Genomic DNA, 72089 nt, shown 5'->3' on the forward strand with positions numbered 1-72089 from the left:
GGATTAGAACATTCAAGAATTATACAGGACTGCTAAACCTAGGCTCTGACACCAAACTGACACACTCCGACTGAGATCAAGGCATGCTGGCCGTCACGTGAGAATGACGTAGCCATTTGCACAATGCGGAAGCGATAATGATAAGAATTATACGAATAATTGAAAACCAAATTACTAGAGTGCACTATTAAACAGAAAGTGATACGAGTTATTTACAACAGTAAACACTCCTAATCAGAGCATAAAAGTCTAGGTGCAGTCTAGTAGGACAAGTACTAGTTATACAGTAACAAGAATGTCCAACTATTATTTGGATAAGTCAGAACATCCGACGTCCTCAAGCCACCAACAACAAGCATACTTAAAACCTGGTGGGGCGCAAAACAAAAAACTTTAGTGGGCAAAAACAAATGTTTTACAAAACCATCTCATTTATCAATATACTAACCCCTTGCTGTAAAACATGTATAATTTTTCCCAGAATCAAGATATAATCATATACATAATATATATATATATATAATCATATTAATTCAATTCATGCTTCACATAATCATATTCAAATGTATACTATGCCAAAATATAACAAAGTAAACAATCCAGGTAAGAATGATTTCATAGAAATATGATATGTTAGCCGGAACCCCTGTGGTAGTCTGTACGACTGAATTCATAGCTCAAAAGTCAATCTAGCCGGAGTCACTACAATGACCTATACGGTAATATATCGCACATAAGTCGGTACCACTAAAAAGGGTATGTACGACAAGATTGGGTGTAATATAATTATGCTCAATTCTATTCTCTCATAATAGCCGAGCGATAAATCGCTAGTCCTCTACGAGTTGGAACCATAATTAAGGCATGTACGACAAGATTGTGCACTTAAGTTGGATCCAATATGAGCATATGTTAAGACAGTGAGTTAGTTCAAGTATACACAAGGGTAACACGATACACGATAAGAAAAATATTAATTTTACAATTTTATAACCCTAAAAAAATACTATAATAATTATATATATTAATTTAAAATTTTTATACCCCTAAAAACCAAGGTTCTAAAAAACGCTAGGCGCTAGTCGGGCAGCGGGCTGGCGCCTAGCACCTAGGCGGCTAGGCAGGGTCTAGGCGGGTGCCTAGGCGGCCTAGGCGGATTTAGGTAAATTTCTTATATATTTTATGAATTAATTAATTTACTATATCAAATGTAAATAATTATTGACTAATATGTTATTTCTTATAGAAGAACATACATATGTGAATGTTTTATGTACATATATAATGTGCTTGCCTAGAAAAAAAAACTAAATATTATCTAAATAATTTATAATTTATATAACACTTATATATATAATATATATCCAAACTATTAAAAATATAAAAAGCCCATGGGTGGTTTTCATTATTAAAAGTAAGTTAAGGCCATCAGTCGTCCACCTCGCCTAGTCTTTCACATCACCCTTTGGGTGGTTTTCTTAATGAAAACCATTAGCGTCCATGGTTTTCATCCTCTCGCACATCTTCTTCATCTTCAATCTGGGTTGTTTTCCATTTTATCTTCCTCATCACTCACATATACTTCTTATATTTTTCTCTGTAAGTTTCCTTCTTCATCGAGTCTAGCATCCAAAGAGTTGATTTGCAAATGCGAGTCTGCCTAAGACGAAAGGGCATGGAACAGAAGACTAGAGTTGCAGAGGCGTTGGCGATGGAAGAAGAGCAATATCAATCCGCCTAGACATATAGCCTATCGCCGCTTAGACCGCCAAGAGTGCCTAGCCAGTACCTAGTTGGCCGCCTAGCTCCTCACCGATTTTGTAAACAATTTGCTCTAAATCGTATTGGAAAACCACCACTCAGCGCCTAGGCGTCGCCTAGGCCACTTTTTAGAACACTACTAAAAACTATAATAATTATATATATATATATTAAATTAAATTTAAAAAATTGGTGACCATTGGATCGGCTGAGATTTAATCTCAGCCGTCCATTTGCATTAGGTTCGAGGTTATCCTTCTCTTCTCTCTCATTCACTCTGATCTCTCCAGTCCAGACTTACTCCTGCACTGTCTCTTTAATCTGCATCTTTCTCGCATTCTCCTTTGTTCATTTCCTTTAACTCGACTCCGACAGCTATAAGAAAACCACACACAGGCAAGCACACACTAAGGGTATGAATTTTGTATTAGTGAATGTGTTATGTGGTCCTTGTTTGTCCCCAACAAACCAAAACAAAACACTTAAGTCCTAAGTATTCCAAAACTTAGGAAAAATTAGGAATGAAACCGCAACCAACATATCACACACCATAAGGTTCAAGGGTATAATTGTAATTTCATGCTATCGAAAAATAATAGTCCAGGACGGGCTATGACAATCTACCTACCTTAATAAAATTTCGTCCTCGAAATTTATACAATCACTACAATCCACTAATAAACATAATATAGGCATGGATACATCTTTCTCATTCGGTCCTCTGTTTCCTAAGTAGCTTCTTCCACTGAGTGATTTCTCCACAAAACTTTCACCAAATGCATTGTCTTATTCCTTAGCTCCTTATCTTTCCAATCCAAAATAGTCACTAGCTCCTTGTCGTAAGTCAAATCCGGATTAATTTCCAATGGTTGAAGATGTATCACATGTGAAGGATCTGAGACATGATGACGAAGCATAGAGACATGAAAAACATCGTGCACTCTTGATAACTCTGGAGGCAACTCAAGCCTGTAAGCAACTTCACCGATTCCCTCGGTGATCCGATACGGTCCGTTGTACCTAGGGCTTAGCTCTTTTTCCTAAACCGTACCACACCTTTCCACGGTGACAACTTCAAAAATACCCAATCGTTAACTTTATACACTCTATCAGTAGCATGCTTGTCTGCCAGACTTTTCTGACGATCCTGGGCCACTTTCAGGTTAGACTTAATTACCTGAATATTCTGAGTAGTTTCATCCATAATCTTTGGGCCCACCAAAACTCTTTCACAAACTTCTGACCAGCATAATGGCGTTCGACAAGACTTGAGATAGAGTGCCTTAAATGGTGCCATACCAATACTCAAATGGTAACTGTTGTTGTAGGCGTACTCCATCAAATCCAAACAATCATGCCAACCATAGTTAAATTGCAGCACTGAAGATTTCAGCATATCCTCTAACATCTAAATAGTCCTCTCAGACTGCCCATCTGTCTGAGGATGATATGCCATATTATAAAGTAATCTCGTACCAAGAGCTTTCTGGAACGCTACCTAGAACTTAGAAGTGAATCTAGGATCCCGATCCGAGATAATATCAACTGGAACACCATGGTACTTCACAATCTTCGATATGAATAACTGAGCTAATCGGCTTAATGAGTATTTTTCCCTGACTGGAATAAAGTGTGTTGACGTAGTGAGCTGATCAACTATCACCCATATGTCGTCATAACCATTCTGTGTACGAGGAAGTTTGTACACAAAATCCATAGTAATATTTTCCCATTTTCACTGTGGAACGGGAAGTGGCTGCATCAATCCAAAAGGTTTCTTTCTTTCTGCTTTAACTTGCTGAAAAATAACACACTTACTCACATACTCAGCAATTTCTCTTTTCATATCCGGCCAATAATAAAATGGTCAAATGGTATGATACATCTTGGTACCTCCTGGATGCATTGCAGATGCGTAAATATGCACTTCATCAAGGATTTCTTTCTTTAACTCTACATTATTCGGCACATACATTCTGTTCTCTTCCATAAGCATGCCATCAGTTTCTCAAACTCTGAAATCTTTCTTCTTGCCTCGATTTCTTGCTTGAATTATTTCCTAGGTCTCTTCATCATTCATCTGAGCTTCAAGCACACAATCAATGAAAATTAGCCTAACTCGAAAATTCGCAAGTAAGGCTTCCTATCGATCTTCCACCCCTAACTCTACTCCAGTGGACCTTAAATCTACAAAAAGAAGAACATGACAATCCTAGATGGCCTTAAGTCTAGCTAGAGACTTCCTACTACGTGCATTCGCCACTGCATTTGCACGACTAGGGTGATACTCAATCGTGCAATCATAATCGTTAAGCAACTCAATCTACCTCCGCTGCTGAAGATTTAGATCCATCTGAGTAAAAAGATACTGAAGACTCTTATCATTCGTGAAGATTTTACATTTCTCACCATAAAGATAATGTCTCTAAATCTTCAAAGCAAAGATGATAGCCGCTAACTCCAGATCATGAGCAGGGTAATTCTTCTCATGAGGTTTCAACTGTCTCGAAGCATAAGCAATCACCCTATCATGTTGCATCAATACACAACCCAGACCATTTAAAGAAGCATCACTGTAAACCTCAAAATTACCACTATCATCTGGGAGTGCTAAAACAGGTGCATGAGTGAGATAATACATCAACTGCTGAAAACTTTGCTCACAATTATCATCCCACTCAAACTTAACATCCTTCCTGGTCAATCTCGTCAATGGTAAAGCAATAACTGAAAAATCCTTAATAAACTGTCTATAATAACCTGCTAGGCTAAGAAAACTTCGTACCTCAGTGACAGTTCGAGGTTGCTCCGAATTCTCCACAGCTACCACTTTTTGACAATCCATTCGAATACCTTTAGCTGATATAACATGTCCTAAAAATGCCACTTGATCTAACCAGAATTGGCATTTGCTAAACTTAGCATATAACTAATGTTCCCTCAAACTTTTCAACACCAATTTAAGATGTTTAGCATGCTCTGCTCTAGACTTAGAGTACACCATAATATCATCAATGAAGATGACAAACCTATCCAAATGTGGTTGGAATACTCGATTCATTAAGTCCATGAAAGTTGTTGGTGCATTAGCCAACCCGAATGGCATCACAAGAAACTCATAATGACCATATCGAGTTCTGAATGCTGTTTTCAGGACATCTTCACATTTAATCTTCAACTGGTAGTAACCAGACCTCAAGTCAATCTTAGAGAACACACAGGCACCTTAGAGTTGATCAAACAAATCATCTATACGTGGCAACGGATAACGGTTCTAAATTGTTACCCGATTCAATTGCCTGTAATCAATGCATAGCCTCGAAGTTCCGTATTTCTTCCTCACAAATAAAACTGGAGCTCCCCAGGGTGAAGTACTAAGCCGAATAAAACCTTTATCCATTAATTCCTGCAACTGAACTTTCAATTCCCTCAATTCAGCAAGAGCTATTCTATAAGGAGTTAAAGATATAGGATCCGTACCTGGAAGTAAATCAATAGTGAACGCTACGTCTCTATTTGGCAACAATCCATGCAAATCATCAGGGAACACATCCGGAAAATGCCTAACAACATGTACATCTTCCACACTATTAGGAGCATTATCATTCAACACCACATGAGCCAAATATCCCTGACAACCCTTTGACAACAATCTTTTGGCTTCCATGGCAGAAATAACACCATTCCTCACCCTGCTAGGCTCTCCTACAAATGTAACTTTAGGTAATCCAGGATGATGGAAAGTAATTGTCTTTCCATAGCAATCTATCTTGGAACGATTGTAGTGTAACCAATCAATGCCCAAAATCACATCAAAATAAAAAATGTCTAACAGAATAAGGTTAGCTGGCATAACAACATCCTCCACCATCATTGAACATCCTGGATATACCAGATCAACATAACATCTCTCCCTTATAGGCATAGAAAATTCTAAATCATATCCTAGAGGTGTAAGATGAGGTTGCATCACTTGAGCAAAGGTAAGAGAAACAGCTGAATGCATAGCACCACAATCAATCAATACTCTAGAAAAATGACCAAGAATATTTAGCGTACCCATGATTAAATTAGGATTGTTCTGAGCATCCTGCAGTGTCATATTGTGGATACGTCCCTGAGCCTATTGTCATCCACCACGACCTCTGTTATCATGAATACCTCGTCCTTGTCTTGGCTGACCCGATTGCCTCGAAGATCCTGCACTGCTAGCAGCAATCTCTACTTGCTAGGGCTGTCTCTTCCAGTACCACTGGGATCCACCTGCTGAATGTGGCTGATATGGCATAGAACCTCCCGGATACTAAGGGTAACCACCCTGATAATGAGGGTCCTGCGAGTACTAATATTGCCCTGTAGTATAAGAAGCGGCGTCGCCTTGATAATGATAAGCACCTCCACGACCAGTTTGGGCATAACCACTAGGTCCTGAAGCTTGCTAGATCGATGCAGGCGGTGGTAAGGAAGGTTGTTGGGGCCTCTGCTGATTCTGAGGGCAATGTGCAGCCCTATGCCCCATATGTCGACAAGTATAGCATCCACCGCTGCCTCTCCTACACTCCTTAAAATGCCTACTCTTACATTTACGGCATAAAGGAACACCTGAGCCACCAAAATCCCTCTGCCTCTGAAATCTAGGGCCTACAAAAAATCTACCACCTCTCGTCTACACATTAGAGCTCAAGCCTTTACTGGAAGAGCTGGAACTGACACCATTTTTCTTAAAGCCCTGGGTCTTGCGAGGTCCCTGAGATGATCGACCTTTACCTTTATCGTCTCGCCTCTGGTTCCTGTTCTTTTCTTCTTCATCTTCACTTTCACTGGGCATGTTCTCTGAGTCCTCAATCCGCACTAAAACCTCATAAAACTCCTCGTAAGTGGCACAGGGAGTCGATGTCGTTATAGAACGCCATTTCTTCTTAGTACCCAACCTGAAATGACGGAGCATTTCAACTGGGTGTAATATAGTTATGCTCAATGCTATGCTCTCATGATAGCTATGCGATAAATCACTAGTCATCTACGAGTTAGAACCACCTATGATGGTCTGTACGACAAGACTGTGCACCTAAATTCGATCCAATGTGAGCATATGGTGCGGGTGGTGATATCATAAACAGGCCTGTACCTTATCTTTGACTAAATCATAATCACCGGGGTGCAGGTTTATGAGCTCAAAGTTTCTCAATTAATCACAACCATTCAATTCACATTCACAATTCATAAACTTATTGGAACTTAGCTGAGCGTCCACAACACCAAATCACATTTATGCATACAATTCTAACTCATGGTTTAAGCATAATTTAATAAGCAAGGCATTTTCAAAGCATACTTTCATTTAAACACATTTTCTGGGAAAATATCAAGTATATAAATATACAGTGAAAACCAAAAGCCCACTCACTGGTATGTCAAAGGGCCGCCTTTGGATATTGAATGCATAAAGGCAGAGCATTGTCCAATCCCGAAACGGAAAGCTCCTTGATTGTTCGATTGTCTACTGCCATATCTTGGACTTCTTCAAAAGTCCTTGTTGTGGCCTCCTCTTGCTCTTCTTCTTTGTCTTCTTCAAGATCTGGTGCAGGTTGAGATGGTTGGGGATCTTGTTGATTCCTAGCTCGTCTCAAAGTTCGTTCAAAATCGTCGTCAAAGTCAAAGATGTGCTTATGAATAGGTTGAGAACTTCGAGTCATAAACCACCTAAAATAAGAAAACAAGTAATATCAGCAACTAGGAACAAAAACACATGAAAATAAACAAAAAGAAATAATAAGGGATTAGCAAAGTTGCTAATCCTAGGCAACGGTGCCAAAAACTTGATGCGAAAATTAACTTAACACACAAATTTAACCCTTTTTTGACAACTGTAGTATAAGTATGAGTAGGGATCGTTCTGGACTGGGGATTAGGAGGGCTTGGTAATAACCTCTAAACTGACTCAAAAACATAAAACTAAACTTAAAAAATACTTAACAAGAGTCACAAGACTCAAAGCAAACTTAAAATACTCAAAACAGATTAAAACAACTAAATAAACTTAAACTAGACACTAGGAATGACTTTGGACGAAAATTGACTTTTACTTGAATCAAAACATTTAAAAACACAAATTAAAACAGATTCTAACTAATTAGACACACTAAAGTAAAGGGGGGATTGAGTTTTGGATGAAGTTGAAACAAACAAACAAGTATGAAAAACTAGACAGATTGTAAAACAAATTTGAGAAATAAGATGATGGATGGATAGCTAGAGGCTTTTTCTCCACACATGACATGGATGCAAATAACTTGATTTCCAGTTACTACTTCATTAAATTATGAACGACAATGCTTCAAATTAACTGTGACATCACTAGTTAACTCTCAGATTTTCCTTGTTTTATTAGATTGGATGACATCATTCTACAACCCAAAACATTCTACAAAAGTTCCCTACATGACATCATAATAGAGATACAATCAAAGATCATTACGTTTAATGAAAATCATAAGCATTGACAAAGCACTTGCAACTATGACATCATGTCGCTTATGCTAGGAATTCAACTTAACGCGATCGTTTATAAGTGACCTTCACTACATGTGAATATAAGTTTGTAACGATTATGTAAAACTTCTTTATATTCTAGCAACGGATTTATGCATACCAATTAAGTGTCAACCCTTAATTAACAAATACAAATAAGTTATCAATCAAATAGTTAAGCCAATTGCATTCACGATTCAAGAGTTCATAACTGGAATTTATTAATTTATATTGCACACATAATCATGGCTTTGAAATCACCCCTAGCCAAGAGGGGTTTAGCCACTCATATTTACAAAAAAACGAAAGGAAATGAATTTAAACATTAGAAACAAAAGAAAGAAAACACCTAAACGCTCCAACGATCTAAGTTGGACAGCAAGGACGTCCAAGCACTTTCCTTCCCTTCTTTTGCTACGGCATAAGGTGTTGGTGAGTGTTTGAAGGTTTGTTTGTATGGAGGAATGGATGTGAAGATGAATGGATGTGTTTGAATGAAGGTTGTATTGAAAATGGGGATGAATGATCAAGCAAAAACTAAACTATATGGCTCCCACACACACTTCCTTTTATAGAGGAAGTGCACGGCAATGGAGGGAATTTAGTGGTGTTTGCAATGATTCAAGGGTAAAAATGAAGTAATGATGCAAAGCATAGGGGGTAAAATGGAATGGTGTTGCAGCTAGGGAACATGAATGATTGTGCACATGGTAGAGAAAGGAAAGGGAGGTGGAATGGTGCAGAAATGAGTCAAAGGTGCAGCAAGACTCATGATGCACGGCATGGGATTCCAAATGTGGTGGATGGTGCATCAATGAGTGCATGTAGTGGAGGTAAAAGTTGTATGAAATCTGATGGGTGAAGGGGACAAGAAATGTGCAGCAATTGAGTGCAATGATTCAATGTTTTGATGCATGAAATCAGAAATAATGAAGGAGACAAGGGTGGTGCACGGCATGGGTGGATAATGAGTGTAATGGTGCATGAAATGAGTGCAAGAAATTTGGTGCATGAAGGGGACAAAGGTGATTATGCATGGCATGGGTGGAAAGGTGAGTAATTGGTGAATCAATGAGTGCAAGGAGGTGAAAGGATATCATGCACATGGTAGAAAAAGGAAAGGAAGTGGAATGATGTAACAAATGAGTCAATGCAGGGAACATGGATGATGATGCACGGCATAGGAATCCAAATGGAGTGCAATGGTGGTGCACGACAATGATGGAAAGGTGAATGGTGGAGTGACACCCCTTTGTGGCTGAGCTCTTTGTCCTTTTTACACTAATTCTTCTTTCTCTTTAACACATTCCTAGCCTTTTTAGTCTTCAATTTCGTCCATCCACCTTGCTCCATGCATGTGCTATACATTCCAAGCCTAAAACTGCTCCAAAATGCACCAAAATGCATCTTATTGCTTTATAAGGCCTATGGACCTACAAACACACGAAAATAGCTTAAAATACATAATTAACTAAGAGATAACAACTTAAATGCATGAGAACAAGCTAACTCAGTTGCATAAATAGGCTCCTATCAAATTCCCCCACACTTAGCTTTTGTTAGTCCTCGAGCAAAACAAAACAAACAAAACAAACAAAACACAACCTAAACCTTCCAACATTTGCCTCAGGGATTTTTAATGAAACATGACATGTTAAAAATCATCATTCCCACAGATTTTGGTCATCTTTACACTTGAGCACATACTTAATCATAGTCACCACTTACTAATTCACAATTAACCAATTAAAACGATGTTTTGAATGTAGTAACATGCCTTAGAGAATTTGCTCAATTCCTTACAAGATACTCTCTATTTTTACACACATTTTCTGACTACACACCCTATACTAGTATATGTGAGAAGATTGATGTAAACACAAAAGACGAGGACTCACATATGTTATAACAAAGAAAGCAATTTTCTGGAGTTATTAAGCATGTTTAGATATGATCTCATGAATGGAATGCTACTACTTAGATGCTAGAACCAGTGACACCATATGCTCATACCAATTTCAAACTCCACAAATTGAAACACACAACACTCAAGATTGAAGCCAAGGGTTGTAACAGAGCTTGTGGGTAATGGCTAATAAATAAAGGATAGGAATAACAAACGTTCTTAAAGCGATAGCAAGCAAAGCAATGAAATAGACACTTGGAATTCACTTTAGAATGCAGAATCAACTTTTAAATACAAAGGGAAGATTCATGCAACACTTAGGGCCGAATTCAATGTTTTGGACCCTTTTTTAACAAACAACACTTTAGAGCTCCTTTTCATACTCTTTTCAATTCTTTTTTCTTTTCACTCTTTTTATTTTTTTCTTTTCTACCCGTGCCTTATTAAGGACTTTGGCACACACACACACACACAAGAATCACTTCCCCCACACTTGCTTTCTGCAATACATTGATAAAAAAGGAGTTCATTTTAAGTTATGCTTTACTACGCTTCAAGAACAAGGGTATGGATGGTAATAAAACTAGGCTAGGTAAGGATAGTGTGGATTAACAAAGAACATAGGCTTAACAAGGCTCAACGGGGTTAAACTTAAACACATAATGAAATAGGGGCACGGCAATTTGGCTTTGGTGGTCACTACACAACTTCATCTTGAATATGTGTTATGCAAATCAATAGCATGCTTTGAATGAAATAGGCATGAGTTCTAGCATTTGGAACTAAATGATGAAACGCCTTCTAAGTAGCAACCAAGCAAAGAATAATGAGATCATGCAAGGACTTTAGAAAACAACGATGCACAGATTATTAACTCTCCAAATAAACGTTTAGGCTCAAGTCTCACAAGGTTGTAGCATTCATTTGAGTTCCTTCCTTCAAGCATGTTACAAAAACTAATTTTTCCTTTATGATTGCATGTGAATTCATAAATTATAACCACAACCAAGCATACACCAAAGAGTAAATCAAATTTTCATCCATGTTTATAACTCTCTTTAACAGTCATATAATTAAAAACCAAATCCTCATCATTGTGTTGGAAGGTACACTAAAACACAAATAAACACACAAAAACAACTCTTTTTGGTTTTTTTTTTTTCCAAACAATTTTTCAAATTTTTATGAGATTTTCGGATTTTTATGTCAAAACACACTAAAACACTCCAAAACTGCTTAAAACACTTAAAACAGCAAGGAACAACACTATAAGTAATGGGTGATAAACTCCTACGAATTTCATGCAAAACAATGGTTACCCCTCCATACTTAAATCAAACATTGTCCTCAATGTTTCAAGCATAAACTCACACAAAAAAAAAAAAAGCAAACAAACCAACAACGAATAAACATGACAAGTATAGCAAAGTAAAAACCAGATAGAGTAGAGTTTAAGAACGCAAATCTCCTTTTGGAGATAGATGATCTTGTTGACTTTCCACAGCTTTGATCTCGAACTGGTTTGGAATTCTGAGTGAGGAATATTAGAGTTCCTTGGTTGTGCAGTCTGCATTCTTCTATACTTGTTTCTTCTGCACAGCAGGCAAGCACGAGGTAGAGGTGATGGTCTGTTTCTTTCTTCAATCTTTCCAAGTGCCAACCATTTGCTTTCTTTCTCCTTGTCCCTAGCTGAAGATGAATTAGCACATTGTCTCCACATGCTTTGAGGTATCATTTTCACTTCCCTTATCTGTTCTCCAGGCAGATGTGGTAGCTTGAGGAAGCATAAGATGTTGAAAATGAGTACTCAAGAGCAAGGCTAGTTAAGCAATCAGGAAGGGGCTCCAGGCAGTCGGTTCCAGATCGGAAGATTGATACCAAATGCTGGCTGATTGCTCTTTTTCTCCTTGTCCCGCAGGTGAAAAACAACGATAAGGGGAAAGCATGATATGAGATACTCTTGCTTTCAACCTTCATGATATGAAATACTTTTGCTTTTGATAGGTTGTTTGCAGAGGTATCCCAGGGAATAAGGAACACTGAGTGACTCGAGAGGCTTTGTTGGGAAGGCATTCTTGGAGATGAAGAAGGGTTATGTATGTCTGCCTTGCAATAGAGGGTGAAGGTCGACATTTATATGAATTAATAACTGGTACTATTCTTTCACTCTTGTCGACAACCGTTGGATGATCGAATAGTAATCTTCACATGCTTTCTATGTCACCAGAAATCTTCGACAGATTGCCCGTAATTTCTGCAAGGCTGAGTGTGTGTGTGACAGATGCTGACACGTCTGAAAAAGCACAAGCCATTAAAGACAATCTATGGGATTGTAGTACCAAGTCCGGAAACTAAAGCTTTCGGCATTTTCTTTGTCAAGTTTTGGATAGCGTTTGCAAATATATTGGTAAATAAAAACGTAACAAATATAAATTGATTGATTTTAAGCCATTTGATCCGAGTCTTTAAATCAAATAGCACCACCCACTATTTTTGGCAACTTTCATATCCCTCATCGGAATTCGAGAGTTTTGGAGGAAACTCTTAGTAGGGTATGGGAGACTCATCATTACCAAGCCCACCTCACAATGATATGATGTTGGCTAGCATCAATAATAACGAAAGAGTATGCTTACTCATTTGCATCTCTCGCAAGTACCCATCTTATTTGGCCTCTAGAGAATGAAGCCTCACAATGATATGATGTTGGCTCCATTGCACTTAGTTAAGTCATTCCCACCATGCAAGTTTGAGTAGGGGTTCAAGAACAACCTCATAATGATATGATGTTGATCATTCTCGTTGCCTACCTTCACAACATCATGTATGCATATAGAACTCCTCCTGAGTGTAAGCACGCACTTTGTACTCCCCCATGATAGGGTGAAGTCGATGTACAAGTCACAAATGATCGAAGCCTACCATAGTGGAAGGCCACAAAAGAGTGTTCAAAGCACTCTCACACTTATCAACTTAATAATGGTTTGGTTGAGGGTTTTAGGTCTCATCATATATAAGCATGCATTTTAATCTTATTAAAACAATTTGGTCCTGTTACAACTCTTGGTCCATGTGATTGATTTAGTTGTATATGATACTCCCACTATGCTTGTAAAACGGTTTTTAAAACAAGAGTGTATGGTACTACTAACATAAGGTTTGCATTCATTGATGGACTATATAGTTGACTTAGGGCCTTAGGATGACTATGAACCTTTTATTCGATCCAACACGAGCCTAGTGTTGAATCTCAGTCTAGGGATGGTGATTGATTTTAGTTACGCGTTTAATCACATTAAGGCATGTTTTCTTATTGGGCGTTGGACCCTTTACTTCATTTTCATGCATATCAAATAAAGCAAGAAAGAAGTACTTCAAAGTAAAGAAGAGCTTATGCTCTTTTACAACATCTGATCAAAACAAATTACTTTAAAGTAAAGAACAGCTTATGCTCTTTTACAATATTTGATCATATCAAATTACAACCAAAATCTAATCTACACATTCCCATGGTTCAAACAAATTTGAGACGGGCTTTCACATAGCTCAATTATCGTAGGCTTAGGTTCATAATCACCCTTTCTTTAATTAATTAACGCTTTAACTAATTAAACTTGAATGGAACATTTTCATTTGGTTTTTGTATCCATAGAATTGATTTAAATGGAGCTAAATGAAATGAAAATCAAATTCTCATTTAAAGATACAAAACTATTTTGTTCTCAACTAATTTGGGCCGAAAAACAATAACCTCAACCTTTGCGCTATATTGCAAAACACAAACTTTTGAGGTCACTTTGTAAAAACACAAAAGTCCATTACTTCATGTAATTACAACTAGAACCCAAAAATTTTATCAAAATACAAAAACTTCATTAAAGGAGCAAAACATTTTGTCCTTTAGTGATTTTGGGCCTTTACGTAAAAATGTAAACTTTCGGGTGAAAGGTGATGGGTAGGTTTGAAAGAAAAAGGTGATTTCCATAAAACATGGTTCCTTGAAACAAGGAAAAGGTTTAAGTGATTGGTATGGTGTGAATAGTATAAAAGGTATGGGTATTGATTGAAAATTCAAACCATCCAACACTAACAAAAACTTTATGTAGACAACCAAAAACTTTGAATCAAAATACCCAACCATTTTGTTCTTGCCAAAAACATAACAAGAACAATGAAGAACATCCATGAAAACCCATAAGAGCTCCATGAACATTTTTCACCCAAAGACACCCCAAAAATTCTCAAACTTAAGGGAAAAAACATATTACCATACTAGGGTACTTAGGGGTTCCTAATGTCACTTTAAAACACTTTTAACAAGACAAACATGAACCCAAAAATCCACCCTTTGGATTTGGCCGAATTTCCCCAAAAACATGGCACCAAATTTTAGCTCTAAAATTCATGCTCAGATGAACTACATCTATAACATTTGAGATGGCAAATTTTCTAACAAAATTTACATTCAAAGAAGCAAGAATAAAGTTTGTAACAATTACAACATTCAAATAAAAAACTATGAAAATACAAAACCCAAAATGATTCACCAACTACTAGACCTAGGCTCTTGATACCACTTGAAGGAAATTTTGTGAAAAACATGTTCATTTGAGCAACATCTATATCATACAATTAACAAATTAAAGGCGGAATCATGCTTGTATGCACTCAAAAACGAAACATTACCCATCAAATTCAAAGCCTAGTAGTTAGATGAACCAAGACTCAACTCAAGAACAAAGTGAGTTGAGAAATTTTATACCTTTGAAGCACCTCTTTGCTTAGCAAAGGTTAATCACCCATGTGAGGGCCTTCTTTCCTTTGTCACCTTACTCCCTGGCTCCATGGATGTGGATGGAGGAACTTTGCTTCTTGGCTCCATGCCTTCTTGCATATGGATGGAAGAATTAGTTTCTCCAAAAGTCCCCAAAGTTGGAGACCTCTAAGTTCCGACACCAAGGATGGTTGAAGAAGAAGATGAGTGGCCATGGAAGAGTTAGATGCTAGTAAACTCTCCCATGGTGGCCGGCTATTCTAGAGAGAAAAGAGAGAGTTTTTCTCACTTTTCATCCTTAGAAAACCCTGATGAGGATGGAGCAAAGCTACCCCTTCTATGCTTTCAACTTTTGTATGCATTTTGGACCAAAAGGCCCTTCCTCTCTCCATGGCCGGTTTTCCCAAGCCTTTGGGCTATTTTGGGCTTCTTGAATTTTGTTTGTTAAGTTGTCATACAACTTAAGCTAATGGGCTTGACGATTCGAAGCCCAATTTGGGCTTTAAAGCCCAAAACTAACTCAAGGTTTAAAACGAACTTATTCGTTTGATTAATTAACATATTAATTAATTCTTGCCATAAACAATTAAACCATATCATTGTCCTTATTTATATCTGTCAAATCCTTCAAGCATTACCTTACGTAGCCTGTGATCCATTAGGTTCCTTTTAGCGAGGCAGTGGGTGATTAGAACTCTTTCAAATCGATTGTGAATTGAAACTTACTTTCAATTCTCCCTTTAGTGATTATACACGTTTAGGGTTTCCACAAACCATGAGTGACACCTAGCAGTATGTCATGGTTACCTAAGCTAATCAGAAGAAGTGGAGAACCTATTCAGTTTAGGATTACAATGCAACACGGTCTTTCTCTAATACAATACTTTTGACCACATTGTTTGGTTTGATAGTTTATTCATATCTACTATCCAATGTGATTCATTTACTTATATGATTACCTTGAATGTGATTTGGAACGAGTTCCTAAATCTCATTCATACTCTGGCCAAAGATTCTTAATCATATCATAGAGTATTCTCCCTCAAATAGTTTGAAGGTTAAAAATCCCTTGTTGCGCATTCACTTGCCTCCATGGCTAAGTGGCTTAACCCCAACTATGTTGTGGACACTTTCGGATGGAGTGACTTTGACATAGTCAAAGATCAAGGACCTAACCATAAGACAACTATGATGCCTCAGGTCAAAGGACTACTTTGCATTATCCCAACCATGAGTTCTCATGTGACATGAGTATGAGAACACCTTGTTGATCGCGTTCAGTGAACTCATTCTCTATTGAGCACCTACGTACTTGTCTTCGTGTCAGTCACACCAATGACTCGAGACCAGTCACTCTCCTTAAGAGAATACATGGCACGTACTGATCTTAACGGACTGTCAATGCCCAATTGGCAATCCTATGATCATGAACGTTTAGGATATGTATACGAAAGAGAATGGTCTCATGAATCTAACTTCTTTAGATCGCATTCTCCCAATTACATATTCCTTGGACTTATCGTTTAAGCGTATAACATTTATATGAGACGGCTTCAAACAATAATCTTTGCCCTTTAAATTAAACTATATTAGTTTAACATGTGAACTGTCCGTAAAGTATCATCATATGATTGGTTTTAGGGCACATTTCCAATAGTGTTGGCCAACACTTGGAAGGTGACGAAGCCATAAAGTGTAGTGATGTGGAAAAAGTGAATAAATTAAACCTAAAAGTGCCTAATCAAAAAAGTGAGCGAGTGAGCGGGATTGAACCCTTTTCACACGTGATGTCAGAGTCTAAGACAGTATAGTAAATAGGATGAGGGTTATAGCACTGAAGGTAACCATCTCTTGAGATTTGCCAGAATCCTCGTATACGCGTAAACACAACTACTAAACCTAGAGGGGCAAAAAACAAAGTTGAATGGGTCAGCAAAACAATGCTTATATGAAAACCTTTATTTTTGAATATATTAACCCCTCGCCATAAAACAAGTATAGTTTCCTTAAAACATACTACGTAAGTATGTAATCAATTATAACAGCAATATAACCAGAAATATGTCAAGTCATGATATATCAAATGCCAAAGTAATATAATCATGTGATAATCAATTATAAGTAGTTTGCTTATCATCTAAGCTAGCACATGAGTCGAAACTGCCTAAGGCAATTCTACCAGACAAGACTGGGTGTATGTTGGAAGTATGCCCACAAAGCCACTCATTTGATGTAATAGCTTTTGGAATACTTATTGTATTAAACTTTTATATGTTTAATGAAGGGCAAAGCTTATTGTTAATCACTATTTATTGTATCATGTGTTTAAGCAATAAGGGAATCCAAAGAATGTATTTGATCTAAAAGATAAGTGATTTAAGTAAGTTAGATTATCGAGACCTTTCTCTTATGTTCATTCCTAAAACGTTCCTAGCCATAGGATTGCCAATTGGGCATTGACAATCCGCTAAGGTTAGTATGTGTTATGTCGACTCAAGCGTGAGTATGACTAGTCTCATGTCATTTAGTGTTGGACACTAAGGCAAACACATAGGTGTTCGAAAGAGTGATCGAGTACACTGAACAACGATCAAAAGAGAGTTCGAACATACATGTCATGTAAGAACTCGAAAGTTGCAATATGCAAAGTAGTCCTTTGACCTGAGGCATCATTGATGTCTAATGGTTAGGTCCTTGATCTTTGATCATGTCAAAGGCATTCCATTGGAGTGTCCACGGAATTGTTGTGGTCAAGCTACCTAGTCATGTAGGCATATGAATGCACAACAAGGAATCTCTAACCTTCCATGGTGGAAGGAGAATACTCTAAGATATGATTCGAGAGTCTTTGGCCAAAGCATATGAATATGACTTAGGAAGTTTGTTCCAAATCATATTCAAATGAATCATATAGATAAGTATCACATTGGATAGTAGACATGAAATAAACTATCACATGAAACAATGTGATTAAGAGTATTGTATTAGAGAATGACCGTATTGCATTGTAGTTGTAACTGGATAGGTTCTCCAACCACTTCTACTTAGCTTGGGTAACCATGATATGCTGCTAGGTGTCACTCATGGTTTGTGGAAGCCCTAAAGATTAGCAAACACTGATTTTAAGGGAGAATTGAAATGTGGTTTCAATTCACAATCGATCGTTAAGAGTAACAATCGCCCACTACCTCGCTAAATGGAACCTAATGGATCGTACACCGAGTAAGGATGTTGGTGAAGAAATTAAATGAAATGGATAAGCAATTAAATGGTTTAATTGAAGAATGGTCAAGGTTAATTAATTAGTTAATTAATTATACGAAATGTTCGTATTGGGCTTATATGTTGGTTTTGGGTTTCGGGGCCCAAAAGCGTTTTGGTCCACAAGGCCCATTATGTTTAAGTTGTATGATAACTAAAACAAAATGGGCAATTAGCCCAATCAATTTGATATGGCCGGCCATTAGGATGAGAAGTGTCAAACTTGGATTAATTACAAGTTTGCCACTCACATGTGATGAAGTATAAATTCAACTTTATAGCTTTATTTTCATTTAGGGTTTTTCTTGGTGAAATGAGGTGAAACATTTTCTCTCATTTTCTCAAAAGAGGCCGGCCACCTAGGGAAGGAATAGCTAGCAATCTCTTCTTCCCTAAGTCATCCATTTCATCTTCACATCACATCCTTGGTGAAGAGACTTAGAGACATCAAGCTTTTGATGTTTTGGAGAACAAATCCTCAAAGAAACAAAGGAGCACTAAAAGGAGGAAAATCACAAGGAAGATCCAAGAAGCAAGGAGGTGACTTGAAGGCCCTCCACTTGGGTGAATCCCTTGTGTAATCAAGGATGAGCTTCAAGGGTAAAGAAACTCTAAATCTTTCCTTCTCTTTAATGTTGTTAAAGAGTTTATTGGTTCACCATATACTAGGCTTTGAAAGTCATGGGTTTTATGAATTGTTTTTGAATGCATGCCTACTTTAATGTGTTAATAGTTTGCATATGTATTCAAATGTTCTTACTTGTTCTTAGCTAGGGCAAAATTTTCCTTCAGTGTACTCAAGGCACACTCTAGTACTAAGATCACGCGAAGACTGGTGCAGAAGCACGGTTACGTACAAGTCGGATTGCCTAATGCAATCTACCCGACATAACTGCCACCTAACTTAGATCCAAGGCGAGCAAATGGTACGGATGTGAACATACACGTGAAGGACTGGCCCTGGCCCTGGACGGAGTAATAACACCGGGGTGCAGCAAGATGAGCATGTACAAATATGTATGAATGTCATGACAATAGTATCTCAACCATATAGCAACATTTAACACATTTTATATCATAATATCGAATACTTGGAAATATAAGCGTAAAAGTGAAATAACTATGCATTTAGGGAAACTATCAATATGTATAGGTATAAAATAAACTGCCCACTCACAGATACTTCGCCGTTGACGAGCCACGTAACCTAGCGAAGATGGAAACGCCACTAATAATTGTCCCTAAGCACATAAAGGTACAATTAATAAAACTATATTATAACAATTGAATTTGGGAAAACGGACGTCAAAAACGTATTCAGGACATCAAATTACCCTAAGAAGGGTCCCACTTCAATTTCTAAAAAGTCAACAGGATGAATATTCCATGCATGACAGAATATTCTCAGACGGATGGGATATTCCGTAACGGAATATTTCATCTGGGTTAAGGGTTATTAGGTTAGGTTAGTTTAATAGGTTGGACTTAAGGGTTCTAGGCCTAAAGGCCTAAACTAAAAGGGTTTAGGGTTTAAAATGCATGAGTTTAAAGCTCTAAAAGGAAATGGCCCAAAGGCCTTTAATTAACCAAATAATAATAAATAAAAAATAAAGGGTTAGGTTGGGCTGCCCAGGGTTTTCGGCTTGGCAGGAACGGCCAGAAGGGCCTGGGTTTGGGTTGTTGCTCGTCGGAGCTAAACAGAAGGGAAGGCAGGATTCGGCCAGAAAACTGAACAACCTGTAAACGTTAATAACTTTGTCAATACTCAACGAAATTGAGTGATTCAAAAATGAAAGTTGTAGTTCTTGAATGGATGAAGAGAATGGTACCTTGCAAGATGTCTAACTCGCCGTGATTTGGTCAGAAATCGCCTCGAAAGGTGCGGAGGTCACCAGAAACTGGGTAAGATTCAAATGAGTATAACTTCTTCAATACTCAATGAAATTGGGTGAAACAAAAAGGATAGTTGTAGTACTCAGTGAGACGAAGAGATTGATACCTTGAATGCTAGCCAACTCACCATGGTTTGGCCGAAAATGGGCTCAAAAGGCACAGGTCAAACTTGAACTTCTCGAAACCGAGTTGTTTCACGTCAAAGCTTCCTCAAACCTTGACTAGGGACCCTAGGGAGTTGCGTAGAGGCTTTCTCGAGTCCTAAAACATGGTGACTCCGTTGAAAACACGTCGAACTCAACTCGTCCGAGTTTGGACCTTCCGAGTTGGCGTGTCAAAACTCGTCCGTTCTCAGTTTGGTTGGCATGGTTGTGTTCATGGAGGTAAGGTGAACACAATGGTAAGGTTTTTAAGCTCGAACAATGAAGATTTGAGGTTGGTCTTCCTTGTTGCAGAGAAAAGAGAGTTTTGAAAGGGAGAGAGAAATAAAGAAGAGAGAGAGAGAGAGAACCTTCTAATTTCTGATTGGGTGCAAGGTTGAGGGAAAACAATTTGATTGGTGATGAGGAAAAGAAGGAAGAAGCAAAAGTTTGATGGTTGATGGGTGTGAAAGAAGGGACCGGATCCCTTTTAGGGATTGGATGGATTTGTACAACTTTTAATGTACAAATATGTCCTTTTGACAATGTTTCGACACCGTAAACTCGTACGCACGGGTACAAAATTACCCATGACTAACGTACTTTAATGGAGTGTAACTTTTTCGTTACATATCTGATTCAAGTCTAACACGCTCTCACATGTTCGTAGCGACGAGCACTATGAGGGTACGCTAAAAAAATAAGTCATACATTTCTCTAGGCGATGGTCAACGGAAGTCAAAGTCCTTGTCTTTAGGGCACTTTCGTAAATTCATGCTTTTAAAATTAATAACAAATATAAAATTAGGGACGGGTCGTCACACATTAGGTCTCACGCTTACCAACTATTATTGTGACGGCTTAAGAAACTCTATACATGGTAGAAGATTTTTTCAACCAAACTTAAGACAAAGGACAAGGGTACTTCATATATCGGTCCTTCATCTAAATTTAATTTGTAAAAAATAAATTTAAAAAAAACAATTTTTCTTCAAACAATACATAATATTAAATGGCATGAAAAATGAATAATTAAAACTGAAAAATAGAATGTTTAACTGTTCTAAAAATCAAATCTAACAACTAAAACAGTCGTGACAATAAGAGCTATGTAGCATTGAAATCTCAAATGAATATAACTTATAACATATTCTTGTGTGTGTGTGTGTGTGACAGCCCGTCCCTAATTTTAAGAATTTTTAAAGTTTTAATAAAGGATTTTACAAAAATGCCCTTTGAGGCACGCACATCATTCGAGGTTAATCGTTGTGTCGGGCCATCTAAGATTTGTTTTCTTGACATATCCTCGTAGTACTCGTCGTTACGGACGCGTGGGCGCAGACGGTTCGTGATTTGGAGTTATATCGAAGAAGTTATTAACGTTTGAAATTTGGAATTTTAAGGAATTATAATTTTAGTAAAATATAGAAATTCTTTTATTAAAATTTGGATGGCCCAGATTAAAGGATTTTGAAATGGATGGCTGGGATGAGAAAAATGAAAGTTTTGTGTGGGTGTGTGCGTGGGAAGAACCAGAAAACAGAAAAGAGGAAGAGAGATTGGGCAAAAACTGCCCAATCGGAGAAGAAGGAGAGAGAGCGAATCAGAGGCAGAGAGGGGAAGAAACTGACCAATCGGAACAGGGAAAGGAGGAAGGGAGAGAAGGTGAGAAGCGGAGGAAAAGAGGAAATGGGTTGGGGAGAACCCGTGGGTCGTTTCGACCCGGCGGTGCCCACGCCCAAATTCGATGGATTTCGTCCAAATTTCCGACGAATTGAGTCAAGGTACCACTCCTAATCATCATCTAGGCCTTCCCTCTTTACGTTTCACCCCAAGAATCATTGAATTTCGTTGTGATTTCGCGAAGAACACCCCTACGGGTGCCGCGACCCTTTTGTTTAAATTCTCCAAATTTTGAAATGTTTTCTTTCAATTACTAACACCTTTAGCATTCCTTTAGGACCTAGAACAAAGCCCAAGAGGTAATTGAGGCGTTGGAACAAGTTTGAAAGTCGAATTGGAAACACCCAAATTCTAGGGTTCTTCACGGTTTTGGTGAAATTGAAGCACTTCCAGGCCAAATTGGCCTTGGTCTCAGGTATGAAAGTTGTTCTACTCATTGAGATCTTCAAATCTGAAAATTTTGGTAATTTTTGGAAATAGTTGAATTTTCCGGCGAGCCGGGGGCGGCCAACCGCCACCCGCGGCGGCCCGCGCGGCGGCGCGTGGCCAATGGCCCGCCAATGTCATTATTAGCTTGTGATTAAGGTTCTAGGTTCTGTTTTGATAATTGATGGACGTAAATTGAATAATTGAACCTAAGTTGGTTACGATTCGTGGTTAGATGAAAATGTGAATTGACGATCCGACCGTTGGATCGTCATCAAACTTTGATACGTTGTAATACGTAATATTTGAGGATTATAGGAACTTACGGATTGGGAATCCGATTTACGGATCTTCTGGAATTGAAGTTGTAAGTTCATAAAATAGAATGTTAACCGTCACTTAGTTTTGGAAATTGACGAAGATCCGACCGTTGGATGGTAATGAAATTTTAGGATGTTGTCCTAGAGGTATATTGTGGACCTCTGGAAGTTACGGATTTGAAATCTGAATTGCAGATCATCCGGATCGAACTACGTAGTGACGTGTCTTATATAAGTTATGTATTCTATCGGCAGAATTTCTGAGGTTGGATTTGATTGTTGTTCTAGGCGCTAATCGTCATGACGCCTTGATGTACGGTGCTAGGGAGTTGTGGGCGAACTCCAGGTGAGTGGGCAGTTTTGTTTTCGTATTACCTATATACTATTGTTTTTCCCAGAAAAAATGCTTTTATGCGAAATTATGTTTTGAAAATGCCATGCATAGAATTATTTAGAAAATGTGAATTTCATATGAGTTATATGATTGATATATGATGCATACATGTTGCATGGTGCTGTGGAGGCACATGTAAGTCAGGTGAGTTCGTTTATTCATTGAATTGTTGTTGTTGAGATGTTTGAGCTCATAATCTGCACCCTAGGTGTTAGTGCTTATATTATTCACCACACCGCACGCTCGCCTTGGATCCAAGTAGGTGGATGTCGTACAGACCATGTGAGGGTTCCGACATGCCAGTCGTACAGACCATTAGAGGGGTTCCGACTGGTGGGTGACCTTAGATATGCGCGCTGATGATATGATGAGAGAAGCACTAGAGCGTATTTTACACCTTTCATCGTATAGACTACCTTACGTAGTTCCGAGTGATGTGCAGAGTAGGGCCGTATAGGTCACTGTGGTGACTCCGGCTTAGTGAGATATTGAGCTATTGAATTAATCGTATAGGACCAACTGCAGGGTCTCCGATTGATTCCTTATTTCACCTGATTTATATTTTGATTTATGGCATGGCATGTTTTTCTTGAAAAATGTTAAAGATTTGGGATTCAAGCTTTGAGATTTCATATGGTTATATATCTATATATATATATATTTCTGAAAAGTGTTAAAGGTTTGAGATTTGAGCTTTTTGCTTATATATATGTTATATATATGCTATTTTCTGGGAAAGTATACAGGTTTTACGGTGAGGGGTTATAAATGTTTTAAATGAAAAGTCTTCGAAAAACTTTGTTTTACTGACCCACTCAATTTTGTTTTGCGCCCCTCCAGGTTCAAGTTAGCAGAGCTTTGGTGGCCACGAGGAATCCAACGGTGTTCTGACAGAATTCACAAAAGTAGGACTCACCCTCGGGTGTGTTATCTTAGTAATTGGAATTTTTTTTAAAGCTTCCGAACTGTGTAAATGGTTACGTCACTCTCACGTGACGGCCAGCACGCCCTCCTTCGGGACGGGGTGTGTCAGTTGGTATCAGAGCCTAGGTTGCAATTCTGGACATCTTGATAATTTCCTAGTGTCTTCTGTCAGAACTATACCGCCTCGTAGCGAGCCACGTAGTTCGGATGAGCCTAATTTCCCTGATATAGTAGTTTGGGGGGAAACTATTGCCATTGTGATTCAGTCTATTATCTAAAGGGACCTTTTGAGACTGGTTATAAGTTAAATTTGAATCCCTTAGGGATATGAAGGACCTAAGGGAGCAGATTGATGGCTTAATCAATTGAGAAAAGGCGTTTCAGATTATGCAAGGTTAAGGGAATTTTCCTCCCGATAGGTAGGTCGAGATGATTACCTAGTTTTTGAGTGATGAATCTGCATTTTGATGGAGATAGGAATGTTATCCGACAATATCGGAAGGACAACTGTTTGGAAGTTGTTTAAAGAATTGTTTAAGAAAAGTTCATTCCCCCGGCATATTGTGATGGTAGTAAACAAGAAATTGCAAATGTGAGACGAGGAAAATGACGACGGATGAATATTATAGAAAGCTTACAGACTTGCCTTATTTCCATTCTGATGATGTTGTTAATTCGGTCGAGGTGTTATGTCGTTTTTGGCTGGATGATAAGAAGAAGTTGCGTTCTTTGGCGATCACTATCCATTGTACTTTTTACCAAGAGTTTACGGGATGCTGTTGGGCTTTGAAGACTTTGAGAATATGATCAGCGAGAGTAAAGAGGAATAAGAAAGGAATGAGAATCAGAATAAGACGATAAAGTTAAAGATTCGTCATATCAAAGACCTCGGAGGACTCAGAGCTTCAAAGGAAGTGAAATTAGAGCTAATTTTCCCAGCTTAAGTTTTACTGCCACTGGTCAGAGGCGAAGTGATAGATTTACTAGTGATCCCAGATTTCTGAGACAAGATGACTCTGGTAGAGGAAATGTATAATTGTGTCAAGCTAGATTGCTATGGGGAATCAGTTAATTTTTGTTGACCTGGATGACCAGAGGTTACTTTTGGGGGTAAGTAAAGTGGAGTGAGTTATGCCATTATTCCTGTTGAGAGAGCAAAGAAGATTGTTATCAAAAGGCTGCCAAGATATTGAGTTCATATGGTGCTAAATGATGTTGATCCTAATAGTATGGAAGATGTAAAGATGGTTAGACATTTTCTTGGTGTATTCCCAGATGCCTTACCTAGATTGCCGCCAGGCAGAGATGTGGGTTTTATTATTGAATTGTTTTTAGGTACAAATCCTATGTTAGAGATTGGTTCAGGTTGAGTTAAAAGTTCCATTCAACTTATTATATCACATTGGAAAAGCTCCGGGTTATTTGTGAGGAAGAAAATGGACATTAAGGCTAGGCATTGATATTATGTAATTGAATCGGGTAACGATTGAGAGCTGTTATCCATTGTTGTGTATTGATGATTATTTGATCAGCTCTGAGGCGCCTGGGTACTTTCTGAGATTGACTTGAGGTCTGAATGATATTAGTTGAAGATTAACAGTGGGGATGTTCATAAGACTGAATCCAGGACTCGTTATGGTCATTTCAAGTTGGGAGGCCATACGGAGTGACGAATGCACCTGCTACTTTTATGAGTTTGCTGAAGGAAGTATTCCAGTGATATCTGGACCGGGTTGTTATTGTTTGCCATTGACGAGATTGATAAGATTAGAGCAGTGCATGCTAGATATTTAAAGTTGGTGTTGCAAAGATTGAGGGAACGTTGATGTATGCTAAGTTTAGCAAATGCTAATGTTGGATAAATTAATTATATCTACTTAAGGTATTCAAATGGATTCTTAAAAGAGTAGCAACGATTGAGAATTTGGAACAATTGCGAACTGTGACTGAGGTTCAGAGTTTTCTCGGATTAGCAGGATATTATCGATAGTTCGTCCAAGATTTTAATTATTGCTTCGCCCTTGGCGAGATTGATGAGAAAAGAGGTTAAGTTTGAGTGGGATAAAAAAAAAAAAAAAATTGTGAGTAGAGCTTCAGCAAGTAAAGTATTCCCTCACTCATGCATCTGTTTTCGCACTCCCAGACGATAGTGGTAATTATGTGGTCTATAATAATACTTCTTTGAATGTACTTGGATGCGTGTTGATGCAACATGGTAGGATGATTGCCTATGCTTCATGGCCATTGGGATCTCATAAGATGAATTACCCTAATTATAATTTGGAATTAGCAGCTATCATCTTTGCTTTGAGAATTTGGAGACATTGTCTTTATGGGAAGAAAAGTGCATGATTGTTACAAATCAAAAGAGTACCCAATATCTGTTTATTCAGAGGTATCTTAATCTTAGGCAACAAAGGTGGAATGAGTTGCTTAGTGATTATGATTGTGTGACGAGGGTGGTCAAGCTAATGTTGTGGCTGATGCATTTAGTAGGAAGACCCCAGTGAGAATTAATGCTTGGTACGCTTGCTATGTTCATCTTCTTGTGGATTTGAAATCTACTGGAGTAAAGTTGAGTATCAAAAATCGAGAAGAAGCCTTACTTGCTAATTTCTAAGTTGGACCCATTTGGTAGATCGTACTCGATACTCGAGCGTTTGACGAAGAAATTCAAGAATTTATTTAAAGCAAGGAATAACGGGAAAAAGAAGGACCTTAGAGTTAGAGAATCAGATGGCAAGCCTATGCAAAAGAACAAAGTGTTTATGCCTAATGGTGTGGAATTAAAGAAAGCAATTTTGACGATGTACATTATTCCACTTCTACAATGCATCCCAAAAGTACTAAGATTTATCATACCATTCGTTCATGTACTATTGACGGGTATGAAAAGAGGAATGGCGAAGTATGTTAGTAGGCGTATCATCAGTCATCAGGTTAAAGCAGAAAGAAATAAGTCTTTTGGAATAATGTAGTCATTTCCCATTCCACGGTGGAAATGGGAGAATATTACTATGGATTTCGTGGACAAGCTTCCTCGTATACAAAATAGTTAGGTTGGAATTTGAATAATAATTGATCGGCTGGTGACGTCAACGTATGTTACTTCAGTATGGGAACACCAACCTTTCCAGACAAGCGCAACATTTATTTGTTTGTTTTATGGAAAAAGAGATTTGGGATCTGTTAAACTTCTTGGGTATGTTGGTCCCTTCAGTTTGTTCCCTAGAGTAACGCCATAAGGCCGTGTAAAGCTATGTCTTGTGTTTCGAAATTGTTAGAATTGGGGACGGATAGTATTCAAGGCCCTGAGTTAGTGGATGAGACTATTCGGAATATTCAAGTAATTAAGTCTAACCTGGAAGTGGGCCAGGATCGGCTGAAGAGCTTAGCAGACAAATATGCCACTGACCGGATGTATATGTAGGTGATCGAATGATTTTGAAATTATCACCTTGGAAAAGTATGATTCGTTTTAAAAAAGAAAAACAAGTAAGTCCTAGATACGTCAGACCATCTGTGATCATTGAACGAGTCAGTGAAGTTACGTACGGGCTGAGTTGCCTCCAGAGCCGATGAAAGGGCATGATATGTTTTATGTTTCGATACTTCGACATTAAACCTCATATCCTTCACGAGTGATACCTTCTCAACCTTTGGAAGTCAATATGGATTTGACGTATGATGAGGAGCCAGTGCCTATCTTGTATTAGAAAGATGATGTACTGAGAAATAAGACTATGAGTTTGGTGAAAGTTTATGGAGGAATCTTTCAGTGGAAGAAGCTACTTAGAAATCAAAGAATCGAATGAGAGAGATGTGTTTCGGGCTGTTTCATGGATATTGATGGATTGTAAAGATTGTGTAAATTTCGAGGACGAAATTTCTGTAAGGTGGGTAGATTGTGACAGCCCGTCCCTAATTTTAAGAATTTTTAAAGTTTTAATAAAGGATTTTACAAAAATGCCCTTTGAGGCACGCACATCATTCGAGGTTAATCGTTGTGTCGGGCCATCTAAGATTTGTTTTCTTGACATATCCTCGTAGTACTCGTCGTTACGGACGCGTGGGCGCAGACGGTTCGTGATTTGGAGTTATATCGAAGAAGTTATTAACGTTTGAAATTTGGAATTTTAAGGAATTATAATTTTAGTAAAATATAGAAATTCTTTTATTAAAATTTGGATGGCCCAGATTAAAGGATTTTGAAATGGATGGCTGGGATGAGAAAAATGAAAGTTTTGTGTGGGTGTGTGCGTGGGAAGAACCAGAAAACAGAAAAGAGGAAGAGAGATTGGGCAAAAACTGCCCAATCGGAGAAGAAGGAGAGAGAGCGAATCAGAGGCAGAGAGGGGAAGAAACTGACCAATCGGAACAGGGAAAGGAGGAAGGGAGAGAAGGTGAGAAGCGGAGGAAAAGAGGAAATGGGTTGGGGAGAACCCGTGGGTCGTTTCGACCCGGCGGTGCCCACGCCCAAATTCGATGGATTTCGTCCAAATTTCCGACGAATTGAGTCAAGGTACCACTCCTAATCATCATCTAGGCCTTCCCTCTTTACGTTTCACCCCAAGAATCATTGAATTTCGTTGTGATTTCGCGAAGAACACCCCTACGGGTGCCGCGACCCTTTTGTTTAAATTCTCCAAATTATGAAATGTTTTCTTTCAATTACTAACACCTTTAGCATTCCTTTAGGACCTAGAACAAAGCCCAAGAGGTAATTGAGGCGTTGGAACAAGTTTGAAAGTCGAATTGGAAACACCCAAATTCTAGGGTTCTTCACGGTTTTGGTGAAATTGAAGCACTTCCAGGCCAAATTGGCCTTGGTCTCAGGTATGAAAGTTGTTCTACTCATTGAGATCTTCAAATCTGCAAATTTTGGTAATTTTTGGAAATAGTTGAATTTTCCGGCGAGCCGGGGGCGGCCAACCGCCACCCGCGGCGGCCCGCGCGGCGGCGCGTGGCCAATGGCCCGCCAATGTCATTATTAGCTTGTGATTAAGGTTCTAGGTTCTGTTTTGATAATTGATGGACGTAAATTGAATAATTGAACCTAAGTTGGTTACGATTCGTGGTTAGATGAAAATGTGAATTGACGATCCGACCGTTGGATCGTCATCAAACTTTGATACGTTGTAATACGTAATATTTGAGGATTATAGGAACTTACGGATTGGGAATCCGATTTACGGATCTTCTGGAATTGAAGTTGTAAGTTCATAAAATAGAATGTTAACCGTCACTTAGTTTTGGAAATTGACGAAGATCCGACCGTTGGATGGTAATGAAATTTTAGGATGTTGTCCTAGAGGTATATTGTGGACCTCTGGAAGTTACGGATTTGAAATCTGAATTGCAGATCATCCGGATCGAACTACGTAGTGACGTGTCTTATATAAGTTATGTATTCTATCGGCAGAATTTCTGAGGTTGGATTTGATTGTTGTTCTAGGCGCTAATCGTCATGACGCCTTGATGTACGGTGCTAGGGAGTTGTGGGCGAACTCCAGGTGAGTGGGCAGTTTTGTTTTCGTATTACCTATATACTATTGTTTTTCCCAGAAAAAATGCTTTTATGCGAAATTATGTTTTGAAAATGCCATGCATAGAATTATTTGGAAAATGTGAATTTCATATGAGTTATATGATTGATATATGATGCATACATGTTGCATGGTGCTGTGGAGGCACATGTAAGTCAGGTGAGTTCGTTTATTCATTGAATTGTTGTTGTTGAGATGTTTGAGCTCATAATCTGCACCCTAGGTGTTAGTGCTTATATTATTCACCACACCGCACGCTCGCCTTGGATCCAAGTAGGTGGATGTCGTACAGACCATGTGAGGGTTCCGACATGCCAGTCGTACAGACCATTAGAGGGGTTCCGACTGGTGGGTGACCTTAGATATGCGCGCTGATGATATGATGAGAGAAGCACTAGAGCGTATTTTACACCTTTCATCGTATAGACTACCTTACGTAGTTCCGAGTGATGTGCAGAGTAGGGCCGTATAGGTCACTGTGGTGACTCCGGCTTAGTGAGATATTGAGCTATTGAATTAATCGTATAGGACCAACTGCAGGGTCTCCGATTGATTCCTTATTTCACCTGATTTATATTTTGATTTATGGCATGGCATGTTTTTCTTGAAAAATGTTAAAGATTTGGGATTCAAGCTTTGAGATTTCATATGGTTATATATCTATATATATATATATTTCTGAAAAGTGTTAAAGGTTTGAGATTTGAGCTTTTTGCTTATATATATGTTATATATATGCTATTTTCTGGGAAAGTATACAGGTTTTACGGTGAGGGGTTATAAATGTTTTAAATGAAAAGTCTTCGAAAAACTTTGTTTTACTGACCCACTCAATTTTGTTTTGCGCCCCTCCAGGTTCAAGTTAGCAGAGCTTTGGTGGCCACGAGGAATCCAACGGTGTTCTGACAGAATTCACAAAAGTAGGACTCACCCTCGGGTGTGTTATCTTAGTAATTGGAATTTTTTTTAAAGCTTCCGAACTGTGTAAATGGTTACGTCACTCTCACGTGACGGCCAGCACGCCCTCCTTCGGGACGGGGTGTGTCAGTGTGTGTGTGTATGTGTGTGTGTGTGTGTGTATATATATATATATATATATATATATACAGAGAGCTTAAGGGGAGGGATCCCTATTTTTTGAAAAAAATGGGGATTAGGTGTGGGGCCCACTTCACATCAAATTTCAACGATCCGAACCGTCTATTTTGTTAGTCTCGATTCATAGATTATCCTTGCAAAAATTCAATTCAATCCGAAACCATTTGCCTATTTAATTATCAATATCAAATTTCATATTTTCTTATATAACAAAGTATTCGTTCATTTCCTTGAACCCAATTAGATGTCTTAAACATTTCAAATTTAGCTAATATTTTGCAAGGATGATCTATGAATCGAGACTAACAAAATAGACGGTTCAGATCGTTGAAATTAGATGTGAAGTGGGCCCCACACCTAATCCCCATTTTTTTCAAAAAATGGGGATCCCTCCCCTTAAGCTCTCTGTATATATATATATATATATATATATATTGTGCTAAATTATACATGAATCAATTTTGTATTAAATACCAAACCGATGGTAGACATCCAATACCAACTACTTGGAAATCAACATAGCTCATAGGCCCACCCAAATTTTGAACTTCACAAAAGTATGTGGTTTTGGACTTTTGGAAGTTGGCTTCTTGGTTGTAAGATTCGTCATTAGAGATAATACAGAGATAGATAGCTCCCTCTTGTGTTGTCCTTTAATTTTGGCTTGTGGGTAAACAACCAGCCAAAGGACGCAAGCCAGTCACACTCATTCAATAATTTTTCATTGCATAATTTAGATGAATTTATCACTTGGGTTGTTTATTGGACCCCTCACAATTTAAATTCGATGCGGATTGTTGTCTCTTTTCTTTGCAATGTATTGTGTTACGTAATAAGATAAACGCATAATTGTATTGAGTTGATTCACTTTAAACCTTTATTTTTTTTTTTTTTTAAAACCTTGAGCAATTACACTAAGGACTCCTTTGAAATCGGGGTTCTCCTAGAGCCAGATCCTTTCTGCGCAACTCAAGCAGTCCTTTCCCATCTTCGAATTTTCGACAAAATGTCACACTGAAACATTTACATGTTGTGTATGTCTAAAAACATTTTGCACGCTCCCTCAAAATAATTTTTCCTATATACGCCACTGGTGATGGCAAGAGGTTGTTAAGTCTATGATGGTTAATACTGCTCATCAACTTTGCCTCCAAGAAATGTCTCTCAATATCAGATACGTTTGTTTTTTCCTTGTCTTATATGCCAATATTATATATATATATATATATATATATATATGTATTACTCAAATGAGTACATGTGATTCAAGGCTTTAGGGATTTCGCTTCCAATTTAATAAGAACTTTTGAGCTGTGTGTTGGACCCAATCTTTCAAAATCTTAAAATACAAGAGTTTCATCTTAAACTTTATACTCCCAAGAAATTCCCACGGGGCATCATCCATGCATGTGGGTTATTATACATATCAACAAGTACTCTAGATTTTAAATATAGACATATGATGAGAGAGGAATTGAATTGAATTGAATATGTTAAGTTATAGGTCTAGATTGTGAATGAAAAATGCATGGACACAATATTTTACTTAATTGTTAATTTGAATCAAGGGCCGAGCCACGGTTAGAGCATCTCAATACAAATACTCAAGCTCTATGTGTGGGTTCAAATATTAGGCAAAACATCTTCAATATTGAGACTTAAAATTCGTATATGAGTTTTGAGCCAAAGTAATACTTCTTGGAATTATAATTGCGCATCTTCGCTGTTGGGATGTGACTCAGTCTGACAGACTCATGATCTTTGGTGAAGGGAAGAATGGGGTTGATTCAAGAGTGTGATTGAATCTAAATAAAACTGTCTACATATCTTCAAAGTGTAGAATTAAATTACTAATGTAATTCTAAGAAAGAATGGCATGATGTGTGCTATATCATGAAGATTGAAAACCAATATTTCAGACATGACGTGTAATATTGAAAACCAATTAGCTAGATTTCATATGGCCACTGGTCTACTGTCTCCAAATTTATGTCTCCTTTGTGTCTCCTCTCTATCTTTTTGACATGTGTACAACTCCTTAACTTAAAATTAACACTGCTAACTTTTATCAAATTAAAAAACAAATACAATAAAAAGAAAAAACAAAGGACCTAGCAGATGTCGAAGTCCACGCAAGATAACTTCGCGCAGCCGTCACCGGCGGTAACCCCACTCGGACCACTCCTGCTCATTGCCGCCAAAGCCTCCCCTCGAATCCTCCCCCTCTCTCTCTCTTGCTCCAGGATTCAGAGATCCATCTTCCCTACTGAATATCCACAACCAAATCAAACTTCTGTCAGCATATTTTTCTAGGTCGAATCTATTGATAATTTTTCATAAGAATAATCTCAGATTGGGGAAGAATCTGGGTTTTGTTGAAAATCCCAATAGAATATCTTCTATGAAAATTCTAACAAATCTTGAAAATAATTAAAGAAATTGGGGATGGTAGGCTATGATGGTTATATATGAAAGTGAACCCACCGAGTGGGGAAAGGAAACCCCAAAAATAAAAATAATAATCAGTGGAGTGGGTTCACCGGAGAGAGAAAGAGTAAAAGAGTCTTCGTCGGCGGTGAGGAGAAGCGTCGCCGACGACGATGGGGTGGTGTGGTTCTGTGAGTGGCCCTCGGGCTAAGTTTGACTGCTGTTGGCTTTTGGTTTTCTTTAATTATCAGTTTTTATTTTTTATTTTTAATTCTTCTTTTAAAAGGTTAACACTGTTAAGTTTAGCGTTAAGTTGATGACAGATGTCAAAATTTTTAAAATGAGACACATAAGAGACACTAAATATGGAGACAGCACACCTGTGTCCATTTCATATAAGATTGAATTGTCTAAAAAATAAAACTTCAACTTTTAAGATTTTTATTGAAACAAAAATTAAATTTCTAGCAACCACGGAACACGCTATAATCCCTGCTATTTAAGATTTTTATTGAGGTTGTTCTGCCGGATAAAGCAACCACGGAACACGCTGTAATCCCTACTATTGAAGCCTTAAACAAAAAGGACATTTTTTATCGCAAGGCTTCTGTCAGTCAATACGACGTCGAATCAGACCATCGCTTAACGGGTTGGGTACCAAACCTAAAAACAAATTGTTAACGGGTGAAACGAGTGACCCGTTAGCTTAACAGGTTGAGTTTGGATGACCTGTTAAATTAACGAGTCAGGTTGAACCCGACCCAAACTCAATAAACCCGACCTGTTTACAGGTCTAGTTATGATCTAGTGTGGTGCGCCCAGCTAGATCATCTTCATCTTTACTCCTCTTGTCAAATATATGTATGCTTCTTTGGACCCAAATTTACTTTATCGGCTCATGCAATCAAGGCCATTGAGTGAGCATAACTCCCAACCATCATATGGAAAGTGAAGATAGTTTTGTTATTGTTAAAGGATAATATTATGGTTTTTATCATAATAATTATCTTTTAATATGAATTATCTTGGCATATTCTTAAGCTGAATGGATGAGATGCAATAATTTCCAAGCAAGCAATACAGTTCAAATGGACTTGGGATTCTTGTTATCGGATTGGAGCAGCATGGTACATTAAGATGAGTTTTGAATAGTCAGGATGCTTGATTTTGGGATAATGATGAAGTCACGATGTGAGGAGATAAGGAACCTAGTTAGGCTAGGCCTTTTGTCATGGTGATGGATTTGTTAGATGAGTTTAAAGGCTACTGATGAAGTTTTAATGATGAGATAAGAAGCCTAGGTGGGCTAGGCTTCTGATGAGATGTGATAAACCTAGATATGCTTTTATTTTGTTTGAAAAGTCACGAACAGTAATTTGAAGGATATGCCTTGGCCTTTGACACAGATCAATTTCAGTTCCGCGAGTTAGAGTTCCAGTTTGACTCTATAAAATTATCTGGCCATGCCGAGAAAAAAGTATGGATGCTATAAATACATAGTCGCAGGCAACATTTCAAGCCCCTCTAAATCAACACACAAATTGCCTTGCCTAAAGCTTCTCACTAACCCTGAGAATTTTATCCTTCTCCCCTTTCTTCCCGCCAACACATCTTCAATTTGGATAAATAGCACTATGAAGGCAACCAGAGACATCTTTAGTTTGGATAAACAACACTGGAGCTGTAGAATCAGCCGACCGAGGAGCACCTTCAGTTTGGATTGGCAGCACTGCTTTGAGACCGACTGGTTATTTATCCAAGTCTCGGTTAACAAGGATTTTCGAGTCCTTATTGGTAAAGGTCATCTCATTAGCCTTATCGACGAATTGAGGTGTGACCAGGTTACTAATTAGGAGTTTTTTTTTTCTTTTTCTTTGAACAAAATGGAAATAGGGAGTTGAGATTTTAGGCACCATCCTAAAATTTTGGCAACACCCCAAATTTTAATCTCCCACCTCCTCTAAATGTTTTCAATTATGACACACCCCGACCGAGATCAAGACATGCTAGCCATCACGTGAGAGTGAAGTAGCTATGTGCACAGTGCGGAAGCAATAAAGATAAGAGTTATACGAATAATTAAAAACCAAATTACTAGAGTGCACTACTAAACAGGAAGTGATAGGAGTTAGTTACAACAGTAAACACTCCTAATCAAAGCATATTAAGTCTAGGTGCAGTCCAGTAGGACAAGTGCTAGTTACACAGTACCAGGAATGTCTTACTATTATTTAGATAGGTCAGAATTGCCGACGTCCTCAAGCCACCAACAACAAGCTTACTTAAAACCTGGAGGTGCGCAAAACATAAAACATGAGTAGGCAAAGACAAATGTTTTACAAAACCATTTCATTTATCAACATATCTAACCCCTCTCTGTAAAACATGTATAATTTTTCCCAGAATCAAGATATAAGCATATACATAAATATATATGAAATCATAACAATTCAATTAAATTCAAATAATCATTTTCATATATATGCCATGCCAAGATATAATAGAATAAGCAATTCAGGTAAGAATAATTTCATAGAAATATAACATGTGAGCCAGAACCTCTATGGTAGTCTATATGGCTGAATTCATAGCTCAAAAGTCACTCTAGCTGGAGTCACTACTATGACCTATACGGCAATATATTGCACAACAGTCGGAACCAAACAAAAAGGTCTATACAACAATAATGGGTGTAATATAATCATGCTCAATACTACTCTCACATAATAGCTGGATGATAAATCGCTAGTCACCTATGAGTTGGAACCATAAATAAGGTCTGTACGACAAGACTGTGCACCTAAATTGGATCCAATATGAGCATATGGTGCAGGAGGTGATGAAGGAAATTTTGTGAAAAAACATGTTCATTTGAGCAACATTTATGGCATGCAATTAACAATTAAAGGCGGAATCATACTTGTAGGCACTCAAAAACAAAACATTACCCATGAAATTCAAAGCCTAGCAGAAGGGTGAACCAAGACTAAACTCAAGAACAAAGTGAGTGGAGACATCTTATACCTTTGTTGATTCCTCTTTGCATAAGCAAAGACTAATCACCCAAGGAGAGGGTCTTCATTCCTTGCTTCTTAGCTCCATGGATTTCTTGGATGAGGATGGTTCAAAGGATTCTCCAAGTTCCCAAAGTTGAGAACCTCTAATTTTTCCACACCAAGGAGAGACTCGAAGAAGAGATGAGTGACCTTGGAGGAGGGAAGATTGCTAGCTAATCTCCTCCAAGGGGGCCGGCCTCCTAGAGAGAAAGGGAGAGACATTTTGTTCTCATCTTTTCTCCAAAAGAAACCTAATGAAGAAAAGGCTATAAAGTCATATTTATACCTACCTTCATTGGAGTGGCTAACTTGTAATAAGTCCAAAATCGACTCCTTTATCAATATGGCCAGCCATAGGGTTTTATTGGGCTGTTTGGGCCTTTGTGAATTATTAGTCATTAAGTTGTCATACAATTTAAGTCAATGGGCTTGACGTTCGAAGCCCATTGGGCCTTGAGACCAAAAATTAACCTGAGGTCTTTAACAAACTTTATTCGTTTGATTAATTAACATATTAATTAATCCTTGCCATAAATAATTAAACCATTTAATTATCCTTACTCATCTTCGTTGTTTCTTAAATCTGTACCTTACACGATGTACGATCCATTAGGTTCCTTTTAGCGAGGCAGTGGGCGATTAGAACTCTTTCAAATCGATTGTGAATTGAAACTTACTTTCAATTCTCCCTTTAGTGATTATACACATTTAGGGCTTCCACAAACCATGAGTGACACCTAGCAGTATGTCATGGTTACCCAAGCTAATCAGAAGAGGTGGAGAACCTATTCAGTTTAGGATTACAATGCAATACGGTCTTTCTCTAATACAATACTCTTGACCACATTGTTTGGTTTGATAGTTTATTCATGTCTATAATCCAATGTGATTCTCTTACTTATATGATTACCTTGAATGTGACTTGGAACGATTTCCTAAATTTCATTCATACTCTGGCCAGAGATTCTTAATCATATCATAGAGTATTCTCCCTCAAACGGTTTAAAGGTTAGAGATCCCTTGTTGCGCATTCACTTGCCTCCATGGCTAAGTGGCTTAACCCCAACTATGTCGTGGACACCCTCTGATGGAGTGACTTTGACATAGTCAAAGATCAAGGACCTAACCACAAGAGAACTATGATGCCTCCGGTCAAAGGACTACTTTGCATTATCCCAACCATGAGTTCTCATGTGACATGAGTATGAGAACTCCTTGTTGATCATGTTCAGTGGACTAATTCTCTATTGAGCACTTACATGCTTGTCTTGGTGTCAGTCACACTAATGACTCGAGACCAGTCACTCTCCCTAAGAGAAGACATAGCACGTACTGATCTTAACGGACTGTCAATGCCCAATTGGTGATCCTATGATCAAGAACGTTTAGGATATGTATATGAAAGTGAATGGTCTCATGAATCTAACTTCTTTAGATAGCATTCTCCCAATTACATATTCCTTGGACTTATCGTTCAAGCATATAACATTTATATGAGACAGCTTCAAACAATAATCTTTGTCCTTTATATTAAACTATATTAGTTTAACATGTGAAATGTCCGTAAAGTATCATCATATGATTGGTTTTAGGGCACATTTCCAACAGGTGACATAATAAACAGGCATGTGCCATATCTATGGCTAAATCACAATCACCCTAAGTGCAGTTTTATGAGCTCAACATTATTCAATCACATATCATATCATCGATAATTCACATAACCAAACACAACTTACCTGAACTTACCTGAGCGTCCACATCACCACATTTATATGTATAAATTATCACATACCAATTCATGTATGAATTATAAACTTATATGCATGGCATTATGGCATAATATCATTTAAACACATATTTATGGGAAAAATATCAAGTATATAATATAGACTGAAAACTAAAAGCCCACTCACTAGTATATTGAAGGGTCGTAGCCCCCGAGTTGCCCTTGGATACACTCGTCCTCAGGATAAGTCTCACATATATATATGAATTAACTATAAAAGCGTTATTTTAAAGCACATATGCAAAACTAGCTAATAACTTCTCATACATAGCTCAAATTGGGTATATAAATATACCACAGTGATCTACACAACCTCAGGATCATCCACAAATTTTTAGATTAATTTTTGGACCTCTCACGCCCCAGCGAGTGCACGGCAAGACGCGCCGCCACGCACAGGGAATCTTGACGGATTCCCTAACTACTGTTAAGAATATTCCCCAAAATATTCAGTTAAAACCCAACGAAATTTGTCCAACTAACTGACGGCGTTGGAATATTCCCGTCAAAGTTGACGAAATATTCCGTCATCCCTACCATTGAATCTTCGGCGATCGTCGCCGGCGCCGGAAACTAGGTAAATCTTTGAAACACTTATTCTCATTCGTTTCTTCACCAAATCTTATGAAATTTAAATCAAAATGAAGCTAAAGACAAGTAGAAACATGATATAACAAATTAGGTCCTTGAAATTCACAAGAACATGTCTGAAATTACCTCGACTTTCCGGCCAAATTTAAAACTTGTTGATCTCCTCTTTCCGACGTCCCAAATCCTCAAACGAACTATCCCTAGCCTCCTAGGAACCTCACAAAGCTTCCTATAAGCTTCAAATTCCATAAAAACAAGCCATAAATTTTTGCATGCCGGTCCTAAGCCCGGGTAAAGGAGGAGGAGGAGGGCGTCAGGTAGTCGATAGCCGGACTCCACAGTTACGTCGAATCCTTATGAAAATGAATCCAGAACAAAATCGCGCTAAAGCTAGGGCATCACCCGTAAGTGGCGCGCTGTGTGGCCCGAGCACAGTGATAAGTGAGCAAGGGTCGCTGTATCTCCATCGGCACCCGGATGCAGTGTTAAATGAGCAAGGGGGCCATAGAAACTTCTTTTCGAACGATTCCACCCAAAGTTGTTTGGGAGCATATGTTCCTATCAACAACTTTACACAGGACACACAAAAGAAGTACTTTGATTCTATTGGATGGGGAAGGGTGAAGAAGCTAGGACAGAAGGGTAGAGTTTAAAAGAGCAGAATGCGTTTAGGAAAGTGGAATATAGGAACCTTAACGGGAAAATCTATGGAAGTAGTGGAAGTTATGGTGAGGAGAATGATAAATATTATGTGCCTACAAGAAACTAAGTGGGTTGGTCTTAAGGCAAAGGATCTAGAAAACTCAAGGTTTAAACTTTGGTATTCGGGCACAAATAGAACGAGAAACGGTGTTGGCATCATCGTGGACAAGACCTTGACACAAGATGTTGTAGATGTCAAGAGGGTAGGAGATAGAATCATGGCAATCAAGATTGTAATAGGACAAGAACTCATCAATGTTATTAGTGCGTACGCACCTCAAGTAAGGTTGGATACGAGTTCGAAGGATAAATTTTGGGAAGTCCTTGGAGACTTGGTGCAAGGAATTGCCAAGATGGAGAAGTTATTTATAGGAGGAGATTTAAATGGACACGTGGGCAGGGAGACAGGCAACTATGGAGGTTTTCATGGTGGCCATGGTTTTGGGGAGAGAAACGAGGATGGGGAAGCTATCTTGGATTTTGCAATGGCATATGATCTCTTCTTAGCCAACACCTTCTTTAAGAAGAGAGAAGAACATGTGATCACCTACAAGAGTGGGTCGTCAAAAACACAAATATATTTTTTTCTAATGAGGAAAGGGGATCGTATAACTTGTAAGGATTGCAAAGTTATACCGGGAGAGAGCTTGGCTAATCAACATCGCTTGTTGGTGATGGATGTACATATCAAAAGAGTGAGAAAAAAGAACAAGACTTGGAAGTGCCCAATGACTAGATGGTGGAATCTAAAAGGAGAAAAACAAGCCATTTTCAAAGAGAAAGTAATCACCCAGTGTGGGTGGGATAGAGAGGGGGAAGCTAGCCAAAGGTGGGATTCCATGGCTAGTTGTATCCAAAAAGTAGCAAAAGAGGTATTAGGAGAGTCCAAGGGCTTTGCTCCACACCAAAAGGAATCTTGGTGGTGGAATGAGGAGGTACAAACAAAGGTGAAGGCTAAGAAGGAATGTTGTAAAGCCTTATACAAGGACAGGACCGATGAAAATGGTGAAAGGTATAAAAGAGCGAAGCAAGAGGCGAAGAAAGCTGTGAGAGAAGCTAAGTTAGCGGCTTATGACGATATGTATAAGCGACTAGATACCAAAGAAGGAGAGTTGGATATCTATAAACTAGCTAGAGCAAGGGAAAAGAAGACAAGGGACCTAAACCAAGTGAGGTGCATCAAGGATGAGGATGGAAAGGTTCTTGCTACAGAGAACGCGGTGAAAGACAGATGGAGAGGTTATTTTCATAATCTTTTCAATGAAGGACATGAAAGGAGTACTTCTTTAGGGGAGTTGAGTAACTTAGAAGAGTGTAGAAACTACTCTTTTTATCGTCGAATCAGGAAGGAAGAAGTGGTTGTAGCTTTGAAGAAGATGAAGCATAGAAAAGCAGTGGGCCCAGACCATATACCGATCGAAGTGTGGAAAGTCTTGGGAGAGATAGATATAGCATGGATCACTGACATTTTCAATAGGATTTTGAAAACGAAGAAGATGCCAAATGAGTGGCGAAAGAGCACTTTGGTGCCTATCTACAAGAATAAGGGCGACGTACAAAATTGCATGAACTATAGGGGTATTAAGCTAATGAGTCATACAATGAAGCTCTGGGAGATAGTCATTGAGCATAGATTGAGGCAAGAGACACGGGTTTCGGACAACCAATTCGGGTTCATGCCAGGGCGCTCAACCATGGGGTAATCTATCTCTTACGAAGATTGATGGAAAGATATAGAGATGGGAAAAAGGATTTACACATGGTCTTTATAGATTTGGAAAAAGCGTATGATAGGGTCCCAAGAGACATTCTTTGGAGGATTTTAGAGAAGAAAGGAGTACAAGTAGCATATATCCAAGCTATAAAGGATATGTATGAAGGAACAAAGACTGCCGTAAGAACTTATGAAGGACAAACCGAAAGCTTCCCCATAACTGTAGGATTACATCAAGGCTCATCCTTAAGTCCTTACCTTTTTGCGTTGGTAATGGATAAGTTAACAGGACATATTCAAGATGATATTCCTTGGTGTATGCTTTTCGCAGACAATATAGTGTTGATAGATGAAACTCAGGAAGGGGTAAATGCGAAGCTTAACCTTTGGAGAGAAGTGTTTGAATCTAAAGGTCTTCGCCTAAGCCGATCAAAGACATAATATATGGAGTGCAAGTTCAGTGCAAATGGAGGCCAAATGAGTTAGGGGTGAGGATCGGAGATCAGGAAATACCAAAGAGCAATCGTTTTCACTACTTAGGATCTATCTTGTAAAAGAACGGAGAATTAGATGGAGATCTCAACCATAGAATACAAGTTGGATGGATGAAGTGAAAGAGTGCATCCGGCGTGTTGTGTGACCGCCGTATGCCATTGAAGCTCAAGGGAAAATTTTATAGGACTGCAATAAGGCCGACAATGCTGTATGGCATAGAATGTTGGGCGATGAAGCATCAACACATACACAAAATGGGTGTAGCGGAGATGAGGATGCTTCGTTGGATGTGTGGGCACACGAGAAAGGATAAGATTAGGAATGAGGATATCCGAGGTAAATTAGGAGTAGCCGAAATTGTAGGAAAGTTGAGAGAAAATCGATTATGGTGGTTTGGACATGTGCAAAGAAGGCCTACTGACGTTCCGGTTAGAAGATGCGACTACGGGACAAAGGTTCAGGGCTGAAGGGGTAGAGGAAGACCTAGGAAAACTTTGGAAGAGACTCTAAGAAAAGACTTAGAGTATTTGGATCTAACAGAGGACATGACACAGGACCGAGCACAATGGCGTTCTAAGATTCATATAGCCGACCCCACTCAATGAAGAAGGCTTTGGTGTATTTAACACAATACGTTGGAAATGAAGCAAAGCTTATTTATTGATATCTCTGATAAGTTACAAATATGTACATATACATGAGTCAAAATAAACAAACAAGAGGGAGCCTTCACAAAGGTTGCTTAGGAGAAGTCTCAGCAGTCGGTAGAGCCCTAGAAAGAGAAGGCATCAGAGGGGGATCATTCGGAGCCTCAGTACTGGACAGAACCCTAGAAGGAGGAGGCATCGGAGGTTGATCATTTGGAGCTTCATTATGCGGTACAGCCCCAGAAGACGAAGGCAATAAATGCCTTTGGAACAAACCCACAAACCGCTGATGATCAAGTAAAACCTGACCATCAGATTCCTTCATCTGGTCAAGCTTCCTCTTCATGTTTGTAGCATAGTTATGTACGAGCCGGTGCAACTGTTTATTCTCATGCTTGAGCCCTCTAATTGAAGGATGATTTTGTGAAAACATGTTTATTTAAGCAACATCTATAGCATGCTATTAACAATTAAAAGGCGGAATCATGCTTGCATGCACTTAAAAACAAAACATTACCTATGAAATTCAAAGCCTAGTAGATTGGTGAACCAAGACTCAACTCAAAACAAAGTGAGTTGAGAAATTTATACCTTTGTAGATTCCTCTTTGCATAAGCAAAGGCTAATCACCCAAGGAGAGGGCCTTCATTCCTTGCTTCTTAGATCCATGTATTTGGATGGAAGAATAGATTCTCCAAGTTCCCAAAATTGAGAACCTCTAAGTTTCTACACCAAGGATGGATTGATGAAGAAATGAGTGACCTAGAGGAAGGAGAGCTTTGTGTTCTCTCCAATTTCCTAAAAAGAAACCCTTAATGAATTTAGGCTATAAAGTCCTTTATATAGTCCCTTCAAATAAGTGACCTAAAAAACCAAAAAGCCATTCTTCTAACATGGCCGGCCACAAGGGTTTTATTGGGCTTTTGGGCCTTTGTGAATTAATAGTCATTAAGTTGTCATACAACTTAAGTCAATGGGCTTGACGTTCGAAGCCCATTGGGCCTTGAGGCCCAAAACTAACCAGTGGTCTTTTAACGAACTTATTCGTTTGATTAATTAACATATTAATTAATCCTTGCCATAAATAATTAAACCATTTCATTATTCTTACTCATCTCCATTGTTTCTTCAATCTTTACCTTACACGGTGTACGATCCATTAGGTTCCTTTTAGCGAGGTAGTGGGCGATTAGAACTCTTTCAAACCGATTGTGAATTGAAACTTACTTTCAATTCTCCCTTTAGTGATTATACACGTTTAGGGCTTCCACAAACCACGAGTGACACCTAGCAGCATATCATGGTTACCCAAGCTAATCAGAAGAGGTGGAGAACCTATTCAGTTTAGGATTACAAATGCAATACGGTCTTTCTCTAATACAATACTCTTGACCACATTGTTTGGTTTGATAGTTTATTCATGTCTACTATCCAATGTGATTCATTTACTTATATGATTACCTTGAATGTGATTTGGAACACCTTCCTAAATCTCATTCATACTCTGATAAGAGATTTTCAATCATATCATAGAGTATTCTCCCCCAAACGGTTTGAAGGTTAGAGATCCCTTGTTGCGCATTCAATTGCCTCCATGGCTAAGTGGCTTAACCCCAACGATGCCATGGACACCCGCGGATGGGGTGACTTTGACATAATCAAAGATCAAGGACTTAACCACAAGACAACTGTGATGCCTCAAGTCAAATGACTACTTTGCATTATCCCAACCATGAGTTCTCATGTGACATGAATATGAGAACTCTTCGTTGATCGTGTTCAGTGAACTCATTCTCTATTGAGCACCTATGTACTTGTCTTGATGTCACACACACCAATGACTCGAGACTAGTCACTCTCCCTGAGAGAAGACACAGCACGTACTGATCTGAACGGACTGTCAATGCCCAATTGGCAATCCTATGATCAGGAACGTTTAGGATATGTCTACGAAAGAATATAACATTTATATGAGACGGCTCAAACAATAATCTTTGCCCTTTATATTTAAACTACATTAGTTTAACTTTGTGAAATGTCCGTAAAGTATCATCATATGATTGGTTTTAGGGCACATTTCGAACACTAATCTCCTGTTTGAGACTCATCACTTCAGCCGCCAATGATTCAACTTGGCGGGTTCGAGCAAATAGGCGTTGGGCCATATTAGACACAGAACCTGCACACTGAATACTCAGAGCCAAAGAATCCTTAATAGCCAATTCATCAGACCGTTTGGAAAGTAGTCTGTTATCTTTAGGAGTGAGAAGGTTCCTGGCCACCACCGTAGCGGTCATATCATTCTTCATCACGGAATCCCCAACAGTAAGAGGACCAGTAGGGGATAAGAAGGATGGGCGCCATATGTTGTCTGGAGAAGGCGTGGCTGCCTCTTCAACAAGGTTCAAGTCAAAACGACGGTCGGAGGGGCCAGACATTTTCAAAGGTGTTGAAGAGAGAAAAGGTCGGACAAATCAAGATCTTAGAAATGCAAGAATGGAGCTTTTATTGGTGAAGATTTAAGTGTGCTTTGAAACTTAATGCCAGCCTCTATAAAAATCTGCACTCGACGGAGCTTCAGAAATCGAAGAGACGTCTGCTCAGAAATCGAAGAGGCGTTTGCTTTCTCAAAAGCTGGGCTGCTCAGAGACCACGAGGGCCGCTCTCAGAATCGAAGAGGCGTTTGCTTTCTCAAAAGCAGAGCTGTTCAAAGACCACGAAGACCGATCTCAGAAATCGAAGAGGCTTGCTTTCTCAAAAGCTGGGCTGCTCAGAGACCACGAGGGCCAATCTCAGAAATCGAAGAGGCACCTGCTTTTTTCAGGCTTGTCAGCACCTGTCACATGCACACTCAGCTTTGCTGAAATTACGGGCATCCTGTTGAAGATTTCTAGTGAAGTAGAAAGCACGTGAATCTTACTGTTCAATCATCCACTTTTCACACGCACCATCAGCTCAGGGGTACCACAGATAAGCTCCCACTACATCGTTATGACCAAGAAGGGTAAAAGAATAGCAAAGAAACAGCATTAACAAAGTTTAGACACATAAATTTTGAAGGTCTAGCTATCATATTATTACCCACAAGGGTAAAGCAACAGCACTACTGCTGAATAATTGGAAAGTCCCTATGTGTCAACCTCTGTGCTCCGTGGCAAGGTAGACTAGCAAACATGCCCTACCTTTACTCACATTCAAGAAAACACTCCAACAAGATTGCTTGCTCCAAAATCGAAGAGGCATCGTTCTCCGAATCTCGAGAGCCAGACTCCCAACATGATTAATTTCTCAAAAATCGAAGAGACACCGCTCTCCGAATCTCGAGAGCCAGACTCCCAACAGGATTGCTCTCTCAAAAATCGAAGAGGCACCGTTCTCCGAATCTCGAGAGCCAGATCCCCGACAGGATTGCTTGTTCGAAAACCGAAAAGGCACCGCTTTCTCAACTTCGAGAGCCAGATCTCCTTGGATAAAGCTTGTCTGTAATCTTCACATGCAACATCAGCTTTCCAGATACCACAGACCACTTTTTCAAAGTGCTCTGACACACGTGAAGCCGACAGCTCCCACTACCGTGCTATGACCAAGCAGGGTAAAGGAATAGCATTACTACTTGTTGTTAGGGAGACTCCTATATATGTCGACCTCCATCCTCAATGGACAGGCAGACCTGCAAAAATACTCAACCCTTCCTCATATCTGAGAAGGCATTCCCAACGAAGCCTCTCGAAATACTCAGCTTTCTTTCCCCCCGATAATACCTCTGCAAACAAGCTACACCAGAGCAAGAATATCTCATATCATCAGGGTTAAAAGCAAGAGTATCCCATATCATGTTTTTTCCCTGTCTTTTCCTTTGGCCTTATTCTTACCTGCAAGACAAGAAGAAAGAGAGCAATCAGTCAGCACTTGGAATCAAGCTTCCAGTCAGGAACTGACTGCCTAGAACCCCTTACTTGATTACTTACCTGGCATTGCTCTCGAGTACTCATCTTCAACATCTTATGCTTCCAGAGAAGATACCACATCTGCCTGAGGAACCGATAGGGAAAGTAAGAAGGATACAAGGAAGCATGTGGAGACAAGCGTAACAGAACGCGTGCCGATATATCCACTACTTTGTCAACAGCAAAAGTATCCCATATCAGCAGGGTCGAACGTACTCTAGATTTGATGGACTTGTTTTGACCCTCAAATTCTTCAGTCGGCCTTATACTCTGGAGGAAACCAGAAAACCCTCCAGCCCAGTTCAAGAATAAGCCTGTGGAAAGTTACTTCTTCAAAAGCAAAAATATCTCATATCATCTATTCTCCTTTTCTTCTCTTTATCCTTCATGCTGCCTGCAAGATAGGGAGAATGAGAACAATCAGCCGGAACTCGAAATCAAACTTCTGATCTGGGACTGATTGCTTGGAGCTCTGATTGCTTACCTTGTCTATCACCTCTTCCAGTAGATCCCCTAGCTCGGCGACTTGGGGGACTCCTACTACATGGTTTGTATCGCGCTTGACCAAGCCTGAAACTACAAGTAAGCTTCAAGTGAAATTGATACATTACCTTGTGCATCTCCACCAGTTAAACATACCACCCCTGGATGGAGGAAGAGTACTTCCAGAGAAGATGCCACATCTACCTATGAGACAGATAAGGCAAGTGAAGATGATACCACACTTCGGTACTTAGAAGTTTCATGATTACGAGATCATTCTCCCACAATATTTCCTAATGTCATTTGTACTAAATCATTCATTTGTACTCACGAAAGGAGAGCTTGAACCTATGTACTTGTGTAAACCCTTCACAATTAATGAAAACTCATCTACTCCATGGACGTAGCCAATCTGGGTGAACCACGTACATCTTATGTTTGCTTTCCTGTCTCTATCCTTGTACATACTTATCCACACTAATGACCAGAGCAATAACTTAATACTTTCTGTTGTACCAAAGTCCTCACTGATTTTGTGCATCAACAATCCTTAAGTCTTTACCCTTTTGCGTTGGTAATGGATGAGTTAACAGGACATATTCAAGATGATATTCCTTGGTGTATGCTTCTCGCAAATGATATAGTGTTGATAGATGAAACTCAGGAAGGGGTAAATGCGAAGCTTAACCTTTGGAGAGAAGTGTTGGAATCTAAAGGTCTTCGCCTAAGCCGATCAAAGACAGAATATATGGAGTGCAAGCTCAGCGCAAATGGAGGCCAAAATGAGTTAGGGGCGAGGATCGGAGATCAGGTAATACCAAAGAGCGACCGTTTTCGCTACCTAGGATCTATCTTGCAAAAGAACGGAGAATTAGATAGAGATCTCAACCATAGAATACAAGCTGGATGGATGAAGTGGAAGAGTGCATCCAGCGTGTTGTGTGACCGTCGTAGGCTACTGAAGCTTAAGGGAAAATTTTATAGGACGGCAATAAGGCCGGCGATGATGTATGGCACATAATGTTGGGCGGTGAAGCATCAACACATACACAAAATGGGTTTGGACATGTGCAAAACCGAGCGCAATGGCGTTCTAGTATTCATATAGCCGACCCCACTTAGTGGGAAAAGGCTTTGTTGTTGTTGTTGTTGTAGTACTTCATTCGGGGTTAGGGTTTTCACATTATTTCGAAGTAGTTCTTACCTATAAATGGTACATATGCGTTCGTCTGAGCTTCACGAACACAATTGTGTCATTTTCCACTTCGATCCGTCACGTTTGCAAAGGTTTTGGTTGACGTCCGTACATAGAAGAGAGAGAGAGTACAGGAATGAGAGAGATGAGGTCATGTGGATGTGTGTGTGTGGTCTAGGATTGGTCAAAAACTCAAAATATACAATTACTTAATCCTAATTGGTCCCAAACAATTAGGATTTAAGAATAGTGACCCACAAACAACACTTAAACCACATCACACAATTTAACGTCCATGGGTATTTCCGCCATTTCACATCATCAAGAATAACATAATGTACATCTCTGGGATGGGCTGTGACATCTCCCCACCTTATAAAATTTCGTCCTCGAAATTAGATACAATCACTACATCCACTAATAATCACAAAATAAGCATGGATAAATCTCTCTCATCCGATCCTCTGTCTCCTAAGTAGCTTCTTCCATTGAATGATTTCTCCATAACACCTTCACCAAACGTACGGTCTTGTTCCTTGGTTCATTATCATTCCAATCCAAAAGAGTCACTGGTTCCTCATCATAAGTCAATTCCGGATTAATTTCCAAAGGCTGAGAAGGAATCACATGTGAAGGATCTGAAACATAATGTCGAAGCATCGAAACATGAAACACATCGTGCACCTTTGACAACTCTGGAGGCAACTCAAGCCTGTAAGCAACCTCACCGACTCGTTCGGTGATCATACATGGTCCGATGTATCTAGGACTCAACTTTCCTCTCTTTCCAAATCGTACCACACCTTTCCAAGGTGATAGCTTCACAAATACCTAATCACCTTCATTATACTTCCGATTAGTGGAATGCTTGTCTGCTAAGCTCTTTTGTCGATCTTGAGCCGCTTTCAAGTTAGACTGAATTACCTGAACATTTTGAGTAGTTACATCTACAATTTCAGGGCCCACTAAAACTCTTTCACTAACCTCTGACCAACATAGAGGTGTACGACAAGATTTCCCATAAAGTGCCTTAAATGGTGCCATACCAATACTCGAATGATAGCTGTTGTTGTAGGCGAACTTCATCAAATCCAAACAATCATGCCAACTATCTCCAAATTGCATCACTGAAGATCTCAACATATCCTTTAATGTCTGAATGGTCCTCTCAGATTGTCCATCTGTCTGAGGATGATATGCCGTACTATAAAGCAATCTCGTACCAAAAGCTTCCTGGAATGCTATCCAGAATTTGGTAGTAAATCTGGGATCCCGATCTGAGATAATATTAACTGGTACACCATGGTACTTCACAATTTGTGATATAAATAACTTAGCTAATCGGCTTAATGAATACTTCTCCCTCACTGGAATAAAATGTGCTGACTTAGTAAGCAAATCAACTACCACCCAAATGCCGTCATAACCATTCTGTGTGCGGGGAAGCTTATACACAAAATCCATAGTGATATTTTCCCATTTCCACTGTGGAACGGGAAGTGGCTGCATCAACCCAAACAGCTTTTTCCTTTCAGCTTTAACCTGTTGGCAAATGGCACACCTACTCACATATTCGGCAATTTCTCTTTTCATACCCGGCCAATAATAAAATGGTCTAATGGTATGATACATTTTAGTGCCTCATGGATGCATCGCATATGCTGAAATATGTGCTTCATCCAAAATTTCTTTCTTTAACTCTGCATTATTTGGTACATACATTCTGCTTTCTTACATAAGCATACCATCAGTTTCTCAAATCTCGAAATCTTTCTTTTTGCCTTGATTTCTTGCTTGAATTATTTCCTATGTCTTCTCATCATTCATCTAAGCTTCAAGCGCACAATCAATTAAAATTGGCCTAACTTGAAAATTAGCAAGTAAGGCTACTTCTCAATCTTCCACTCCTAGCTCCACTCCAGTGGACCTCAAATCTGCTAGGAGAGGAACGTGACAATCATAGATGGCATTAAGTCAGGCTGGAGACTTCCTACTAAGTGCATCCGCTACTACATTTGCACGACCAGGATAATACTCAATCGTGCAATCATAATCATTAAACAATTCAATCCACCTCCGCTGCCGAAGATTAAGATCTCTCTGAGTAAACAGGTACTGAAAACTCTTATGATCTGTGAAGATCTTACATTTCTCGCCATAAAGATAATGTCTCCAAATCTTCAAAGCAAAGATGATAGCCGCTAACTCCAAATCATGCGTAAGGTAATACTTTAAAGCAAAGATGATAGCCGCTAACTCCAAATCAAGCATAAGCAATCACCCTACCATGTTGCATCAACACATAACCCAAACCATTCAGAGAAGCATCGCTATAAACCTCATAATTACCATTATCATCTGGAAGTGCTAGAAAAAGTGCATGAGTGAGATAATACTTCAACTGCTGAAAACTTTGCTCACATTTATTATCCCACTCAAACTTAACATCCTTTCGAGTCAACCTCATTAATGGCAAAGCAATCACTGAAAAATCCTTAACGAACTGTCTATAATAGCCTACTAGGCCAAGAAAACTTCGTACCTCAATGACGGTTCGAGGTTGCTCCTAATTCTCTACAGCTGCCACTTTCTGAGAATCCACTTGAATGCCTTAAGCAGAAATGACATGTCCCAAAAATGCCACTTGATTCAACCAAAATTCACATTTGCTAAACTTAGCATATAGATGGCGTTCCCTCAAACTGCTCAACACCAACTTCAGATGTCTAGCATGCTCAGCATTAGACCTAGAGTATACCAGAATATCGTCAATGAAGACAATAACAAACCTGTCTAAATATGGCTGGAATACTTAATTCATCAAATCCATAAAAGTTGCTGGTGCATTAGTTAACCCGAATGGCATTACAAGAAACTCATAATGACCATATCGAGTCCTAAATGCGGTTTTAGGGACATCTTCATTTTTAATCTTCAACTGGTAGTAACCTGACCTCAAATCGATCTTAGAAAATACACATGCACCTCTAAGTTGATCAAATAAATCATCTATACGAGGCAATGGATAACGGTTCTTAATGGTCACCCAATTCAATTGCCTGTAATCAATACACAGCCTTAAAGTTCCATCTTTCTTCCTAACAAATAAAACCGGAGCTCCCCAAGGTGAAGTACTAGGCTGAATAAAACCCTTATCCACTAACTCTTGCAACTGAACTTTCAATTCCCTTAATTCAGCAGAAGCCATTCTAAAAGGAGTCAAGGATATAGGATTCGTACCTGGAAGCAAATCAATAACAAACTCCACCTCTCTATTTGGCAGTAATCCAGGCAAATCCTCGGGGAATACATTCAGAAAATATCTGACCACACGAACATCCTCCACACTACAAGGAGCATCATCATTCAACACTACATGACCCAAATATCCCTGACAACTTTTTGACAACAATCTCTTTGCTTTCATGGCTGAAATAATACCATGCCTCACCCCACTAGGCTCTCCTACAAATGTAACTTCGGGTAATCCAGGACAATGAAATGTGACTGTCTTTCCATAACAATCTATCTTGGCACGATTATAGTGCAACCAATCAGTGCCCAAAATAACATCAAAATCCATAATATCCAACTGCATAAGATTAGCCGGCATAATAACGTCCTCTACTATCATTGGACATCCTGGATATACTCAATCCACAAAACATCTATCCCCTCTAGGCATAGAAAACTCTAATTTATATCCTAGAGGTTTGGGATGGGGTTGTGTCACTTGAGCAAAAGTATGAGAAATAACAGAATGTGTAGCACCACAATCAATCAATCAATCCTCTGGCAAAATGACCAAGAATATTTAATGTACCCATGATTAAATCTGGATTATTCTAGACATCTTGCAGTGACATGTTGTGGATACGCCCCTGATTCTGTTGTCGTCCACAACGACCTCTGTTGGCATGAACACCACGTCCCTGCCTCTGCTGACTCGACTGCCTCGAAGATCCTGCACTACTAGCAGCAATCTCTCCCTGCTGGGGCTGTCCCCCCTGATACCACTGAGATTCTCCGGTTGAATGTGGCTGATAGGACATAGATCCTCCCTGATATTGAGGGTACCCACTATGATACTGAGGATCCTGAAAGTACTGCTGCTGTCTTGAGGTGTAAGGAACGACGTCACCCTAATAATGGTAGGCACCTCCTCATCTAGTCTGAGTATAACCACCAGATCTTGAAACTTGTTGGGTCAGTGTATGTGGTGGGAAGGAAGGCTGTTGGGGTCTCTGCTGACTCTAAGGGCATTGAGCAGCCCTATGACCCATTTGACCATAATTGAAGCATCCACTGCTACCTCTCCTACACTCCCCAAAATGCCTAATATTACATCGGCGACATAAGGGAACACCGGATCCACCTGAACCACCAAAATCTCTCTGCCTCTGAAACCTAAGGCCTCCAGTAAATCTGCCACCTCTCCTCTGCATATTAGTACTCAATCCCCCGCTAGAAGAGCTAAAATTGCCACCACTCCTCTTAAAGTTCTGACTCTTGCAGGGTCCCTGAAATGCTTTCCCTTTTCCTTTGTCATCTCGTCTCTGGCCCTCATTCTTTCCTTCCTCATCCTCACTATAGAACACCATTTCTTCTTAGCACCCAATCTGAAATGACGAAGCATCTTAACCAGATTAGCAGCAACCTCATGCTCATATCTCGACAGATCAGTAAACATCCTGTAATACTTATTAGCTGACATCTTTCCTTGCCTCAAATGAGTAAACTTTTGTTTCTTCCGATCAATATACTCCAGAGGAATAAACTTTTTCCAAAACAGCTCTTTAAATACTCCCCAATCCACAATCTCTGCTGGGGTCAACAGGTAAGACTCCTGTCTCTACCAGGATGCAGGCTGCTCTCCTAAAAACCAGGTAGTCGTCTCGACCCACTTATCAGGAGGAAGATTCCCATGACTCTGCATCACTTGAAAAGTCTTATCAATATGATTAAGCCAATTTTCTGCCCCCTCATGACCTTCATTTCGAATGAAGTGAGTCAACTTCAGGTTATAAACTGTCTTAAGAGGTGTCCTCTGGGGAGTACGGAATGTAGACTGAATGGCAGATACTATAGCTTCCCCTAATTGGGCAATATCGGGGAAACTAGGTTAAGCTGATTGAAGGGGCTCTCTACGAGGTGGCATAGTTATGACATAAGTAATCACAAGGATTAGAACATTCAAGAATTATATAGGACTGGTAACCCTAGGCTCTGATACCAAACTGACACACTCCGACCGAGATTAAGGCATGTTGGCCGTCATGTGAGAGTGACGTAGCCATGTGCACAGTGCGGAAGTAATAAGGATAAGAGTTATACGAATAATTAAAAACCAAATTACTAGAGTGCACTACAAAACAGGAAGTGATAAGAGTTAGTTACAACAGTAAACACTCCTAATCAAAGCATATTAAGTTTAGGTGCAGTCTAGTAGGACAATGCTAGTTACACAGTACCAGGAATGTCCTACTATTATTTAGATAGGTCAGAACTGCCGACGTCCTCAAGCCACCAACAACAAGCTTACTTAAAACCTAGTGGGGTGCAAAACAGAAAACGTGAGTGGGCAAAGACAAATGTTTTACAAAACCATTTCATTTATCAACATATCTAACCTCTCTCTGTAAAACAAGTATAATTTTTCCCAGAATCAAGATATAAGCATATACATAAATATATATGAAATCATAACAAATCAATTCAATTCATATAATCATTTTCATATATATGCCATACCAAGATATAATAGAATAAGCAATTCAGGTAAGAATAATTTCATAGAAACATAACATGTGAGCCGGAACCCCTATGGTAGTCTGTACGGCTGAATTCATAGCTCAAAAGTCACTCTAGCCGGAGTCACTACTATGACCTATACGGCGATATACTGCACAAGAGTCGGAACCAAACAAAAAGGTCTATACGACAATAATGGGTGTAATATAATCATGCTCAATACTACTCTCACATAATAGCTAGGCGATAAATCGCTAGTCACCTACGAGTCGGAACCATAAATAAGGTATGTAGGACAAGACTGTGCACCTAAATTGGATCCAATATGAGTATATGGTGCCAAAGGTGACATAATAAACTGGCATGTGCGATATCTATGGCTAAATCACAATCACCCTAAGTGCAGTTTTATGAGCTCAACATTATTCAATCACATATCGTATCATCGATGATTCACATAACCAAACACAACTTACTTGAACTTACTTGAGCGTCCACAGCACCACATTTATATGTATAAATCATCACATACCAATTTATGTATGAATTATAAACTTATATGCATGGCATTATGGCATAATATCATTTAAACACATATTTCTGGGAAAAATATCAAGTATGTAATATATACTGAAAACCAAAAGCCCACTCACTGGTATGTCGAAGGGTCGTAGCCCCCGAGTCGCCCTTGGATACGCTCGTCCTCGGGATAAGTCTCACCTATATGCGAATTAAGTATAAAAACGTTATTTTAAAGCACATATGCAAAACTAGCTAATAACTTCTCATACATAGCTCAAATTGGGTATATGGATATACCACAGTGACCTACACAACCTCAGGATCATCCCCAAAATTTTACATTATTTTTTGGACCTCTCACACGCCGCCACGTGCCGGCGAGTGCAAGGCAAGACGCGCCGCCACGCACAGGGAATCCTGACGGATTCCCTAACTGCCATTAGGAATATTCCCTAGAATATTCCATGAAAACCCAACTGAATCCGTCCAACTAACTGACGGCATTGGAATATTCCGTCATCCCTACCATTGAATCTCCGGCGACCGTCGCTGGCTCCGGAAACTGGGTAAATCTTTGAAACACTTATTCTCCTTCGTTTCTTTACCAAATCTTATGAAATTTAAATCAAAATGAAGCTAAAGACAAGTAGAAACATGATATAACAATTTGGGTCCTTGAAATTCACGGGAACACGTCTGAAATTACCTCGACTTTCTAGCCAAATTTAAAACTTGTCGATCTCCACTTTCTGACGTCCAAAATCCTCAAATGAACTATCCTTAGCCTCCTAGGGACCTCACAAAGCTTCCTATAAGCTTCAAATTCCATAAAAACAAGCCTTAAATTTTTGCATTAACAGTACTTCATTCGGGGTTAGGGTTTTCACGTGATTTCGAAGTAGTTCTTACCTGTAAATGGTATGGATGCGTTCGTTTGAGCTTCACGAACACAATGGTGTCATTTTCCACTTCGATCCGTCACGTTTGCAAAGGTTTTGGTTGACATCCGTACATAGAAAGGAGAGAGAGAGAGTGAACCGAGAGAGAGTGTGTATGGAAGTGAGAGAGATGAGGTGATGTGGATGTGTGTGTGTGGTCTAGGATTGGTCAACAACCCAAAATACACAATTACTTAATCCTAATTGGTCCCAAACAATTAGGATTTGAGAATAGTGACCCACAAACAACACTTAAACCACATCACACAATTTAACGTCCATGGGTATTTCCGTCATTTCACATCATCAAGAATAACATAATGTACATCTTCGGGACGGGCTGTGACAAATTATGTATGATTCTTTTTTTTTTCTTTGTCAAAATGTGTGATTCTATTAAAATCTATTGTTTTGATGGGATATGCATTCTACGAAAGTAATTTCAACGATCCAACCGTCAAAATTGTTTGTATAAACTCTTAAATCACCTACATAAAAAAATCGCAAAAAACAAACATTAAGAGATTATGTAACAGGACAAATTTTTTCGACAGTTATAAACAAAAAAATCACTATTTAACGATTATTTTAGCTCTGATTTTAATGATTTTTTACAGCTACACTCCTCGACCCTATATTAATACAATGAAAGAATTTGATCTTGAATTTAAAATATTTACACTCGTAGTTATCACAAAATCTTATGTTATACTTAATGGAAGTATAAAATAAACTCTAACTGTTAGTGAATCTATTGATTTGACGGGATACACATTCTACGAAACTAAACTAGTTTCAACGATCCAACTATCAGACTTATTTGTATATACTCGGAGATTGCATACGTAAAAAATCACCAAAAACAAACATTAGAGATTAGGTAGCAGGACGAAATTTTTTTACGGTTATAAATGAAAAATCATGATTTAAAGATTATTTTAGCTCCGATTTTGTATTTTTTTTTTCTTTTTACAACTACACTTCTCGATCCTATAAGAAATACAATGAACTAATTCGATCTTCAATTTAAAATATTTGAACGCGAATTGATTCCCCTTGCAACCTCCTTCACTTTAGGCAACTAACCAAAACCTAAGTGCTTACTTCGGACCTACACCACGAATCGGTAGCACGTTAAATATACTAAGCAGATAGTTTTCTTGCACCTAACGCACCACCGAAATACTAATTCTGGGTTCTTTTTTCAAAAGAACGAACAATGAATGAGTCAAAAAACTATGTTACAGGCAAAACATATCGAATTTGATGGCAACAAGTAACGCTGCGCTTCATGTGCAGTTTGTGTAATAAGTTAAGAAAGATTTACTGTAAAATTGATGGTAGAAAGGAGACAAATAAAAGAAAATTAGAACAAATGTACTTTATTTTTCAGTACACTAGTATTCAATCGATCGTCTATTGAAGTCTCTTAATCCCGGGAAATGAGGGGAGAACTGCAACAAGAGCATCACCATATCCGACGGGATCTGTTAAGATAAACCGAAAATTACATGATAACGTGACACCAGTAGCATCAACAAAATCCGGCATTAAAATAACTGAAATGTATAAAAACTTACCGCCATCTTCTCGAAGTATCCTGATAACCTCCCCAGCTACATCAGACTTCAAAAGAAAAAATGGATAAGTCAAAAACCATGTTAAAAGATACGGGACAACAGCTGGGAGGGGAAGAGACAATTGAACACCCTGCGTCTGTCATCTGTGCATACCTCAATCGGGAGCTCCCCACCAAGCTGTTCTATGTAGCAAATCACTTGTCCCTCCTTCACGGTTTGCTTCTGTTGTGTAAAAAGGAAAATATTAGAAAAGTCACTTAAGAGACTAAAGCATTTTGTCAATGATATGATAAAGAGAGTATATCGGTTGTATATAATAGTGCGATATACAGTATAGTACAAAATGAACCTATACTAAGCCGAAAAATTAACAAGCCAAGAAGAAATACAAGCCCATCAAAGGTCCAAAATTAAGCAAAAGAAAACAAATCATCCCCACTTCCTGGCAGTGTGCCAGCCATTACTGCCTTTAAGCAAGCACGAAATTCCACAACTTTTTACTCAAAATTAACAAATCATCGTAAAAAGATGTACCTCTTTACATGATGGTGGAGCACGCTTCCCCTTTATGGTTCGAGATCTCCTAAACAACCCCACCTGCACCATTGGTTATTTTAGTATCCAGATTTTATAAGATGATAAAGTGCATGTTGTTTGGCTTCTTACTCGTGGAGAACGAATTAACACCAAGCCATCATCTGCCGCTCTATCTAGCAAAGTCTGGATACTCCTCGAAGACGATTCTTGTCTAGTGATAGCTACAGATTGTGTAGGAACAGTGCCATTCGAATCAAGTGCTTTAGCATTTTCACTAGCACTAACAGGAACAGGACTTGGGGGAGGTGGTGTGCTAATTTTTTCAGTCAGCTGCCTCACCACATTTAACCGAAATCCACCGATCTGATTATGTGGTTAGATTGTGTGTATTAATAATATACCGGATGGAGGATCAACAGAAGCACCCCATACTAATAGGAAGCATAAAGAAAAAAGGAGAGTGGTTCGGAATGAAAAATTTAATCGTATGTTGCAAGATTATTTACAATTCATGTAAATTATTAAGTTAAAATAGAGAAACAGTCTTGCTTACTTTTACTTTGACCTCTGCAACTGTAGTTGTATCACATATTGCTGTGAGCAAAGATTGTATCTACAAACAAGATTAACCAATGTAGAGGTTTCAAACTCAAAAAAGTGGTCACAAGCATGCTTTTTTGTGAGAAAATGATAAGAGAAAATTCTGTAATCTAATTATAAAGAAAACGAAAGCCATGAATTGCATGGCAACGCTAACAGAAGTAAACTTCAACAGGAAAAATTTATGGGGGCACTTCAACAACCTATGATGCGTGGATACTTCAATTTGGTCGTGTGTTAAGATAATATTGGAAACAAGCAGTAGACAGATTTCATAAAAATATCCTTATATTTCACAATACCATCCAGGTCTATACTAAACCGGCCTAGAAATACATATTTTACAGTCTAAGAATGAAACTTGTCTTTTCTTTCTTATATTCAAGTACTAAAAAGCATTATGTTCAGATATACAATAGACCATAGCAGGATTTCCCAAAACCAGTGATGAAGATTAAATGCATGCAACTTGTGGGTTATAGCAAACCTACCAATAACCTATTTTCTCCCTTTTTTTTCAACACAAACTAAAAAAGTAAACTTGTGCAACTAAACGCAACTGGAAGGATTTTACATTTGCTCTTCATGTTTGTCTTAAATGCAACTGGAAGGATTTTACACTTGCTCTTCGTGTTTGTCTTACCATTTGATACATAAAAAGCATGCCTACATTCAAAACTGCACTAATCTATAATTATTTGTCAAATTTAGACATGGGGCATAGAATAAGGGTCGTAAATTATTAGTGAACTTACCTTGTCAAAATTTTGAAGGAGCTGGTTTGTCGGACCAGAATCTCCACTCTCTTCAGGAACCTCTTCTAAACTTGTAGCAGCTATTACATCATCAACAAAAGCATTGTGTTATGAATAGATTATACATTACAAGAACCGATATTATCATGTCAATACCATATGCATTGTAAATATTCTTTGAGTTTCTACAAGCTCGTACTTCAAACTGTCATATTCAGTAAACGTACCTGTACTAAAAAAAATGTCATACCCAGTTACTATGCCAACGGGACAGATTCTCAAGTTTCAGAGCTCATGTATTGGAGGGGAAACAAATAAAGAATGAAAGGGAAATTATGACAGAACAAAATATAGAAAGAAAAGATTAAAAAGTCTAACATTTACAAATCAGTCAAACTTACAATATCCGTCGAATTATACACAATAATAATCCCAAGATAATGCCTACCCAAAGATTACTGGATATATAAATATGACCAAATATGACTTAACAGGTTTCAAGATGAACACTATATTTTTGGAAATGCAACAATGTACCTCCAATCATTTGTTCAATAAAAAATATGATAAACAAATATCATTCGTCTCTTCAACATTGATTGAAGAATATAATAGGAATAGACTGTAAAATCACATACCATACCTAGACAATGTAACTGAAGAACAATGGATTATTTTTCTTTGAAAAACTGTTTGGTAAAGTGCATATAATTGCATTTGTAAATATATCCAGACTATCAAATACTCAATTTCCATGTCATTTTCACTTCAGTATGAGCTACTGCACAAATTTTATAAGCTTCAAATAAACAGAGATTCTAATGTAATAGCATGTAGATATTTATGTACATGCATCGGTTGTTGAGAAGCCATTTGTGATTGAATAAGAATCAAACAAACTTGATGTTTCAAGTACTGATAAGCAAACTCCAGATTTGATTGATGTTTCAAATACTGATAAGCAAATTCCAGACTTGATGTATAACTACTGAGGGACGAAAAGGAAACAATTTACATCAATAAAATGAACTTACACAGGGTTTCTAGTGATGGAATGCTGCGCACATGTAATACTTTCTCTGGCTGTCTTGATATCGATAAACATGAGTACAATTGTGGTTTTCTCCCCGTCCAACTTCTTACGCCATATGACTTTACAACCCCAACTCTTGCTCTACCGAAATTCAAGTTTGTGATTTTAGCATTCAATGTCCCTAGGCTACCTGCCACCCAAATCCTATCAGAAATGATCAAATAACTAAAATCATATAATAAAATATGAATCGTGCAGTGCATCGACTAGCTTGATATAAGAAATGATTCCACGAAAAATAAGCAGACAATAAGAACCCTTTAATTAAATTTCAATCAGAATCTGTTGCAATACAATTGTAACATATATACGACCCAAGAAAGCAGTTCTTCACCTTTTCTATCTTTCTATATCATTTACCAATTACCATAAGAAACCAGACCCAATTGAATTCAGAATCAGATTCACAGGAAAATTGATGGCAAAGCATCAAACAAGTACTAAGCACTGCTGCATTTACATGGTTAACCTATTCTATGATCAGTGCAAAAAACTTCCACGGATACATGCTGCAAAATCCCAACCCCAATTTCCAACTGGATCAATAGATTAATTAACCAAAAACCCACATCCCCAAAACCAAAAACAACCAATATAAACATTGAAGTCAGAGTTTTCTCAAGTGTGCTGTCTGTGTGTGGAAGAGAGAGGGAGAGAAGGAGAGAGGGAGAGGGAAGAGAGAGAGACTCACTGGAAGCCATGAAGATGGATGAGCCTGAAGGGGGGCCAGAGAACGAAAGAAAATGGAAAGAAGTTTTAGACACTTCACAGAAAATAACACAAACGAAATGTCAGTGAAACACCGCAGAAATCAGAGAGAATGATGGAGAGAGAGAGAGAGAGAGCGAGAGAGTAAAAGTTACAGACTTTGAGAAGCTGAGACACACGGCCAAGAAATGACAATTGAGTAGGAGGACCAGTTAATCACTACCCAACATACAGCTGGAAACTTGGATACGTAGTGGCTGGGGCCAACCGGCCCAAGCCCAAACCTTGATTTTCCTCAACATATTTTGCCCTTTTTTTAATTTTTATTTTCATCTCTTGTTTTCAAATGTATAGTCATGTTTGGTGTGCCAACAAAATTATGTTTTTGTGTTGGTGATTTTTAGTTTCAATTGGACTCTTGGTCTTCTTCAATCTTGATGGAAGGTTTCAACTAAAGTCAGCAATGGATGATTTGATTAATCTAATTTTACATAATTAGAAACCATTCTAATTCAATTTTGTAGGAGTATCCACAAACTGAATAATAGCATCTAGCAATGGCTATCAGCTACCTAGATTAGCCAGAATATGTTTGAGTTCATACAACAGATATTTAGAACCTTAGTTATGGTTACAGTATTGTGGATGCAAATTTCTTCCTCCTTGATCTGGGACAATTTTGCACCTACAAAACAATTAACACCTTATGTTAAGGCCAAGAGCCTCACACGCTCACAATGAATGGAGGGGGGGCTTTGGCCGAAGAACCGGCGATGCCAAAGTTAGAATTTAGAGAGAAAGAGTGTTTAGAGAATTTTGGGATTTTTGCCAAAGTGTTGGAATGATGTTTTTGGTGAAAATGGGAGCTTATTTATAGGAATAGGCCAATCCCTTTTGGAGAGGGAGTGGCCGGCCACCAGTTAGGGTTTTCTAGGTTAAATTTTGGTTTAATTAGGAGTTATGAAATAATTCCTAATTAATCAAAATAACTCCCTAATTAACTTAGCTAATTATTATCATAAAAAGGAAAGATGTGATAGAAAAGGTATAAAGCATGGCTGATTTATTTTGGGGATGAAAGATGGCCGGCCTTTTGTGGGAGTTAGGGTGAAATGAATGTTTTAATTGACAATTAAGGGATTGATTAGGTGATTAATCCCTTAATTAGTCAATTATTATGATTTTTAAAGAAAGGTTTTAGGAAATATGAAAGGAATATATTATTTAGCTAATGGATTAGCTAAATAATGGAATATAAAACATATAGAATAACTTAGGTTTTGGGAATTACCTTATAGAAAGGATTTGATGAAATAGACTTTAAATTGTTACCTATTTTGGGCACTTTTGACTTGGTTGAAAGATGATTACCCGCTGCTCGCGCGTAGGGAACCCGTTATGCCTCAAGGGTATTTTTGTCCTGTTTTGCCCAAAAATCCACGTGTCGCCTTGTGATTATTTTTGGCTCCACAAATGCCCCCACACCTGTTGGGCTGCTCGTAAGAAAGGGTAGCAGGTGTAGAGATCATCTTGTTTTAGGAAACGTAGGATTGCTTCCTATTTTGATGTAAATTCTCTCTTTAATAGGAAATTAGGTCCTTCTAGGAAAGAGAAATAAATTTCTTTCGAAGCCTATTTAAGTGCACCTTAAGTGGGTTATTAAATCAACTTTGGAGAGCAATTTATTCTACGCTACAAGAGAGAGAGAGCTTAGAGGATATTTGTTCCCCCTCCTCTAGCAATCTTCTACATCTTGCTCGTGCAAATGACTGTCTTTCATTGATTTCTTCGTCTTCTTCGTGCCGCACCGATGTAAGAAAAATTTAATTTTTTCTTGTCTTATTCTTGGATAGTGCTATTACGGGGCAGCCGTCAGGGTGGTGCGGTACGTCGGCTGGTAGAGGCTAGGAGTCGGCTCGGCATGGGCCAAGGAGGAATCGTGGCAGGGGTCATTGCTTGGGCTGTTTGGCTTGGCTAGAGCCAAGGGCAACTTGTGCGGCCAGGGCTGCGGATTGTGGTGCTGGGGCACCGTGCTAGGCAAGCCACATGACTCATGTCCTTTAGGCTCTTGGACCTTACTCGGGCCAGGCTGGCGACGGAAAGAAATGAGAAGGTCGTGGGCCTCATGGGTTGCTGGAATGCTGGGCATGCAGGACTTCTGGTTACTAGAATGCTGGGTTGATCTCATCTACTAAGTACCGTGAATGGCGTTGGCTGTTTAGTTATCTTCGCTGGAAGTAAGGTGGACTGCTCCCGAAAAATGAGGTAAAGAGGATCAAGGCGGATGCATTGGCTCGTCTGATCATTGTCGTGGAGCCTATTATGAATGACGGTGGAATGAAGAAACCTCCATCGCCTGCTCAAGAGATACCGGTTGATAACAATTGAAGACTTCCTCTGCTGCTCATGAGGGCATGCTTGCTGCCGAGATGCTTGTGATTGACATAACTTCTTCCAATAGGAAGAAAAAATGATGCTGCTAAATCTGAGCCTGTGGCGTTTGCCATGTCGAGAATTGCTAGTACGATTGCTGATAGGATTGCTCAGCATAGAGGTCCTGTCACGCCCCCAATGCCAAAGTCTGTACCAAGATGTCTGTTAGGAGCTAAGTCCGGTTCACCTTTGGAGAGGCTTACTACTATTAATAGTGATAAGGTGGACTCTACTACTAAAGTGGCGCCAAGGCCCACTCCCTTTACTGCTAAGACTGATCCTGCTAGGAATGAAGAGAATGTTCGCGTAAACAGCTGTGAGAAATTCACTAAGCCTGCTTCTAGGAAGGCTGAGATCTGTGTGCTTTTGAAACTAGATCTGCTTGAAGACATGGACGCCTGTGCCAAGTTTGTTGATGGCGGTAGAAAGGTTGTTTGCCCAAGTTCCTTTGCAAAGCATACGACCCAATATAGAAGGATTGCTCTACTTGCTATGATGTATAAACAGCAAAGCTGCCAAGAAGGTGGCGAAGACTATGGCAGTTGAGGCGTATTCCTTGGCTGAGGAGATCAAGAGGTTGGATTATGAGCTCGTTGAGGTTGGATTATGAGCTTGTTGTTTTGAAGGGGTATAATATTTCTGCCCCCACTTCTCTGCAACTTGAGACCACTCACCAAGAGATCATTGACTTGAAGACTAGGCTTGACGCGATCCAATTTAAGTACGATAGTTTCTAAGCTTCGTTTCACTGCTTATGCAAAGGATGAAAAGTCGATTTCTGCTTATAATCAAGTGATCCACTTCAAGAGAATTGTCGATAAGCTTGAACCCCAAGTGTTGGAACTTCAAGGTATACTGAAGATAAACGAAAGTCTAAAGAAGGAAGTGGATGAGCTGCAGTGCGTCCGTGTTGGTCTGCTTGAAAAGAATGAGCAGCTGAAGGGTGAGAAAGATGGGCTCAAGGTTTCGAGACCTTCTCTATTTCTTCAGAATACTTGCTTGCTTTTACTTTTGAGGCTTCCATTGGTGAAGTAGTTGGAGAAGTTGGTGCCCAAGTTGGGGCAGTCGGGGGTGAAGCGCTAGATGATGACGCCGCTAAGAGCGTTGCGGCTGCTGAAGGTGTGGTGACCAAATGGTCGTGGGATGTCCAAGATGCTAAAGTGTAGTCATCTAGGTAGCCTTTAGGATTTTCTTTGTGTTTCCTTGTAGCTCTTGTTTTGCTTGAACTCCTTCAGCCTTTGCTAATTGTTTATAAACATGTTTCCTTCACTTTTCTTCATCTTCGCTTTTTTTATTGATGCCCTAACCTTTAAACTTTATAGTCCAGTGGTAGGCGTGCTACTTTTTTTTATAAGCAGATAGACCCACATAGCCTATGTAGTCGTAGGTGTTGGTGTGGAGCTTTGCAAAGTTGTTAGCCATAGGGTTGGTAGCCGGATGCCTTACTTACAGAAGCAGACAAGTCTGCGTAACCACTAGGTTGTTAACCTTGGCTTTCTCCAATTCCGTAGGTTCTGTAGCAAGTATCACAACACTTTAGGACTTGGTGTAGGTTGTTCCGCGATTGGTAGAGGTGAAGTTTGTCGACCACGTAGCATGTCAGCAGTGGATAATGAAGGATGATTTTGTGAAAACATGTTCATTTGAATAACATCTATAGCATGCAATTAACAATTAAAAGGCGGAATCATGCTTGCATGCATTCAAAAACAAAACATTACCCATGAAATTCAAAGCCTAGTAGATTGTTGAACCATTAATCAACTCAAAACAAAGTGAGTTGAGATTTATACCTTTGTAGATTCCTCTTTGCATAAGCAAAGGCTAATCACCCAAAGAGAGGGCCTTCATTCCTTGCATCTTAAATCTATGGATTTGGATGGATGAAAAGGTTTCTCCAAGTTCCCAAAATTGAGAACCTCTAAGTCTCTTCACCAAGGTTAGATTGGAGAAGAAATGAGTGACCTTGGAGTAGTGGGATTACTAGATGCACCCTCCAAGGGGCCGGCCTCTTTAGAGAGAAATGGAGAGACATGTTCTCTCCAATTTTCTCCAAAACAAACCCTAAATGAATTTTGGCTATAAAGTCATATTTATAGCTTTATTCATTTGAGTGGCAAACTTGTAAATAAGTCCAAGTTCACTACCCTTAACAATATGGCTGGCCTTAGGGTGTATTTGGGTTGTTTGGGCCTTTGTGAATATTTAGTCATTAAGTTGTCATACAACTTAAGTCAATGGGCTTGACGTTCGAAGCCCATTGGGCCTTAAGGTCCAAAAACTATCCCGAGGTCTTTAACGAACTTATTCATTTGATTAATTAACATATTAATTAATCCTTGCCATTAATAAATAATTAAACCATTTAATCATTCTTACTCATCTCCATTGTTTCTTCAATCTTCACCTTACACGGTGTACGAACCATTAGGTTCCTTTTAGCGAGGCAGTGGGCGATTAAAACCATTTCACATCGATTGTGAATTGAAACTTACTTTCAATTCTCCCTTTAGTGATTACACACGTTTAGGGCTTCCACAAACCATGAGTGACACCTAGCAGCATATCATGGTTACCCAAGCTAATCAGAAGAGGTGGAGAACCTATTCAGTTTAGGATTACAAATGCAATACGGTCTTTCTCTAATACAATACTCTTGACCATATTGTTTGGTTTGATAGTTTATTTATTCATGTCTACTATCCAATGTGATTCGTGTGCTTATATGATTACCTTGAATGTGATTTGGAACGCTTTCCTAAATCTCATTCATACTTTGGCCAAAGATTCTTAATCATATCATAGAGTATTCTCCCTCAAACGGTTTGAAGGTTAGAGATCCCTTGTTGCGCATTCACTTGCCTCCATGACTAAGTGGCTTAACCCCAACGATGCCGTGGACACCCTCCTTTTGGAGTGACTTTTGACATAATCAAAGATCAAGGACTTAACCATAAGACAGCTGTGATGCCTCAGGTCAAATGACTACTTTGCATTATCCCAACCATGAGTTCTCATGTGACATGAATATGAGAACTCTTCGTTGATCGTGTTTAGTGAACTCATTCTCTATTGAGCACCTACATACTTGTCTTGATGTCACACACACCAATGACTCGAGACTAGTCACTCTCCCTGAGAGAAGACACAGCACGTACTGATCTTAACGGACTGTCAATGCCCAATTGGCAATCCCATGATCAGGAACGTTTAGGATGTGTCTACGAAAGAATGGTCTCATGAATCTAACTTCTTTAGATCGTATTCTCCCAATCACATATTCCTTGGACTTTATCATTTAAGCATATAACATTTATATGAGACGGCTCAAACAATAGTGTTTGCCCTTTATAGTTAAACTAGATTAGTTTAACATGTGAAATGTCCGTAAAGTATCATCATATGATTGGTTTTAGGGCACATTTCCAACAGATAAAACTTCGTATATGCACACTAACTTGTTTAACCTTTCACAAGAATGTGCGGCTGTATAAGTCTAGCATGGTTTTACTACTCGAAGGGTAAGCCGTAGGCAATCTTCCGGAAATCGTAGGCTACCTTAGTATACTCGGTAACAACTTTAGGGTTCCAAGGGCAGCCGTCTGTAGGGCGTACTGCGTAATGTGCCCCTTCCGTCTCTAGGGCTCGGTTCCTCACGGATTAGGCCAAGAGACCCAAAATCATTCAGTTAGCTAAGCCTTGAAAAAGACCATTGTGGCTACTTCTAGGAATCCCGATGCAAGCCATTGTGCATCTAGTTATACTAGGACAACTAGGCTCATCCACGTCTAGATATTCGGAGTGTAAAGTTTATCTTCCCGTCTTGGAGAGCTAACCCATATGGGTGTTGGGGAATTGGTTTACCCTCTCGCACTGGAGAGCATGGTTGGTCCCTTAGGGGGTGCAATTCCTGCGATAAGTCCCTAAGAAGGGCGCAGTCTTCTTTTGAACTGCACGAGTGATTAGTTGTTGTAAGCATGCAGCCGAGCCAAGTTGTGATTACTTATAAATTCCTCATTGAAAAACAAGTGAAATGAACGAGAACTTAGCTGTAAGATAGGAACTGCATAACAACTGGATAGTCCTCAGCTTGTGTGGTAGTGCCCATCGAGCTTCTTGAGTCTTCGGGCTTTGATGTAGTTGGAGGTCACACATGGTACCTCTTCAGATTGTTAGCGCTCCACTGCTTTTCGATCTTTTTTTTGTTGTGTAATTACTCTTGCTGCCTACTCTACTAATCTTATACAGACCTTCCTAGATGAGATTCATCTTTTTGGAGCCTTCTCTGCTGGCAGTGATGAAGGCTCTTCTTAGAACTAGATCTCTAGGCTAGAACTACTGGATCTTGGCCCTTTTGTTGTGGCTGGAAAGGAATTGTTGCTGGTAAGTTGCGATGCGGGTGATAGTCTGCTCGCACTTCTCCTCTGCCAGATTTAAGCTTATGGCCATCTCCTTTCGGTTGCTCGTCTTTTGGTGGTGTGATATACCCATAGACATCCAAGGAGTTCGTCTGGCCATTTTCTTTTCTTATTGGTGAGGGATTTCTTGTGGTACTCGAGGATCATCTTAGTAGATGTTTTGGCCCGCCTATTGCCTGGAGGATATCTTGGCGTAGACATGTGCTGCTTGATGCCATATTTTTGGAAGAACTTCGCCAAATCTTTGTCCATGAATTGCAGGCTGTTGTCGATGATGATGGATTACGGGATGCCAAATCGACAAATGATGCTCCTTCATTTGAAGCTTTCTATGTCCGTCTGAATCACGATCGTCATGGGCTCTGCTTGTATCTATTTGGTGAAGTAGTCGGTTACCACGACCATCATGCATTTGCCCCTAGTAGTCTGGCTAGTGATTAGCTAGGAATCTGAATGAATTAAAAGCTTTTTTCACCACTAAGTCTTTTGTCATTTGAAGGCCTGCTAGTGGGGCTTCGTACTCTGCTTCGTTGTTAGATGCTTTGAAGCTTAGAGTGATCGCCTACTCGAGCATTGAACTGTCTGGGGTGGCAAGAAACATGGCTGCTCACGAGCCTTTGTAGTTGGATGTGTTGTCGACATGCAAATGCCAGAAATCTCCATTGAGAGAGCAGGTGTGGCTAAAGTGTGTTCGGCTGCCTTTGGGGCGTCATTGAGCTGCTCTATTGCGTTGTCAAAGCTAGGCTTAAAGGCGCGGTAGGGAGCAGTGGAGTTGGGGCTATGTTACATATAGTAGGAGATGCTCAACTTCTGGTATTGGGCCACTCTAGTGTTGAATAATGGAGCAAGGGTTGGTTAGGGCCATGTGACGCGTAGCAGGAGGTAGTGCTTAACTACCGGTACATGTTGCTCTTATGTAGAATCTTCTGGGGCGACGAGGACAAAACTTGCTTCTGAGTGTTTCTTTCAATGTTCATCTGCCCTTGGCGTGTCTTTTGGGCCGAGTTGTTGCGTTCATCAAAAAGCTTTCCATCCGCCAAGGTCTACGCCTTTATTGTCGCGCGTCTGGATTCAGCAAAATAGTGCGTCATGATGATGACTGCATGCGTTTGAAGGTAAAACTTGAGCTTTCAGGTTATAACAACTATTGCCAATGTTAACTTTTGAATTTCTAATAGCATCGAGGATAATTTTTGAACTGTAGAGTATAGTGTAGAATACAGGTAGTCGGGACCCCAGGTCTTCTCGCATGATGATAGAGCTTATTACTGCTCTAGATACCGTCAAACATGCGAATAAGTCATCCGCTGCTTCCGGTTTAGATAGTAGGGATGTGACGTTGAGTACTTCTTTAAGTCCTTGAATGTGCATTGGCGAGCCTCGTCTCAAAGTGCATGCTTCTCTGCCAGAGCGAAAGAGTTTGCTAGAGTTAGATCTTCTTTCATGATCAATTTTCCAAATAGCGGGTGGTCTGCTGGAAATCCTTTTTGGAAGGCTGCTTTAGCTATCGAGTTGTTGCATCTGACTATCCTTGCCTTCTCTGCTTTAAACCTCCTCACATAGTCGCGAAGCGACTCCTTTGGGTTCTTCTTGACGTCGAACAAATGGTCGGACTTTTTTTTGATCGAGCGATAGGATGAATATTCTTTGGTGAAAACCAAAGAAAATTCGTCGAAATTTTGAATGGATTGTGGCGGCAGGGTGTAGAACCAATCTTGTGCTTCACTTTGTAGAGTGGTGGTGAATATCTTGCACATGAGATCATCGTTGTTTTGATAGAGGATTATTGTGCTTTGGTAGAGCTTTAAGAGTCTCTCCGAGTCTTCATCCCCTTTGAAAGATGTGAAATGTGGCATGCTGAACTCACGTGGAGGCTCTGCCTGCTCGATCTCTTCCGTGAAGGGTGACCTGCTTATGTTGGTCATGTTCCGTCATAGTGCCTTGTCGGTGACCTCATTACGTTGGAAATTATGCAATCGCTTGGTCAAGAGTCTTTTTACTTTTTCCTAAATTTGTTTTTGTTGGGGTAGCAGAGCTCTCGGCTACCCTCAACTGTGACTTGCTGGTCTAGGCTGCTCGTCCATGTGTTTGGCCCGTCTATGCCGCGGATGCGGTGCATGTAGCACTTTCCTAGGAAGCGAGCGAGTTCTTCGCAGGCTGTCGGTTGAACTTGAGCCGTATTGAGTGACTGCTTCTCTCCGTCCGTCGTGCTGCCTACTCCGATGTAAGGTTGATGATGCTCCTTATGGGCTTAGCCGCGAATGAACACTTCGCTTGGAAGGCTGCTCATGTTGATTATCGGAGTGTGACCTCAACTGTGAATGTATGCTCGTCTGTGGGCCTAGTCGAGAGTGCACGCTCATTTGCGCTCTAAGACGGGAGTATATGCTATCTCGGGGGCCCAATCGGGAGTGTACACTGCCTGAACGCTCTGTTCGTGGCTGGTCGAGTAGTTGTTTACCAGGGTACTGCTGGAGAGGTTCTTTGTCTTCCCTTGTCCTACTTCTGGACACCTCATCTGGGGCACATTGCATCTCGGTGCGCTGCAAGAGCTGGTTCACCAAGGTCGTCTGCTGTGCGAGGGCGCTTGTCAACTCTATGACTTGTCGAGACAAGTGTTGTTCTCCATTTGGGTTGGAAGAGTTTGGAAGGAATGTTTCTCCTTGAGTAGTGGAAGTGTAATAGACTTTGGGCGTGAGATTTGAGTTGGGAAATATCAAATTAGTGAAAAAATGTGGTGAGAATGCCCCCAGCTCGATGGTAAGTCTGGATAGTTGAGATAGTCTTGGGCCAACTTGGGCTGCTTGGAAAGCGACAGGAGCAGACTGGGCCACGGGAGCAGGTTGGGCCATGAGAGTAGGTTGGGCGCAAGAGTGGGTTGCTCGACGGGAGCAGGCTGGACCACGGGAGTGGGCTGCTTGTCAGGAGCAGGATGGGCCACGATAGTGGGCTGCTTGTTGGGAGCAGACTACTCAGAGTGTGATGCACATGGGTGCGAGGCTTGGGCTCAGCTTGGCAACACATCGTAGTGTGATGCACACAAGAGCAGACTACTCGAAGTGGATTTGCATAACACATAACAAGATGAAGTTGTTTAGTAGTTACCACCATAGCCAAAAATCCTTCATCCCATGCAATTGTTTTGTAGGTTTAAACCCCTTTGAGCCTTGTTGAGCCTATTTTCTTTGTTAACAACAATATCCCTACCTAGCCTAGAAAATGACCATCCATACCCTTGTTCTTAAAGTATGGTTGAGCATAACTTAGAAGGAATTCCTTTTGATGAACATTGTGCAGAAAACAAGTGTGGGGAAAGGGTTTCAAAGTGTGTGCCAAAGAAAAGGGCACGGGTTTGAAAGAAAAAAAAAAACAAAAACGTGGAAAAAGAAAAAGAAAAGAAAAAGTGTGTAGAAAAGAAAGAAAAAGAGTTGAAAATAACTGAGAATGAACTCACAAGTGTTGATTGTTGAATAAAGGGTCTAAAAGTGTGAATCTGGCCCTAAGTGTTTTGTGAATTTTCCCTTTGTGTTTAAGGTGGATTTTTGCATTAAAAAATGAATAATGCCCACTATTGCTTTAAGAACGTTTGTTTATCCTTACTTTTCTTTGTTAGCCAATACCCTAGCCCCGTTACAACCCTTTGACTTCTATCTTGGGTATTATGTGTTTCAATCTGTGGAGTTTGGAATTGGTATGAGCATATGGAATCCCTGGTTCTCACTTCTAAGTAGTAGCAGTCCGTTCATGAGATCATATATATATTCATGCATTTATAATTCTAGAAATTGCTTTCTTTGTTTAAAACATATATGAGTATTAGTTTTCATGTTTACATCAATCTTCTCACATATACCTAGTGTAGGGTGTGTAGTCAGAAAATCTGAGTGAAAATTGAGTGCATATCTAGTAAGGAATTGAGAGAATTCTCTAAGGCATGTTACTACATTCAAAATGTTGTTTTAATTGATTAAATGTGAGCTAGTGAATGGTGACTATGATTAAGTATGCTCGAGGGTAAGGATTGCTTAAATCTATATGAGTGGTGATCTTTGGCATGTCATGTTTCATTGGAAATCCCTGAGGTGAATTTTGGAAGGTCTAGGTTATGTTTTGTTTGTTTTATTTTGCTCGAGGACTAGCAAAAGCTAAGTGTGAAGGAATTTGATAGGAGCATATTTATGCGACTTAGTTAGTTGTTCTTGTGCATTTTTGTTGTTATTTCTTAAGTTATTTTAGTGTTTAAAGTCATTTTCGTGCAATTTCAAGTTCTAAGGACAAAGTATACAGAAAGGTGCATTTTGGTGCCTTTTGTAGCAGTCTTGGGCATGAGTTGAATAGCTTATGCTTGGAGCAATAAAGATGGACGAAATTGAAGACCAAAGCATGCTAGGAATCAACTAAAGAAAGGAAGAAAAATTAATTCAAGTCAAGGAAGGAAAAGGAATCCAAGACGAAGAAGGATTGATCAAGTTAAAGTTTCCTAATCCTAATCTACAAAGGTTTCAGCTACAAAGAAGGAGTTCTAAACACTTTGGGATATCTAATTCCTTGCTCTAGGAGGATGCCGCACCCTTCTCATCAATTATCCTTCCTTGCCGCATAAGTAAACACATTCCCTTTTAATTTAGGACCCAAATCAGCAAGGAAAACTCATTCTCTTCCCTTGTCGCATAGGAAAATCCTTTTCCCTTTATTTTTAGTCTTTGCCGCACCTTACATTCCCTTTTCCTTAGGATTCTGACTTTAATTCCTATTTCCCTTTAAGTTTTGGTTTAATTTCTGTTACCTAAATTATTTCCTAGCTTTAAATACCCTAAAGTCTTTAAATAAACACATCCAGCAGCACCCTTCGGGGAATTCTACGAATCCTTTGACTACCAAAAACACTTCCAGCCATTCTCCCATACAAACCACCATTCAAACCTTCACCCAACCCTTGTGCCGCAACAAAGAGAAAAAGGAGGACCCTTGGACGTGCTTGCCATTCAATTTGGATTGCTGGAACATTTTAGGTGTTTTCATTCTTTGTTTTCAATGTCTAAATTTATGTA

At 39.3% G+C, this 72089-nt stretch overlaps 2 protein-coding genes and 3 long non-coding RNA genes across 5 annotated transcripts; 2 read left to right on the plus strand and 3 right to left on the minus strand.

Annotated features, from left to right (window-relative positions):
* Window positions 1-2489: 2489 nt before the first annotated feature.
* On the minus strand, window positions 2490-3169 carry LOC139187854 (uncharacterized). The gene is made up of 2 exons (XM_070804462.1): window positions 2939-3169; window positions 2490-2801 (listed from the first exon to the last, which is right to left on the minus strand). Exons 1-2 carry the CDS (start codon window positions 3167-3169, stop codon window positions 2490-2492), a joined length of 543 nt encoding a protein of 180 aa, XP_070660563.1.
* Window positions 3170-21748: 18579 nt separating this feature from the next.
* LOC139188094 (uncharacterized) lies at window positions 21749-26055 on the plus strand. Its single transcript, XR_011571274.1, has 4 exons — window positions 21749-22050; window positions 22227-22364; window positions 22984-23041; window positions 23930-26055. It is a non-coding gene; the product is annotated as an uncharacterized lncRNA (long non-coding RNA).
* Window positions 26056-28233: 2178 nt separating this feature from the next.
* Window positions 28234-30612, plus strand: LOC139188095 (uncharacterized). Its single transcript, XR_011571275.1, has 4 exons — window positions 28234-28535; window positions 28712-28849; window positions 29469-29526; window positions 30415-30612. It is a non-coding gene; the product is annotated as an uncharacterized lncRNA (long non-coding RNA).
* Window positions 30613-32557: 1945 nt separating this feature from the next.
* LOC108171428 (uncharacterized) lies at window positions 32558-33331 on the minus strand. The gene is made up of 2 exons (XR_001787921.3): window positions 33142-33331; window positions 32558-32923 (listed from the first exon to the last, which is right to left on the minus strand). It is a non-coding gene; the product is annotated as an uncharacterized lncRNA (long non-coding RNA).
* A 22824-nt stretch (window positions 33332-56155) lies between these two features.
* Window positions 56156-60481, minus strand: LOC103429343 (uncharacterized). The gene is made up of 10 exons (XM_029108419.2): window positions 60347-60481; window positions 60171-60242; window positions 59421-59609; window positions 58387-58466; window positions 57585-57644; window positions 57161-57394; window positions 57029-57091; window positions 56648-56716; window positions 56495-56540; window positions 56156-56401 (listed from the first exon to the last, which is right to left on the minus strand). Coding segments are annotated over exons 1-10 (885 nt in total). The 5' UTR covers window positions 60348-60481; the 3' UTR covers window positions 56156-56330.
* Window positions 60482-72089: the final 11608 nt, after the last annotated feature.

This window comes from Malus domestica, chromosome 09 (genome assembly GCF_042453785.1).
Source record: "Malus domestica chromosome 09, GDT2T_hap1".
NCBI lineage: Eukaryota > Viridiplantae > Streptophyta > Magnoliopsida > Rosales > Rosaceae > Malus > Malus domestica.

What these genes read in the sequence shown, in the direction of transcription:
- LOC139187854 (XM_070804462.1), bottom strand. Translation starts at nt 3,169, where the DNA reads ATGTTAGAGGATATGCTGAAATCTTCAGTGCTGCAATTTAACTATGGT. An exon ending in AAACTACTCAGAATATTCAG is followed by an intron (nt 2,802 to 2,938) that starts GTAATTAAGTCT and finishes GGTACGGTTTAG; the next exon opens with GAAAAAGAGCTAAGCCCTAG.
- LOC103429343 (XM_029108419.2), bottom strand. An exon ending in TCCATCACTAGAAACCCTGT is followed by an intron (nt 58,467 to 59,420) that starts GTAAGTTCATTT and finishes ATGATGTAATAG; the next exon opens with CTGCTACAAGTTTAGAAGAG. An exon ending in CTCCACCATCATGTAAAGAG is followed by an intron (nt 56,717 to 57,028) that starts GTACATCTTTTT and finishes TTTACACAACAG; the next exon opens with AAGCAAACCGTGAAGGAGGG.